The sequence below is a fragment of the Mercenaria mercenaria genome, chromosome 8 (genome assembly GCF_021730395.1).
Source record: "Mercenaria mercenaria strain notata chromosome 8, MADL_Memer_1, whole genome shotgun sequence".
NCBI classification, from domain to species: domain Eukaryota; kingdom Metazoa; phylum Mollusca; class Bivalvia; order Venerida; family Veneridae; genus Mercenaria; species Mercenaria mercenaria.
In genome coordinates, this window is record NC_069368.1 from 80,700,124 (window position 1) to 80,772,212 (window position 72,089).

The 72,089-nt window shown below is 36.6% G+C and overlaps 1 protein-coding gene across 3 annotated transcripts; it reads right to left on the reverse strand.

The window, feature by feature from the left end:
* Nucleotides 1-5,720: 5,720 nt before the first annotated feature.
* On the reverse strand, nt 5,721-34,946 carry LOC123565991 (methionine aminopeptidase 1D, mitochondrial-like). 3 transcript variants are annotated; one of them, XM_045359786.2, is made up of 8 exons: nt 34,835-34,946; nt 28,479-28,653; nt 25,809-25,927; nt 19,565-19,756; nt 14,062-14,225; nt 12,874-12,971; nt 12,416-12,472; nt 5,721-10,434 (listed from the first exon to the last, which is right to left on the reverse strand). In XM_045359786.2, the coding sequence occupies exons 2-8, from the start codon at nt 28,645-28,647 to the stop codon at nt 10,265-10,267; spliced, it is 969 nt and encodes a 322-aa protein (XP_045215721.2). In that variant the 5' UTR covers nt 28,648-28,653; nt 34,835-34,946; the 3' UTR covers nt 5,721-10,264. The 3 variants fall into 3 exon arrangements, with proteins under 3 accessions (XP_045215721.2, XP_045215720.2, XP_053406232.1); XM_045359785.2 differs by lacking the exon at nt 34,835-34,946 and adding an exon at nt 34,609-34,761; XM_053550257.1 differs by lacking the exon at nt 34,835-34,946 and adding an exon at nt 33,484-33,620.
* Nucleotides 34,947-72,089: the final 37,143 nt, after the last annotated feature.

The window sequence follows — 72,089 nt, forward strand, 5'->3', positions numbered from 1 at the left end:
AGTGGTGTAAATTTCTTTTTACCAATAACAATTTTTTCTCCCATATATGCTCTCTATATATGTGTTGAGTGTACACAGTACATAAAAATATATGACAATATATTCATACCATATGTTACTTCAACAAAACAAAATTCTAGAATAAAATATGTGAAAAAGTTGCTTTCAAAGTGTCTTATAATATGTCAAGATTACACTGCAACCATATTGACAAGTCATTTAAAGCATCTACAAAACATTTTATGCAAAATGAAACTAGAGCTATCACTAAAGGTGATGAATGTACCCCCCGCATGCACTGACACAGTACATTGCAATTTGACACACACAAGACTGCATAATTATGTGGACTGTATGTATATAGACTGTATGTATACAGTATAGTAACAAAAAACAAAGTCCCAAAACTATGCAGAATATTTATCTAAAAGAATGTAACATGCCCCATGCACAACTAGGGTTGGTACTGATCACTTGTGTGAAGTTTCATTAAATTGTGTGCAAGGGTTTGGTAGATTAGTCATGCACAAGATTGCATATGCTTACTGTATGTACATAGTATGTTAACAAGAAACAAAGTCCCATAACTCTGCAATTTTTGTCGCTGAAAGAACCTAACATGCCCCATGCACAACTACTGTTGTTACTGATCAGTTGTGTGAAGTTTCATTAAATTGTGTCAAGGGGATGAGGAGAGATGGTGCCAACAAGATTGTGTCTATGTCTATAGCATAGTAACAAAAAAACAAAGTCCCAGAACTCTGGAAAAAAAATTTCTGAAAGAACCTAACATGCCCCATGCACAACTACTGTTGTTACTGATCACTTGTGTTAAGTTTCATTAAATTGTGTCAAGGGGATGAGGAGAGATGCTGCGCACAAGATTGTGTCTATGTATATAGTATAGTAACAAAAAACAAAGTCCCATAACTGTGCAAAACATTTTTCTAAAAGAACCTAACATGCCCCATGCACAACCACTGTTGGTACTGATCACTTGTGTGAAGTTTCATTAAATTGTGTCCAGGGAATGAGGAGAGATGGTGCGCACAAGATTGTGTCTATGTATATAGTATAGTAACAAAAAAACAAAGTCCCATAACTCTGCAAATTTTTTTTCTAAAAGAACCTAACATGCCCCATGCACAACTACTGTTGGTACTGATCACTTGTGTGAAGTTTCATTAAATTCTGTCAAGGGGATAAGGAGAGATGGTGCGCACAAGATTGCGTCTACGGACAGACGACCAGACGGACAGACAGACAGACAGACAGACAGACAACCTGAAACCAGTATACCCCCCCTTACAACTTTGTTGTCGGGGGGTACAATTACTGGTCTTCTTATTTGCATGAGAGAAAGTATGAAATAAACCTACTACAAACAAGTAAGAATAATAACAAGAGGACCATGATGGTCCTGAATCGCTCACCTATCCCCACATGACCCAGTGTTGAACTGAGTATGATGTCGTTATTTCTATTATTTGACACAGTGACCTAGTTTTTGAGCACATGTGACCTACATATCATCAAGATAAAAATGCTGACCAATTTTCATGAAGATCCATTGAAAAATATGGCCTCTAGAGAGGTCACAAGGTTTTTCTATTATTTGACCTAATGACCTAGTTTTTGAAGGCACGTGACCCACTTTTAAACTTGACCTAGATATCATCAAGGTGAACATTCTCACCAATTTTCATGAAGATCTCATGAAAAATATGGCCTCTAGAGAGGTCACAAGGTTTTTCTATTTTTCGACCTACTGACCTAGTTTTTGACCGCACATGACCCAGTTACGAACGTGACCTACATATCATCAAGCTGAACATTCTCACCAATTTTCATGAAGATCCATTGAGAAATATGGCCTCTAGAGAGGTCACAAGGTTTTTCTATTTTTAGACCTACTGACCTAGTTTTTGACCCCACGTGACCCAGTTTTAAACCTGACCTAGATATCATCAAGCTGAACATTCTGACCAATATTCATGAAGATCTCATGAAAAATATGGCCTCTAGAGAGGTCACAAGGTTTTTCTATTTTTAGATCTACTGACCTAGTTTTTAATCCCACGTGACCCAGTTTCAAACTTGATCTAGATATCATCAAGGTAAACATTCTGACCAATTTTCATGAAGATCCATTGAAAAATATGGCCTCTAGAGAGGTCACAAGGTTTTTCTATTTTTAGACCTACTGACCTAGTTTTTGACCGCACGTGACCCAGTTTCGAACGTGACCTAGATATCATCAAGGTGAACATTCTCACCAATTTTCATGAAGTTCCAGTGAGAAATATGGCCTCTAGAGAGGTCACAAGGTTTTTCTATTTTTAGACCTACTGACCTAGTTTTTGATCCCACATGACTAAGTATCGAACATGACCTAGATATCATCAAGGTGAACATTCTGACCAATATTCATGAAGATCTCATGAAAAATATGGCCTCTAGAGAGGTCACAAGGTTTTTCTATTTTTAGATCTACTGACCTAGTTTTTACCCCCACGTGACCCACTTTCGAACTTGACCTAGATATCATCAAGCTGAACATTCTGACCAATTTTCATGAAGATCTATTGAGAAATATGGCCTCTAGAGAGGTCACAAGGTTTTTCTATTTTTAGACCTAATGACCTAGTTTTTGACCCCACGTGACCCAGTTTCGAACTTGACCTAGATATCATCAAGGTGAACATTCTGACCGATATTCATGAAGATCTCATGAAAAATATGGCCTCTAGAGAGGTCACAAGGTTTTTCTACTTTTAGACCTACTGACCTAGTTTTTGACCCCACGTGACCCAGTTTCGAACTTGACCTAGATATCATCAAGGTGAACATTCTGACCAATTTTCATGAAGATCTTGTGAAATATATGGCCTCTAGAGAGGTCACAAGGTTTTTCTATTTTTAGACCTAATGACCTAGTTTTTGATGGCACATGACCCAGTTTCGAACTTGACCTAGATATCATCAAGGTGAACATTCTGACCAACTTTCATAAAGATCCCATGAAAAATGTGACCTCTAGAGTGGTCACAAGCAAAAGTTTACGGACGCACGGACGCACGCACGGACGGACGATGGACGACGGACGCCGCGCGATCACAAAAGCTCACCTTGTCACTTTGTGACAGGTGAGCTAAAAATTAGAGTCAAAAATGACTTTGATACAACATCATAAATAAAACAGTCTTACATTAACTCTTCTTATTGAAGAGACTGTTGTCAATGTTCTTAATTTTGTGTGATTCAAGGACCATAACTCCAAAATGACAAAGACTATCCATCAGGCTTTGTGGCCAAGATATAATGCCCATAAATATTCTGATTAAGTCTGGTTAACATTGGATAAGAAATGCTTAAGAGGACATTGTCATGTTTTTGCAATTTCAAGTAAGTCAAGAGCAGCTCAGACTGTCTGGCAAAACTAAGAACATGATTTTGTTGCATTTAACATCGCACTGACACAATTATACAACATATGGTGACATTCCAGCATTGATGGTGGAGGTGCATTATTTCATCATGAGCAGGCATCTGGATAGAACCACTGACCTTCCGTAAGCCAGCTGGATGGCTTCCTCACATGAAGAATTCAACACCCTGAGTCAGGCTCGAACCCACATCGATGAGGGGCAAGTGATTCAAAGTCATCGACCTTAACCACTCAGCCATTGAGTCTTGGAGTGTCTGAGATATTACTGACATAAGCACTTGGACTATATCCTCATGCCAATAACTACTTCAGGCACTCTAATAACATTTTAACAAGAGGACCATGATGGTCCTGAATCGCTCACCTCTTCCCACATGACCCAGTTTTGAGTATGACGTCGTTTTTTCTATTATTTGACATAGTGACCTAGTTTTTGAGCTCATGTGACCCAGTTTTGAACTTGACCTAGATATTATCAAGATAAAAATTCTGACCAATTTTCATGAAGATCCATTGAAAAATATGGTCTCTAGAGAGGTCACAAGGGTTTTCTATTATTTGACCTATTGACCTAGTTTTCGAAGGTATGTGACGCTCTTTTGAACTTTACCTAGATATCATCAAGGTGAACATTCTCACTTATTTTCATGAAGATCTCATGAAAAATATGGCCTCTAGAGAGGTCACAAGGTTTTTCTATTTTTATACCTACTGGCCTAGTTTTTGACCACAGTTGACCCAGTTTCGAAATTGACCTAGATATAATCAAGGTGAACATTCTGACCAATTTTCATGAAGATCTTATGAAATATATGGCCTCTAGAGAGGTCACAAAGTTTTTCTATTTTTAGACCTACTGACCTAGTTTTTGATGGCACTTGACCCACTTTCGAACTTGACCTAGATATCATCAAGGTGAACATTCTGACCAATTTTCATGAAGATCTTGTGAAATATATGGCCTCTAGAGAGGTCACAAGGTTTTTCTATTTTTAGACCTACTGACCTAGTTTTTGACCGCACATGACCCTGTTTCGAACTTGACCTAGATATCATCAAGATGAACATTCAGACCAATTTTCATACAGATCCCATGAAAAATATGGCCTTTAGAGAGGTCACAAGGTTTTTCTATTATTTGACCTACTGACCTAGTTTTTGAAGGCACGTGACCCACTTTCGAACTTGACCTAGATATCATCAAGATGAACATTCAGACCAACTTTCATACAGATCCCATGAATAATATGGCCTCTAGAGAGGTCACAAGGTTTTTCTATTATCTGACCTACTGACCTAGTTTTTGAAGGCACGTGACCCACTTTCGAACCTGACCTAGATATCATCAAGGTGAACATTCTGACCAATTTTCATGAAGATCTCATGAAATATATGGCCTCTAGAGAGGTCACAAGGTTTTTCTATTTTTAGACCTACTGACCTAGTTTTTGACCGCACGTGACCCAGTTTCGAACTTGACCTAGATATCATCAGGATGAACGTTCAGACCAACTTTCATACAGATCCCATGAAAAATATGGCCTTTACAGAGGTCACAAGGTTTTTCTATTATTTGACCTACTGACCTAGTTTTTGACGGCATGTGACCCATTTTCGAACTTGACCTAGATATCATCAAGGTGAACATTCTGACCAATTTTCATGAAGATCTTATGAAATATATGGCCTCTAGAGAGGTCACAAAGTTTTTCTATTTTTAGACCTACTGACCTAGTTTTTGATGGCTTGTGACCCACTTTCGAATTTGACCTAGATATCATCAAGGTGAACATTCTGACCAATTTTCATGAAGATCTTGTGAAATATATGGCCTCTAGAGAGGTCACAAGGTTTTTCTATTTTTAGACCTACTGACCTAGTTTTTAATGGCACGTGACCCAGTTTCGAACTTGACCTAGATATCATCAAGATGAACATTCTGACCAACTTTCATGAAGATCTTGTGAAATATATGGCCTCTAGAGAGGTCACAAGGTTTTTCTATTTTTAGACCTACTGACCTAGTTTTTGAAGGCACGTGACCCAGTTTCAAACTTGACCTAGATATCATCAAGATGAACATTCTGACCAACTTTCATAAAGATCCCATGAAAAATGTGACCTCTAGAGTGGTCACAAGCAAAAGTTTACGGACGGACGGACGGACGCACGCACGGACGACGGACACCGCGCGATCACAAAAGCTCACCTTGTCACTTTGTGACAGGTGAGCTAAAAATAAGTTTTCCAAGGATTTATATTAAACAAGATCCAATCTTTACACAATTTTATTGTTCATTAAAGTGTCACACGTATAGCTGTTTAAACAGTATATACATAGTCTAACATGTACAGTTAAAAATAAAAACAACATGTGTTATACACCCAGCCAAATATGGCTTATAAGACAATGATACAGAATCATACTGTCAAAGGATCGCATAATTTGTGATGTGCAGTAATAATATTGTTCTTCTAAATCTTCTTTGTGGTAAAACTTTGAGATAAGTACAAATTAATTACAACATGCATGGGCTCTGTCACGACCCAAAGCATTCAGTTTAAACTGCCCAAAACTTTGTCAGAGCCAACGTAACTTGAAAACATCAAACATGTGATACATTGTACACTTTTTCAAAACTGTTTACTAGGGTATGTTATACAAATATAATTCTATTCTTATATGTTACGTTATGAAATATAGTGATTATTTTGTATCATTATTATATAGATTGTCATTGTACATCATTCATTTAGTTAATATTAATTTACTATGACTAGTTATCGTTTTCAGGGATGCTGTTATGAACATAAATGGCCTTGACCTCAGGAGGTCTGCACATGCATCAAGGGGGCTACAAACAACTTTGTTAGTTCTATTAATGCTTAGCATGTAAGCAAAATTGTATTATCTGAGAATACTCACCTGTATTATTTTTTTAATACTGAGTCTACTAATACTGTAGAGTCCATCATTAATCAGGAAATAAAAATTTCAGTCTAATAACAAGATGCACAAATTTTTGAGCTTCGAGGGACAGGACAAAAGAATTATAGGCGGAAAATCCTCTTGTAGATCTGTCTCAGGTAGCACTGTAAGAACAAAGATTTCTATTTGGTCAGACTCCTTAAAAACAGGTGATACAAAACTGCACGTAAAATGGGCCAAGGTGTAGGGCTCTGAGGGCTAAGGTGTAGGGCTCTGAGGGCTAAGGTGAAGGGCTCTGACAGTACTTGAGAAGAAACTCCCTGAACTTGAAGATGAATGCTCAAGCTTTCAGATGAACATGTAAATACAATGGAAAGGCTGATCTGTTGTATTAAGAGTCATACCAACACAATTTAAAGCAAGGAGCTGTGTTCAATAAACGCTTGATGCCCCCAGTGGCATCCTTGTTGATAGATTTTGCACCTAAGTCCAAAACGAGGTCAAGGTCAAGGTGAAACTGAGGTCAGGTGATGTTTGAAGATGAGGAATGGTCACAGTTTACATCTGTATTAGTATCAATTCATTCTTGTAAGGGGTATTGATGCTAGACGAAATGGTCCCCTTTGGTTAACCAAGAGATGGCCCATATAAAGCAACCTAAGTCCAAAATGAGGTCAAGGACAAGGTCAAACTGAGGTCAGGTGATGTCTGAAGACGAGGAATGGTCACAGGTTATATCTGCATTAGTATCAAGTCATTCTAGTAAGGGGTATTGGTGCTACATGAAACTGTCCCATTTGGTTAACCTCATACGGACGAACGGACAGACAATCACTATATGCCTCCCGCATCAGTAGATGCTGGGGGCATAAAAACTGCACGTAAAATGGGCCAAGGTGTAGGGCTCTGAGGGCTAAGGTGTAGGGCTTTGAGGGCCAAGGTGTAGGGCTCTGAGAGTTAAGGTGTAGGGCTCTGTGGGTTAAAGTGTAGGGCTCCGAGGGCTAAGGTGTAGGGTTCTGAGGGCTAAGGTGTAGGGCTGAGGGCTAAGGTGTAGGGCTCTGTGGGCTAAGATGTAGGGCTCTGAGGGCTAAGGTGTAGGGCTCTGAGGGCCAAGGTGTATGGCTCTGAGGGCTAAGGTGTAGGAGCTGAGTACCTGAGAAGAAACTCCCTGAACTTGAAGATGAATGCTCAAGCTTTCAGATGAACATGTAAATACAATGGAAAGGCTGATCTGTTGTATTAAGAGTCATACCAACACAATTTATGTCATACAGCGACATATGACAAAGGGTAAATTCCAAATAAAATCAAAGCTGCTTTTCATGACTCAAGATCAAGTAATTTTTGTGATACATGTGTCACAAACTTTTATGTGCTTCTATGCAAATTTCTAAGTCAAGGGTGACAAGAATTCCCAAATAAAACTCCCTAGTGCTGAATAATATTCACACATGGTTTTGTGACTCTTGATTAAATACCTTTTGAGACATGTGTGACAATAACTAATGAAACATGATACAAAATGAACTGAGAATAAAAAAAGTATGTTGTTTTCAAGGGCCATAACACTGTTCTGGCAGAGTGAAGTCCTTATGGCATCTATACACACAACTTCACAATCTGAATAACAATTCTATAATGTTCCATGACTCTTCGATATATGTATGACACAAAGTCAGATGGATGGACAGACATACAAACAAAGGCAATTCTTAATGCAACCCAACAACTGCAATCCAGACACACAAAAAAAATCTAGGAAAGCACAGAAAGATGAGTTTTCAAATAGAGACAAAGGTTTTGTAAAACACAAGGTTATTCAAGGTTACTAAGACAAACACAGCATATTAACACTAATATATGATGCATTGGAAGACCATTTGATATTCCTTTAACATGAAATTCTCAGAGATTGGAGAAGCTGTATCTTCACAATAAAATAGCAAGAACTGAACAAGACAAATAAAACAGTGAACAAGCCTGCTACTGGCAAGTTTAATTAAGTACTTTTTTTGACTGCCAGTACCTGCTGACATTCAGTATCAAGTTTGTGGCAAGTTCTATATTGTTTCATATATTTAGGACTTTTTTTTTTGGTTGATTGCAAATATCTGACAAAAGCTGTTCAAGCTTGCTCAACCATTTGAAGCCCTTCAACCTAATACCAGCTTACACATTAAAGCTATATAGCAACATATTCTAAGTTGGAAAATAAAGGGGCATAATTTTGACAATGTGTAAGCAAGAGTTATGAAACTTGTCAAGTGTGGTCATCTCATGTTGCCAAAGACCTGAGAAATCTTAAAACACCTAGACATGAAACATGCTTACATACAAAACTTTCACAAGTTTCTATGCTAAAAAGAGGCCTAATTTCAATAAAATGAAAGCTAGAGTTAAAACACTTGCCCTATGAAGTTTTCTAATAATGCTTAATATATGTATGAAGTTCAATGCATTGCATTCTATAGTATTTTTTAGAAATGTGCTTACTTGCAAAACTTTAACCATTTCTTAGTTAAGAAGGGTCATAATTTCAACAAAAGCTAGAGCTATGTTGTGTACCTGTGTAGTGAGTTCATCTCATGATGCAAAATATCTCAGTCTGTGAAGTTTTAAAGCATTTGACCTTAAAAGTTTAAGAGAAATCTGTTTACATGCAAAAAATTTGTGATGTGGACCTCCATGAAAGGGTGACAGCACAAACCTTACTATTTGAAAAAAATTATAGTCTTGCTAGAAGACCCTGCTGGCATTCGATGTGATGTTACAAGCAAGGTTCATTTTTTACATTAAGGACTTTTCATTTGACTGCAAGTAGCTAAAATGGATCTGTTGACATTCAGTATCATATAACTGGCAAATGAAATCAGTACCAGTGTATGATAATATAACATGTTAAAACATTTTACAGCAAATAAGTAACAAAACATCAGTCTGCAAAAATGGCACATTTTAACATAGTTCACTCACGAGTATTGATAACAATTTCATAACACTTTTGTTATTAACAAAATACTGTAATTTTACAGCTACCATTTTTATTTCCATATCCTGAAGTGTATGGTCCCACTTTCATTCCAGCAAGTTTATATTACTGCCTCCTCTTCAGCTGTAAAAGGTGCTGTTTTCCTGCCACAAACACTATCACTTTTTTCTTGTACTAGTCTGGTCTGAAATTGCCTATGAACAATACCACTTTTTCCGTGCAACTTAAAATATCCATGTCATTACCAATATCACTTCTTTCCTGTTCTGAACTTAATGCATGAAATGTGTATCAATATGATTTTTCCAGTACTTCCATGTCATGAACAATATCACTATTTTTTCCATGCACTGAAATGCTTTAAATTTCATGTTATTATCAATATCACTATTTTTTCCATGCACTGAAATGCTTTAAATTTCATGTTATCAATATCACCTTTTTCCATGAACTAAATTCAGAACTGGACACTTTTATGTCATGAAAAAAAAAATCTTTTTTTTTTACATGTACTAATTTCAATGCTTGTATTTTTCATTTCATGAACAGTATCACCTTTTCCATGTACTAACTTCAAAGTATTGAAGCTTGAAACTTCCATGTACATGGACTATCAAATTATATTCTTCTTCCTTGCATTTATCCAGTATATAATATTGTCATGGTATTTACTAGATACATATTTCAGATATAAATTGCAGCTAATTAAAATCTTTAAATCTTATGTACTGAGATTCTGAAGTACATACACAGTAATTTAGCATACATATGCAGTGTAGTTTTAGTACTCTTTTCTTAAAACTTCTGTACTTGCTATAAAACTACTTCATTACCATTTCTAACCCTGATCATGTGATAGAATGAAAGCTTGTCCAGTGTCTCCTTTAAATATAATGATCTATATTTCACCATAATCATTGTAATACCATTTGGTCATTATTTCTACCCTTGATTTTGTAATAAGTACTGTATGTTCAAACTGACAAGACCGACTGTTGTCTTTGGACACAATAGTCCATTTGTCTGGCCACAATTTATACTTCTCTGTACCTTCGCATATCACAGGTTCTGCAATAGAAGAAATAAATATTTTTAAGTGTATTTACTCTAACCTAATGGTTAACAAGCTTCCACAACTTAAACAAACAAGAAACAGAAACCTGGTCTTAAATTAAGAATGCATAATTATTATCTTATTACCAGTTTGAAAACTGTAGTTAAATTCAAAGTACAAAAGGAACACCATGAAGGCCCAAAAGATGAATGCAACAAACACCTTCATCTTGAAATATGATATATAGGATTATGGCAAGAAAGAAGAAGTCAACTGGAACATTTCTGCACAAATTTGATCAGATACTAAAGATCAAGTTTGGTAAAGATCTAGAAAAAAGTTGTTCAAATGTCTTCTTTTAAAGTTCCAACAACCCCTATGTGCAATCAGGCCGAACCACTTGAAAAACCAGAACTGCCTTATGACATCCCACTTGACCATTAGAAGCCTAGCTTACAAACAAAAATTTTAGAAAAACTTTCTAAGTTGAAAACTGGGCATAATTTTGCTAATATGTAAGCCAAAGATAAAAACATTGTGAGGTCATCCCATCATGCAAAACAATTGGTCTAGTAATTTCTGATACACATGCTTTATAACAAAACTGTCATAAAATTATTATGTTCAAAATGTTCATAATTTTGACAAAATAAAAGCTACAGTTACGCCAGCAGCCAGATGGGGTCACCTCATGAAGCCAAAGTAATCAGGTGTGAAGTATAAAATCATTTGGCTTAATAATTAAATTTTAAGTTAAAAAGGAGCATAATTTTGACAAAATAAAAGCTAGAGTTATGTAACTTGCCCCTTGAGGTCATCTCATGATGCCAAAGAGGTGTGAAGCTTGAACGCATTCGGCTTGGTAGTCTTTGAGAGACCTGGCTGTGGACTATCAGCCATTTGGGATTCAAGATCAACAAACTGGACAATATGCAACAATACACTTTGCAGCTGATTTATTTAGAAGGTGCCATGCTTGATGACTGTGTCCAATATTGCTGACCTCATGTAATTTCGTTCAACCTATTTATTTTACATGGACTGTAGAGGAAGGTCTAACATACATATCTTAACAATGTTTAAAGGCTGCTTCTAGGATGGACTTCTGATGTTAGTTTGTCTTAGTAAAATTTTACTGAAGAAGCAATGTTCCCTGAGCTAATTGTGTTCTTTCAAGATCTCAGCTCTATACTTGGATGATGATGCTGATGATGAATGTACTATTTGGATTCTGACATCTTACCACTGTCACAGTGTAACCAGGCCTGACATTCTACCCCTGTGGCACTGTTACCAGGTTCAAAACTTTATCCGTGCCAGTTCTAACATTTTACCACTGTGACACTGTTACCTGGTCTAAAATTTTACCCCTGTGACACTGTGACCAGTTCTGACATTTTACCACTGTGACACCATTACCTTGACATTTTTCTCGTAACTTTCTAATCTGGTCTGACATTTTACCCATGTGACATTGTAACCTGGCCTGACATTTTACCCCTGTTCACTGTTACTGGGCCTAACATTTTACCCCTGTGACACTGTAGCCTGGCCTGACATTTTACCCCTGTGATATTGTTACCTGGCCTGACATTTTACCCGTGACATTGTAGCCTGGCCTGATATTTTACCCATGACACTGTAGCCTGGTCTGACATTTTACCCCTGTGACACTGTTACCTGGCCTGACATTTTACCCCTGTGACACTGTTACCAGGCCTGACATTTTACCCGTGACACTGTTACCTGGCCTGACATTTTACCCCTGTGACACTGTTACCTGGCCTGACATTTTACCCCTATGACATTGTCACCGGGTGTGACATTTTACCCCTGTGACACTGTTACCAGGTCTGACATTTCACCCCTATGACACTGTCACCGGGTCTGACATTTTACTCCTGGGGCACTATTACCAGGTCTAACATTTCACCCCTGTGACGCTGTTACCAGCCAGACATATATTGATCAGTTACATAATTATTATATATATACCAATAGTAAAGGTCATGCCTGGTTCCATTGTTTTCATTGTTTCTGGAGTTTCGTAGGCTGAAATTGAAAAAAGAAAAGTAAATTTCAGAATGTTTTTGACAGATATCCAAGACATTTTTCTAATAATGCCTCGCCTATGCCACTATGTCTCATTCAGAACTTTTTACTTGCGCAATCCATGAAAACTGGGTAAACAACACACTTAAGTTGTGAAAACTGAAGTTTGTCATGGGCTTAAATACCTCAATGAGAAGCTTTACATCTCTGAAGAAAATAATTTAATAACACAATTTTTTTTAAACTCTGCATTAGTGACACCAAGCCAAATTAACTGCTCTTGAGGCTATATTTCTTGCTGTGGTGTATTCAACTGGGTTGGTGTTTTTTTTATCACTAAAAGAAGATTTTAGCTTTATGAAATAAAGATATCAAATAGCAAACAAAGTACATGTACTTACGAACATGAAATATATCTGGAGGTCCATGAAAGTATGAGCCTATTCCATGTCCTGTGATTTGAGGTATTACTACAAAACCCTCTGAGTAAGCATGCTCACTGAAAAAAAATTGTGAATCATGACAATTACATGTACAGTCACTGAAAAAAATTAATTGGATGTAGGATATATATGTATTTTTTAAAGGGAGAACAGATCAGTTACCTATAAAAAAGATATAGAATAGTTTGTACAACTGAATAGAAATGGAAAATGAGATCTACATCTGATTCAGGCCTTTTCTAGAATTACCTAAATTCAAGGCTATTGGTATTTTTAAGCAACATATGAACAGAATCTATTCTGCTAATATAGAAAAAGGTTCTGAGCGAAGGGAGATAATTATGTCTAGCAAACCCAGGTTATCACTGATAAGCCTCCAGATTAACTGGAAAACTGCAGAAATCTGACCCCAGTCGTAAACTTTTTCATGTAAAATCATCAAATGACAATCAATCAAAACAAGATATACATGTTTAAAATGCTAATAAAATTATCTACAACTTGCATACTTTATTTGTTAATTTATTGCCATATTATCGGATTTATGATCTTGTTATCCAACAGACCATGGTAATTTACGCCCGATCTGATATAAACAGTAAACATGCAGCGTTCGCGTGACACCATGTGTCTTTGTTTCAATATGTGACTGGTTAATAGCTATGAATATTAATGACTTTAATTTATCCAATCAGAAAAAAAGGTTTATGAATACATTACAACTTGATGCATATTCGTACGATACTTATACGCAAAGATATAGTCCACCAAAGTTGACCGTGTTTTTCTCAGAAAATACGAATTTTTCAGACATGCACCATGTACCAATGCAAGATATACATTCTGAAGTTTAATTTGGTACCAAAATCATTTTTTGGAAACGCCATTTACCCGGTCGCATTTATTTCTGAAAATAGCAATTTTCGGAAAATCCGAAGGTCACGCACGTTTCAGGCCGACCGCCATTTTGAAATTTATGATAACACAAAACCGATACGACATCAAAGTCTGAAGAAACAAAGACTGATTTCAACAATGAAAACTTTTTTTTCTCTCTTTAAAAAAAAAAGTAAAGTAGATGAAAATACACTTTGCTCTTTGATGTGTAATGTGTACAACAGTATTAGACAATTATCTTTTAAATACCTTATTGCTTTTCCAATATCACAGAATTTGGCACCTGGTTTACAAACATTTATTCCTTCCATTAAACTCTGTTTACCCACTGTCAACAGTTTTCTACCAGCTTCATCTACCTCTCCAATCATAAATGTCTCTGACACATCACCATGGTAACCATGATAAAACACCTGAAGAAAAACAAGAGATCACAGAGTGATCTTGGCGCCCACCAATGTGCCATTTTTGAGTGTTCCAAATTTCAAGACTTATTGACTACCTCAAGGTCAAATTTCATTTCCGTACACAACACTGTGCATGTGGTCCAAATTCGAAAGATGTAGCTTGAGAAATGTGAAAGTAGGTCACTAGGTCAATGTCAAGGTCAAAGTTTGATTCGGTACACAATCCTATGCATGTGGTCTAAATTTGAAGCCTGTAGCTACAGAAATGTGAAAGTAGGTCACGAGGTCAATCTTAAGGTCAAAGTTCATTTCGGTACACAAAACTATGCAAGTGGTCCAAATTTAAAGGCTGTAGCTTGAGAAATGTAAAAGTAGGTCACTAGGTCAAAATCAAGGTCAAATTCTATTTCGGAATACAAAACTATGCATGTGGTCCAAATTTGAAGCCTGTACCTTCAAAAATGTGAAAGTAGGTCACTAGGTCAAAATCAAGGTCAAATTTAATTTCGGAATACAAAACTATGCATGTGGTCCAAATTTGAAGCCTGTACCTTAAAAAATGTGAAAGTAGGTCACTAGGTCAATGTAAAGGTCAAAGTTCATTTCGGTACACAAAACTATGCAAGTGGTCCAAATTTGAAGGCCGTAGCTTGAGAAATATAAAAGTAGGTCACTAGGTCAAAATCATGGTCAAATTTTATTTCGGAATACAAAACTATGCATGTGGTTCAAATTTGAAGCCTGTACCTTAAAAATGTGAAAGTAGGTCACTAGGTCAATGTAAAGGTCAAAGTTTTTTTTCGGTACACAAAACTATGCATGTGGTCCAAATTTGAAGGCTGTAGCTTGAGAAATGTGAAAGTAGGTCACTAGGTCAAAATCAATGTCAAATTTCATTTTGAAACACGGAACTATGCATATGGTCCAAATTTGACTCCTGTACCTTCAACAAGAGGACCATGATGGTCCTCAATCGCTCACCTTTTCCCACATGACCCAGTTTTGAGTATGACGTCGTTTTTTCTATTATTTGACATAGTGACCTAGTTTTTCAGCTCATGTGACCCAGTTTTGAACTTGACCTAGATATTATCAAGATAAAAATTCTGACCAATTTTCATAAAGATCCATTGAAAAATATGGTCTCTAGAGAGGTCACAAGGTTTTTCTATTTAAGACCTATTGACCTAGTTTTCGAAGGTACATGACCCTGTTTTGACCTTTATCTAGATATCATCAAGGTGAACATTCTCACTATTTTCATGAAGATCTCATGAAAAACATGGCCTCTAGAGAGATCACAATGTTTTTCTATCTTTACACCTACTGGCCTAGTTTTTGACCGCACATGACCCAGTTTCGAAACTGACCTAGATATCATCAAGGTGAACATTCAGATCAATTTTCATGAAGATCCATTGAAAAATATGGCCTCTAGAGAGGACAAAAGATTTTAATAATTTTAGACCTACTGACCTAGTTTTTGACCGCACGTGACCCAGTTTCAAACTTGACCTAGATATCATCAAGATGAACATTCAGACCAACTTTCATACAGATCCCATGAAAAATATGGCCTCTAGAGAGGTCACAAGGTTTTTCTATTATTTGACCTACTGACCTAGTTTTTGAAGGCACGTGACCCACTTTCAAACTTGACCTAGATATCATCAAGGTGAACATTCTGACCAATTTTCATGAAGATCTCATGAAATATATGGCCTCTAGAGAGGTCACAAACTTTTTCTATTTTTAGACCTACTGACCTCGTTTTTGACCGGACGTGACCCAGTTTCAAACTTGACCTAGATATCATCAAGATGAACATTCAGACCAACTTTCATACAGATCCCATGAAAAATATGGCCTTTAGAGAGGTCATAAGGTTTTTCTATTATTTGACCTACTGACCTAGTTTTTGACGGAACGTGACCCAGTTTCGAACTTGATCTAGATATCATCATGGTGAATCTTCTGATCAATTTTCATGAAGATCCCATGAAAAATATGGCCTCTAGAGAGGTCACAAGGTTTTTCTATTTTTCGACCTACTGACCTAGTTTTTGATGGCATGTGATCCAGTTTCGAACCTGACCTAGATATCATCAAGGTGAATGTTCTGACCAATTTTCATGAAGATCTTGTGAAATATATGGCCTCTAGAGAGGTCACAAGGTTTTTCTATTTTTAGACCTACTGACCTAGTTTTTTATGGCACGTGACCCAGTTTCGAACTTGATCTAGATATCATCATGGTGAATCTTCTGATCAATTTTCATGAAGATCCCATGAAAAATATGGCCTCTAGAGAGGTCACAAGGTTTTTCTATTTTTAGACCTACTGACCTAGTTTTTGATGGCACGTGATCCAGTTTCGAACCTGACCTAGATATCATCAAGGTGAATGTTCTGACCAATTTTCATGAAGATCTTGTGAAATATATGGCCTCTAGAGAGGTCACAAGGTTTTTCTATTTTTAGACCTACTGACCTAGTTTTTTATGGCACGTGACCAAGTTTCAAACTTGACCTAGATACCATCAAGGTGAACATTCTGAGCAATTTTCATGAAGATCTTGTGAAATATATGGCCTCTAGAGAGGTCACAAGGTTTTTCTATTTTTAGACCTAATGACCTAGTTTTTGATGGCACGTGACCCAGTTTCGAACTTGACCTAGATATCATCAAGATGAACATTCTGACCAATTTTCATAAAGATCCCATGAAAAATGTGACATCTAGAGTGGTCACAAGCAAAAGTTTACGGACGGACGGACGCACGGACGGATGGACGACGGACGACGGTCACCGCGCGATCACAAAAGCTCACCTTGTCACTTTGTGACAGGTGAGCTAAAAATGTGAAAGTAGGTCACTAAGTCAAAACCAAGGTCAAAGTTTTTTCCAGTGCACAAAACTATGCATGTGGTCCAAATTTGAAGGCTGTAGCTACAGAAATGTGAAAGTAGGTCACAAGGTCAAAATCAAGGTCAACTCATGTCAAGGTTCATCTTGCCACTCAAATATATACATGTGGTCCAAATTTGAAGGCTGTAGCTACAGAAATGTGGAAGTAGGTCACTAGGTCAAAATCAAGGTCAACTCATGTCAAGGTTCATCTTGCCACTCAAAAATATACATGTGGTCCAAATTTGAATGTTGTAGTTATTGACAAGAACATTTTAAAAGCTTTTCCCTATATAAGTCTGTATATATGAACCATGTGACCCCCGGGGCGGGGCCATTTTTGACCCTAGGGCGATAATTTGAACAAATTTGGTAGAGAACCACTAGATGATGCTACATTACAAGTATCAAAGCCTTAGGCTTTGTGGTTTGGACAAGAAGATTTTCAAAGTTTTTCCTTTTGTAAGTCTATGTAAACCATATGACCCCCAGGGCGGGGCCATATTTGACCCCAGGGGTATAATATGAACAATCTTAGTTGAAGACCACTAGATGATGTCACATACAAAATATTAAAGCCCTAGGCCCTGTGGTTTTGGACAAGGGGTTATTCAAAGTTTTTCCCTATACAAGTCATTATAAACTATGTGACCCCCAGGGCGGGGCCAGATTTGACCCCAGAGAAATAATTTGAATAATCTTGGTAGAGGACCACTAGATGATGCTTCAAACCAAATATCAAAGCCCTAGGCTCTGTGGTTTTGGATAAGAAGGTTTTCAAAGTTTTTCCCTATATAAATCTATGTAAAATATAGAAATAAACAAAGGGCCATAACTCACTCATAAATTGTTGAACCAGTCTGATTTTCAGGGGGACACAACTAGGGTACCAATACATCATTCTGACAAAGTTTGGTCAAAATCCCCTCAGTAGTTTCTTAGGAGATGCGATACCGAGAAATTGTTAACGGACGGACGGACGGACGGACGGAATGACGGACGGACGGACGGACGGACCACGGACGCAGAGTGATTTTAATAGCCCACCATCTGATGATGGTGGGCTAAAAAAGCAGAATTTTCTTCTTAATATTGTAACAATTACTTCTATCATAAACATGAGTGTCAAACTGTCAAAATACACATCTCTCACAGCAGATTACTTTTGACTTTAACATACTCTTCTTACTCCAGCAAGCTTGTTGTCAATTTACTACTAGGTATGATCTTCTTAAGTTTGAGGAGGACACTGTCATTTTCCCAATTTTTTGTAATTAAAGGGCCTTAACTCCAGAACCACTAGGGAATCCAGTTGATTTTCAAATTTGGTTAAGATGTTACATCCAAAAAGTTTGGTGACCATAGGATAAAAACTGCTCAAGGTGGACAGCAGACATCTTTAGCTGATGCCCTCCACCAACCCCCCTTACAAATGCAGGTGATCATACACTATGTCCAGTTTCATTGGTGTATCGAAAGACAATTTTATTCATACAGCAACCCCCTTCATAGATAGAAGACTGGATATTTAATTGAAAAAAAAACATGATTTTCACCTATATTTACTGTTACAATGCACAATCATATGAAAACTGCAACAGGGAAAACTCTCAAGTTTTTGTACAAATGTTCTTTGTCAAAAAAAAAAAAAAATCTTAAATTAATAGGTACATGTCCACTTTTGTCACTGTGGATAAATCAATATAAATAAGAAATCCAAGAACACTGTCTAACTATGTGACAAACACTACAAGGATCTGATACACGCACACAGGTAAGATTATTTATCTTGGCCAACATTGCAAATTTTGAAAGATGTAGTGAATTACTAGATATACATTCTCCATGCCCACGAGCAGAATGTCAAGCCCGCCAGCACCTTTGGCCTCAAAGTGTGACCTTGACCTTAGACCTAGGGACCTGGTTCTTGTGCATGACACTCCATCTCATAATGGTGAACATTCATGCCAAGTTACATCAAAATTCCACCATGCATGAAGAAGAAATGCTCCGGACAAACTTCAATTTGACCTTTGACCTCCAACTGTGACCTTGACCTTTGAGATAGGAACATGGGGTTTGCACATGACATTCCTTCTCATTGAGGTAAATATTCAAGCCAAACATAAACAAGATTGGTACATGCATGTCAAAGTTATGGTCCGGACAAAATTGGATGGATGCACGCAGGCACGACAGATGGACACACTGATACAGGCTTGACAATAAAACCACGCATGCAGATTTTGTCATAATTATGATGTCACAATGTGTGTGTACAGCTCGTCTTTTCCCTAGAGAAATTTAAGATGATCTATTACCAGGATATCTTTTTCTTTCCCTGCTAAGTAGGCAAGAATATTTTTACTCCATTAATTCAAATTCAAACTCCAAATTCAACATTCAAATGGAACAAAAACTAAAAGATGGCACTTACACTGACATCAACATTAAGAATATCTCCGTCCTCCAGCGGCCTGTCGTCGGGGATACCATGGCAGTGGACATTGTTTACTGAGGTACAAACAGACTTTGGAAAATCTTTATACAGTAACGGTGAAGGGTAGGCATTGTTTGCTATACATTCTTCATGTACAATTCTGTCTATTTCATCTGTTGTCATACCAACCTGAAATTGAACATGTACATATTACTTATGTAAAATATCATACAAAGATTAGGTTTGCCTGAATACATTCCCTCATTCAACAATGACACATCTGTGAATTCATTTACTGTAAAAGCGGGAATTTTTGCAAGGGTTAAATTTTGCTAAATTCGCTAGGTACCTTACCTTGCGGACATTAATCCTCTCATAAATATTAGCCATCAGTATAAAGCAAAACAAAAAAATCTTGTCATAACACGACCTTCCCCAACATATCAAATGGAAATGGTCATATAAACAAAAACCAGGCATGTTCTGTGTTTTCCATAGCTATAGGATAGTATAATCTTAAGAAGAACAAGAAGGTCATGATGACCCTGGATTGCTCACCTGAGAAATGTGAGCTACATTGACAAGTGCAAGAGATCAGGTAAGAAAGTTTAATGTAAGTAAGCACTGAAATCTTTTCTAAGTTGTGTGAACATGTTTCAAATGTCAAACGGATGCTAAATTATTAAGAAAGTAGGTCAGTTTTAAGATCGGTGTGCAAAACTGTACATGTCATCCAAATTTCAAGGCTGTATCTTAAACAAGAGGGCCATGATGGCCTTATATCGCTCACCTGTGTACAAGGCTTCAAGTGTGTTTGTACAAGTACAGAGTTAGGTTTCTTCTATATTATATATACATGTCACACACACTTTTGAACCTTGGGCAATAATTTGAACAATTATGGTAGACATTACAAATCTGATATCGCACGCGAAATATCAAGGCTCTAGCTATTATTGATTCAGAGAAGAAAAGTGACCACACCCCCTGGCAGCCATGTTTTTTAGCAAATCAGAAAAATTTGAAAAATCTTGGTAGAGGATCACACAAGAACCATTTGTGCAAAATTATTTTAAAATCGGGCCTGCAGTTTCACATAAAAAAGATTTTTAATGTTTCCCCTATATAGTATATACATATAGGGAAAAGTGACCATGCCCTCTGGCGGCCATGTTTTTTGACGAATCAAAATAATTTGAACAAGGAGCTGCGTTCAATAAACGCTTGATGCCCCCGGTGGCATCCTTGTCGATACAAAGCAACCTAAGTCCAAAATGAGGTCAAGGTCAAACTGAGGTCAGGTGATGTCTGAAGATAAGGAATGGTCACAGGTTACATCTGCATTAGTATCAAGTCATTCTAGTAAGAGGTATTGATGCTAGACGAAACGGTCCCATTTGGTTAACCAAGAGATGGCCCATATAAAGCAACCTAAGTCCAAAATGAGGTCAAGGTCAAGGTCAAACTGAGGTCAGGTGATGTCTGAGGATGAGGAATGGTCACAGGTTACATCTGCATTAGTATCAAGTCATTCTAGTAATGGGTATTGATGCTAGACGAAACGGTCCCATTTGGTTAACCAAGAGATGGCCCATATAAAGCAACCTAAGTCCAAAATGAGGTCAAGGTCAAGGTCAAACTGAGGTCAGGTGATGTCTGAAGATGAGGAATGGTCACAGGTTACATCTGCATTAGTATCAAGTCATTCTAGTAAGGGGTATTGATGCTAGACTAAACGGTCCCATTTGGTTAACCTCGTATGGACGGACGAACGAACGAACGGACGGATGGACGGACAGACAGACAGGACGATCACTATATGCCTCCCGCATCAGTAGATGCCGGGGGCATAAAATCTTAGCAGAGGGTCACACAAGGACTATTTGTGTAAAATCATTTTAAAATCAGGCCAGCAGTTTCACACAAGAAGACTGTTAAAGTTTCCACTATATACATATACAAGGGAAAAGTGACCACGCCCTCTGGCGGCCATGTTTTTGACAAATCAAAATAATTTGAACAATCTTGGTAGAGGGTCAAACAAGGACCATTTGTGTAAAATTATTCCTAAATCGGACAAGCAGTTTCATACAAAAAGATTTTTAAAGTTTCCTCTATATACATATAGGGAAAAGTGACCACACCCTCTTGCGGCCATGTTTTTTTGGTATAATTTGAACAATCTTGGTAGAAGGTAGCATAAGGACCATTTGTGTGAAATTATTTCAAATCTGACCATTGTTAGAAGTTTTTTCTATTTTTAGTTCTGGCAGCCCCTATATGTCACAAAGCGGAACCGTTTGAACAACTTTGGTACAGGACCACCCAAGGAACAGCATGGCCAAGTTTCATAAAAATCCATTCAGTGGTTTTGGAGGAGATGTCGTTTAAACACAAATGTTCACAACGGACAACTTGACGCACGGACGACAGACACAGCGTGATCACAATACCTCACCATAAGCACTTTGTGCTTCAGGTGAGCTAAAAACAAGAAAATAGGTCAAGGTCACAGTTAGGTGACCCCTAATCACTTGGGGTCATCTGGCCCAGTGGTTAAGGCGTCCGCCTCGGGATCGGGAGGTCGAAGGTTTGAGCCCCATATGGGAAGAGTTCGTCCGGGGGATGTTTGTCATGGGACTCATTCCGAAAAGGCCGGTTCGTGAGCCGCGAGCTAGTTAAATGAATGGCTACCAACTTCTATCCGCCTGGCGCCTGGCATAGTGGTAGGTGTTGGGAGGTAATTGGTACGCACAATAAAGGTGTCTCATAAGTCAAATTGGCTGGCCCTTTCAATAGGGGTGATACTATAATAAACAAGACCTTTACCTTTTACCTTTTATAAATAAACAGTCTAGGAAATATGATCTGATAATTTTTGAAGTGTTTTTTCCTATATAACCCATATTATATAACAAGTGACCCCCAGGGCGAGGCCTCTTTTCACCGCAGGGGCATAATTTGAAAAATATTGTTAGAAGTCCACTACACAATGCTACATACCAAATATCAAAGGCCTAGGCCTTGAACTTTCAGTCAAGAAGATTTTTAAAGATTTTTCCTATATAAGTCTATTTAAACTTGGAACCCTCAGGTCAGGACCTCTTTTCACTACAGGGGCATAATTTTAACAATTTCAGTAGAGAACCACTAGGCAATGCTACATACCAAATATCAAAAGCTTAGGCATTGCAGTGTCAGGCAAGAAGATTTTTAAGTTTTTTCCTATATAAGTCTACGTAAAACTTAGGACTCCCTGGGTGGGGCCTCTTTTCAACTCAGGGGCATAATTTGAATAATCTTGTTAAAGGACCACTAGGCAATGCAAAATACCAAATATCAAAAGCCTAGGCCTTGCAGTTTCAGACGTTTTTCCTATGTAAGTCTATGTAAAACTTGGGCCCCCCGGGTCGGGGCCTCTTTTCACCCAAGGGTAATAATTTGAACAATATTGGTAGAGGACCACAAGGCAATGCTGCATACCAAATATCAAAGGCCTAGGTTTTGTGGTTTCAGACAAGAAGATTTCTTCCTATATAAGTCTATATAATAATAATAATAATAATAATAATAATAATAAGTAGAAAATGCTTTTGTAAAAAAGCGCAAGTCTCCCCCAATGCAAAGTCCTATAGGCAAGAAGTCAATAGGGGTCAGGAGCGAAAGTCAAGAGACATGATGGTTGGCGCAATAGGATCATCTACTTGGCTTGGTCCAGTCATCCCTAAATTTCACACTCTTGGCCTAGTGGTTCTCAAGTCATGTTCAGGCTCCTGTGAACTTGACTTTGATCAAGTGACCTCAAAATAAATAGGGATTCATTACTCTGCATGTCCAATCATCCTATTAAGTTTCAACATTGTAGGTCAAGTGGTTCTCAAGTTATTTCCAAAAAATGATTTTACATGAACAGGCCACTGTGACCTTGACCTTTAATAGACTGACCCCAAAATCAATAGGGGTCACCTACTCTGCATGTTCAATCATCCTATGAAGTTTGAACATTCTGGGTCAAGTGGTTCTCAAGTTATTGATCGGAACTGGTTATCAATGTTCAGGCCTCTGTGACCCTGACCTTTAACGGAGTGACCCTAAAAACAATAGGGGTCATTTACTCTGCATGAACAATCATCCTATGAAGTTTCAACATTCTGGGTCGAGAGGTTCTCAAGTTATTGATTGGAAATGGTTTTCCATGTTCAGGCCCCTGTGACCTTGACCTTTAACAGAGTGACCCTAAAATCGTTAGGGGTCATCTACTCTGCATGACCAATCATCCTATGAAGTTTCATCATTCTTGGTCAAGTGGTTCTCAAGTTACTGACCGGAAATGGTTTTCAATGTTCAGGCCCCTGTGTCCTTGACCTTTAATGGAGTGACCCCAAAATCGATAGGGGTCATCTATTTTGCATGTACAATCATCCTATGAAGTTTCAACATTCTGCGTCAAGTGGTTCTCTAGTTATTGATAGGAAATGGTTTTCCATGTTCAGGCCCCTGTGACCTTGACCTTTGATGGAGTGACCCCAAAATCAATAGCGGTCATCTACTCTTCATGACCAATCATCCTATGAAGTTGCAACATTCTGGGTCAAGTGGTTCTCTAGTTTTTGATCGGAAATGGTTTTCAATGTTCAGGCCCCTGTGACCTTGACCTTTGACGGAGTGACCCCAAAATCAATAGGGGTCATCTACTCTTCATGGCCAATCATCCTAGGAAGTTTCAACATTCTGGGTCAAGTGGTTCTCTAGTTATTGATCGGAAATGATTTTCAATGTTCAGGCCCCTGTGACCTTGACCTTTGACAGAGTGACCCCAAAATAAATAGGGGTCATCTACTCTTCATGGCCAATCATCCTATGAAGTTTCAACATTCTTGGTCAAGTGGTTCTCTAGTTATTGATCGGAAATGGTTCTCAATGTTCAGGCCCCTGTGACCTTGACCTTTGACGGAGTGACCCCAAAAACAATAGGGGTCGTCTACTCCAGCAGCCCTACAACCCTATGAAGTTTGAAGGTTCTAGGTCAAATGGTTCTCCAGTTATTGCTCGGAAATGAAGTGTGACGTATGGACGGACGGACAGGGTAAAAACAATATGTCCCCTGGGGGAGACATAATAACAACTTTATTTATAGTGGATAACATATTTGGCTAAGCCAATTTACAATATGGTCCATATATAAAACTTGGGACCCTGGGGCGGGGCCTCTTTTCACCCCAGGGGCATAATTTGAGAAATTTTCACAGAAGACCATTAGATGATGTCACATACCAAACATCAAGGCTCTACGCCTTGCAGTTTTGGACAAGAGGATTTTTAAAGTTTTTCCTTTCGGTTGCCATGGCAACCAGAGTTCTGCATGGATTTCAATTCTTTGGGCAATTTTGAAAGGGGGCCACCCAAGAATGATTCCTGTTAAGTTTGGTATAAATCTGCCAAGTGGTTTTGAAGAAGAAGACTTTTTTAGAAATTGTTGACACACGATGCATGATGGACATTGAGCAGTCACAAAAGCTCACCTTGAGCCTTCGGCTCAGGCGAGGTAATTAAACAAACCGCATAAATTAGAGCCAATATAATTACTTCTGTGTTTGCAGTGTGTTTAATTAAACACATTTACATCTATGCCCCTTGATATAGATTTCATGTAAAGCCTTGATTCTACAATAAATTTTTTTACAGGTACTGGTAATTAGATGTGTTGAAACAGCCATACAGTCTATAGGTAAAGCTTTATGACTCGTAACTTTTACAGACACCTGTCTCAGGGATGTGATTGCCTACTGACCAAAAATGGCCACTGTTTTTCATTCCATAATGCATCTTTTGGCCCCATTTAATGGTCATGCCTCACCTAGTTTCTACTCATTCTACATTATGGAAACAATCATACCCTTGCTTTTTTGTTTACTAGTATCCAATACAGGAAAAAGTGTAAAACACCAAGTTACTCCAGAAACATATGAACATTATCTGTGTATCTTAGCCCTTACCCTGCTAAATTTCTAAAATGGACTGGTCTATCATTCAATTTGGGCTATACTGTTTATTATTCAAAGGGGTATTCACTGAAAATTTACTTGCTGAAAAGCGAACAGTGCAGACCATGATCTGCCTGCAAATCCCTTCGTCTGCACTGGGCGCAAAGGCAAGATTGCCTGTAAATTGGGGTAATATCTTTACTCTTCCCAGTTTGGTTATTATTATATACAGTTCAACTGTATTAACAAAAGCAAACCTTTATTGACTTTGCGACAACATCCAGTACATATCTAGCTAGTTTACAGGAATTCCATACACCTTCAATCTGTTCTTCTGTTTTGATCTCTGGGGCTGATGGACTAGGAGGTACAACACCTGTAGAAGTTTAGAGTGAATGCTATAATACTGAAGAAAATGAAAAATGCCTCATCCGTATATGGCAAATATTTACTTACAGTAAATGTTTTCATGTTTATTTATGATTATGGTGACTTAGATTATATATTCCTTAACAAGAGGGTCATGTTGACCCTGAATCGCTCACCAGAGTAATATGAGCTACATGCTTCAAATGTCAAACTGATGATTTTTGGAAATTTTTTGGAAGATTTTCCTATGTACAATCAAGTAACCCCTGGGGCGGGGCAAATTTTACCCCGGGGGTCATGATTTGAACAAAGTTTGTAGAAGTCTACTAGGAAATGTAACATATCAAATATCTAAGACCTAGGCCTTCTGGTTTATTTTTAGCAAATTTATGAAAATTTCCCTATGTACAATCAAGTAACCCCTGGGGCTTGGTCAATTTGACCCAAGGGGTCAAGATTTGAACAACTTTTGTAGAGGTCCACTAGGCAATGCTACATGTCAAATATCTAAGCTCTAGGCCTTCTGGTTTATTTTTAGAAAATTTTGAAGATTTTCCTATGTACAATCAAGTAACCCCATGGGGCGGGGTCAATTTGACCCGGGGGTCATGATTTGAACAAATTTTGTAGAGGTCCACTAGGCAATGCTACATGTCAAATATCTAAGCTCTAGGCCTTCTGGTTTATTTTTTAGAAAATTTTGAAGATTTTCCTATGTAAAATCAAGTGACCCCTGGCGGGGTCAATTTTGACCCGGGGGTCATGATTTGAACAAATTTTGTAAGGTCCACTAGGCAATGCTAACATGTCAAATATCTAAGCTCTAGGCCTTCTGGTTTATTTTTAGAAAATTTTTGAAGATTTTCCTATGTAAAATCAAGTGACCGCTGGTGCGGAGTCATGATTTGAAAAAATTTTGTAGAGGTCCACTAGGCAATGCTACACATCAAATATCTAAGATCTAGGCCTTCTGGTTTATTTTTAGAAAATTTTGAAGATTTTCCTATGTACAATCAAGTGACCCCATGGGGCGGGGTCAATTTGACCCGGGGGGTCATGATTTGAACAAATTTTGTAGAGGTCCATTAGGCAATGCTAAACATGAAATATCTAAGCTCTAGGCCTTCTGGTTTATTTCTAGAAAATTTTTGAAGATTTTCCTATGTAAAATCAAGTGACCCCTCAGGCGGGGTCAATTTAGACCCCGGGGTCATGATTTGAATAATTTTAGTAGAGGTCCATTAGGCAATGCTACACGTGAAATATCTAAGCTCTAGGCCTTCTGGTTTATTTCTAGAAAATTTTGAAGATTTTCCTATGTAAAATCAAGTGACCCCTGGGGCGGGGTCAATTTTGACCCTGGGGTCATGATTTGAATAAATTTGGTAGAGGTCCATTAGGCAATGCTTCACACCAAATATCTAAGCTCTAGGGCTTCTAGTTTTTGAGAAGATTTTTAAAGTTTTTCCTTTCTGTTGCCATGGCAACCAGAGTTCTGCATGGAATTCAATTCTTTGAATAATTTTTGTAGAGCTTCACCCAGAGGACATTCCTGTGAAGTTTGGAGGAAATTGGCCTAGCGGTTTATGAGGAGATGTTGTTTAAAGTAAAAGTTTACGGACGCCGGATGGTGACTGATCAGAATAGCTCACCCTGAGCCTTTGGCTCTGGTGAGCTAAAAAGGTAACTATGGTCAGCTGTGCATTATGGAGTTTGCAGAATAACAGTAGTTTTTGTGCTTCCAATCTGGTAATCATACATGATCCAGGGCTTTTCATCCTTATATAACAGAGGCCGATATTCGGCCACTTCCCAATTGAAAATAAGGTCAAGTTTTCCCAACTGTGGCAGAGGAACTTCCAAAATGTAATTTTTTTTTTTTTGTCAATTATATTTCACAGATAGGAAGCAATGAGCTCATTTATGATTAGGAAACCACCAAATTGTGTCCTCTGTTACATTCCTCTTTTGCAGAATGAAAAAAGGCCTCTTTTGCAGAATGAAAAAAGGCCCTGTTTCAATAAAATGCTCTTTTCCCAAAATGAGCAGTTATTGCATATGAATTTCCCAATTTGAAAGGCCAGGGCCTCTTCCCAATTTCCTGATGAAAAGCCCTGTGATTTGCATATTAAGAGATTAAGAAATTCAAGTATCTAGTTACAAACTGACAGTGACGTATATTAGGCCATGTTTATTTTCAGACCTGAGATTTTCCTATAGATCTGTCGGCTCAGAGGCTTGGAACATCAGTGTAGTACGTATTGGTTCCAAAAATGATGCTGATGATATTAAATGTTAACAACTGGTACGGTAATAAAAGTCAAAAGATGGAGAAAGTCCTCTTACTAATAACAGACGTATTTGTTACCTGTATGCTTTCACAGACCCCAAGATTACATTTGAAGAATTTACTCTATGTAATTGGACACACTTTTACAGACTACGGTGATGAAACATTCATGTGAGTTGTGACTTATCAAGTTATGAGTCATTCTGTTTAAAACCATTATAAATATTACCCTCTTTCCAGTACTACAAGTTTCAGTAGAACAACTTACCTGTTAAAGCATAAGGAGGTTTACTGATATAATCTGGTATGGACCTAGGAGGACCTACAACCCCTGGCTGCACAATACTGTAACTAGGTGTGCTTAGCTGTCTGCCAAGAGCTCTCAATACTGTTGTCTTTATCTGGCCAAACACAAACTTCTGTACTGTAAGCCTCATAGTGGTCTGAAAACAAAACAAAGTTTCTAAAGCAGTCTGTCTCCTGATCATATTTTAAACAGGAAAATGGGAGCGGTGGTCTAGTGGATAAGGTGTTGGCCGCTCAATCTAGGGGCCGTGGGTTCGAGCCCCACTGGTGTCACGACCATGACTTCTCATATGACACCAGTACTGGTTTTTCCAGGAAGCGGATTCAAGAGTGGTTTCAATAAGCTTGAAGCTTCCATCACAATCGAGCTAAAACAAATTAGTATAAACTAACTGAAAAATGATGTATTTTCTATCCATTTTCGACAAATATTCAAAATCTGAACACCAGCAAATTGAGAAGCAGTTTTTCCAAATAACAAAGAAATATTCCCAAACTGGGGAAGGATGTCACAGCTCTGTAATAAGTACTGATCACAAAAATTCCCAGGTCTTGTTTCTGATATCATAACAATGGATCTTGTTCCAGATATTCTGGAAACTTCCCAAATCTGTATGGCCATTGGGTCTTGTTTCTGATATCCAAAAGATTCCCAAATCTTGTTTCTGATATCCCAACGTTTCCCAATTCTTGTTTCTGATATCACATATTCCCAAATCTTGTTTCTGATATCCCAAAGATTCCCAAATCTTGTTTCTGATATCCAGAAGATTCCCTTATATTGTTCCTGATATCCCAAAGTTTCCCAAATCTTGTTTCTGATATCATAGATTCCCAAATCTTGTTTCTGATATCCCAAAGATTCCCAAATCTTGTTTCTGATATCACAAAAATTCAAAACTCACTGTAAGGGCCCTGTTTCTGACTAGTCCGAATAATAGGATGCTTAGGTGACAGCATGACAACTTTTGACTGTCACTGTCCCGTCCCGTCCCGTCCCGGCTTAGAGGGATGGCAACTATAAAGTATCAGAGCATAAAATAAGCCATCCAGGCCAAATGAGTAAGGCTAGTTTCTGATACCACAAAATTTTCATAAATCAGTTATTATAGGTCTTGTTTCAGCTCAGAGTATAGCAACTATCATAGCTTATGATTGGTTGAAAATGTATAGGGAATTCCGCGGTGTGTATTTACCATGTAAAGTAGTTTACCATTGGTTTAGTAAAGGTAAAGGTAAATTTTATTTACCGTCGCTTTGTGAAACAATGAACATAAGCTCTGTGAAGCTTTTGAATGGCCCAGTGTAAGACCAATCATACTTTACCACCAGCAATTTGCTAGTACTCATTTACTGAGGCAATCATAATAAAGTGCCTCGCCCAAAATTATAGCTGTTAAAAAATGTTTGGACCTATCTCAAGTACTGGTATCTAAGAATACTGCCATGACCTCTTTTCAAGTATTACATGAAGGTGCATATCTGTGTGAAAAACTTAAAAAGAAGTAATGTACAGGAGGGTACAAGTAATACTAGAGTATTCCTGAAGTGTCAAAATCGTATCTGATATTTCATTTTCAACAAAATGTAAGATGTAAATAATTATCTTGGAAAAGGAGGTCCAGATCCAAACTTTCAAAATCAGATTTCTTGAGGTACAGATTAGTACTCCTAGATGCTTCCTATAATGAATCTAGAGGTTTGGTAATCAATATACATGTACTATTATGTACTGTATTACCAGTGTATATTATAAGTTAATTGCTGGTAAAAGTTATGATTAGTTGTCATAAAGTTGTCATTATTACATTTTTTTTGGTACATTTTTTATTTATAATTAGCTCTCACTCGGGTTCAAGGCATACTGAATGGGAAATTTTAACAGCGATTTCCGGTAGTCACTGTTGTTTACTTACTCAAGCAGTAAAACAAATTCAACATCTTATACATGCCTTAAATACTAAAGAAAAAACAAGGAGCTGCGTTCAATAAACGCTTGATGCCCCCGGTGGCATCCTTGTCGATACAAAGCAACCTAAGTCCAAAACAAGGTCAAGTTCAAGTGAAGATAAGGTCAAACTGGGGTCAGGTGATGTCTGAAGGTGAGGAATGGTCACAGGTTACATCTGCATTAGTATCAAGTCATTCTAGTTAGGGGTATTGATGCTAGACGAAACAGTCCCATTTGGTTAACCTCGTACAGACGAACGGACAGGACAATCACTATATGCCTCCCGCTTTATGCTGGGAGCATAAAAATGAGGTCATCTACTGGTAATGATTAATCTTCCCATTAAGTTTCGTTACCCTAGGCCCAAGCTTTTCAAGTTATAGTCCAGAAACGGTTTAACTGTTCCGGGTCACTGTGACCTTGCGGTCACATATTAAACCGGATTCCACATAAAAACCAGAACTGGAAGACACTTCCATTAAAGTTAGTCACTGGAACTTACATTCTTCAGTCTCACAGGGCAGCATTTTAATCAAAATGTGGTCAATCCTCATGTAAACTGCTTATTCACTGAAAAATCGATTACCAGACGACTAGAAAATCGTCAGGGGAAATGCTAGTCTTCCGGTTACCGGACGACTAGAACGCAGGCTAGGCGTCCGGGTTTACCAGATGCCTAGACACTTCCAATATTAAAATCTGTCCGGCTACTGGTTCCAAACCAGTACAGTACTGTACTGGCTAACGACCACCAAATCCGGATGACCACCAAACCGGACAGTCCTGTAAAAGCTTTTTTTGGTCTTTAATCTTGTTAAATAATAATCTGTTTATTATCAAATGGATGCTTGATTTTCAACAATAGGGCAAAGTTACAACATTTAATTTAAGTATTTTACAAGAAATGCTACATTTCATTTCGTCTGCACTCACAAAGCATGTTTACATGTCGGGGGAAGTCGGAAATGGTGCAATGCGCATGCGCAGTATTTCCGTGAGGTCCCGTCATTAAATCTAAAGGTCTCATGCAAATTTGAGGTAAGCAGACGAGACGTTTAGTTAACACTTATATCGGGGAAATATAGCTTTGATAATTTAGTGCATGACTTTTACACACCCTAAAACACATTTTCATATCGAAATATTCACTTCGAAAAGTGAAATTTTAAAAGATTTGGTTGGGAGAGATACGATCAAATTTATAGATTCAAGAGAGGTAATTCGTACAATTCTTGGGCTCAGACACTGTACGACTACTTTCCATTGGTTGAAAATAAAGTTTAATTCAATGATGAATGTAAATTGAAAATCAATAAAGTGACAACTCGCTGTCCAGAAACATCGTACTGTTACACCTTAAAATAACGTGATTCGGTGGCCCTTTGTGCGGCCCTCGAAGTACTTGACCTAGTTTTAGAAGTAAACAAATTAGCTCTTTAGTTAGGAGGACAACCTAGCTTTGTTGTTGTTACTCACACATAGCCAGTCTGCGCATTTGGTAAATCGCGCAGCCCAAATAACCAATTTGTTATCTGCCCAACCATTTGTAAATCGGACAACCTTATATATTTCATATATGCGCAGGGTTACTGTCTTCCGCGACTGGTAAATGAGTTTTAACATACGGATGATATCTCCCGATAAAACTGAATATCATTAGGGGGTTAGACTTGCAGGCCTACATAAAATTGTTTAATTTTAAAACTGACGGTGATCAGGCACGCGTAAAGGTGTGAATTGACTGTGCTTAATTTGTAAAGAACAAGAAAAACATTTTTTTAAATTAAATAGGCGTATTTATGCAGTAATTTAATGAGATGATCACGTCCCTGGTAGTTTATGGACTAAAAATTTCTGTTGACGACGGTATTAAGAGTCATTTGTTGTAGGTGTTAAAAAACTTTAAAATGATACAAAATATCCAAAGTATATTTAATAACACAAGTTTTTTTTATATTTTTTAAAAAAAATTTTTAACTTTTAAACGCCGTAGCCTGTGCGGGATGTCGATCCAGCGCTAATATCAAATCCTGAAATGACATCGATATTTCGAATAAATATTGATCATTTCTTACAGATCATATTGATATTTTTTAATGTTTTGTAGTACACAAGAGTAATTTTCGCCAGAACAAGAAAGAATTTTTGTTGCTGCGCAAGATGTGTCCTGCGCTAATAGAAAATCTGGAAATTACTCTGATAATATGAATAACTGCCATAAACCATGCTAATTTTTACATTATTTAACAATTACAGACTGATATTGCAAATCTTGGTTTTAAAAATGTGTCATAAATTTACTTCAACATCAGTAAATTCATGGAAGTCCAGATTTATTATTAGCGCAGACACACATCTTGCACAGATAAAAAATGTAATATTTCGTTCTCGTTATGACAGAAATCACTCTTTTTTTATTCATTTTTTACAGTATTCATTTGAAAGTTACATAAATAGTATGTTTTATGAATGAAATATATTTGAAATACAGTGTAATTTCAAATTTTGCTATTAGCGCAGGACCGACCTCCCACGCAAGTTACAGGTGTAACATTATAGATTAATTTAGATTTGTAAAGAAAACTATAATTTTAGTCTGTAATCGTAAATCTAAGTAAAAGTTAATATGATTTATAACAGATGTTCAAGTTATCAGAGTAATTTCCAGATTTTGATTTAGCGCAGGGCACCGAACACATATCTTGCGCAGCTACAAAATATAAAATTTTGTTTACGTTTTGATGAAAATTAGGCCTACTCTTTATTCAATCGATTTTGTACTATAAAATAATAATAATAATAATAATAATATATAGATAAGATCTTTAAAAATTTTCTTTTAATTCTGTGACTTTTTTATTTCATCTTTTACCTTAGACATGTTGAGAGATATGCTCCCATTGGTAAAAAGAATATTATTGTGAAATTTCAAGATATTTCAATATAATAAAAATGATATTTTGCTAAGTGTGTGCTCGGGTGAAGTAGAAAATTGTAAAAATAGCCTAAAACATACCAGAGGATGACGTGTGCAAGCTGGAGGAAATCACACCTTCACGCATGTTTGGGTTTTATTGCATCTTGTATAAGATCGGAGGTATTGAAACCTGGTGACCGACTGCCATGAATTTACTGATGTAGAAACAAATTTATGACACATAATTTAAGTACCAAGATATTCAGCATTTGACATCTATATTTATTAATAAATTGACCAACTGCATGATTTATCAAATACGTTATGCAAATTTCTGATATATAACGTTACATTTGTTATTTGCGCTGCGCAATTGGTAAAATGCGCAGGTTAAATTTATCCTGCGCAACGAATGGTATCGTTGCGCATATAACCAACGTACAAAAATTTGTTATATGCGCTGCGCGTTTGGTAAATAGCGCAGATTGGTTATTTGCGCTCAACATTCACATGAAATTTCAACCACTAGATACATCTATTTCCCGAGTTATCGTGAAAAATATTCCAAAAGTGTCCGGTTGTAGGACTCTAGCCAGTATATATCCTGACACTAAATTAGCACAATGTTGCTGACCTCCTTTAAGGTTCATGTAAAGTGTTTGAGACTGCCCCTCGAGTAAATTTTTGTTTCATGTTTTGAGATCTCATAGGCCTTTGTTTTGCATACATTGTATACCAAACCGTTCAGAAGGAGTAGACATGTCATTCAAGAGAGGTTGTTTTGCTCGGTACAATAATATTTCTCTTTTATGACATGTACTTTGCTTGTCCACATTCGGTTTTGTAAAAAATATCAAACTTCTTTTTCAAAAATATTTTGACATTAGGTATTTACTTATTGTGTGCCTAACATATTTCTCCAGGTACTCCCAGAGTTAAAATTGCTACAATACATCTACATTTCAAATATTTGCCAAAATTGCAAAACGAAAGTGAAAGTAGAACTGTCAAAATGACAAAATACTCCTATATTTAAGAAAATATGTAAGTTAACTGTATTCCAATACTAGGAGTACCTAGATAATTATGTTACAGACACAAACAAAACGTATTTAAAGAAAAAATACTTTCGAAAAAAAAGTTTGATATTTTCTACAAAATAGAACCGTGACGGTCGAAGTACCTGCAATTTTAGACAAAATACTTATTCTCAAAGAAGCTTACCTTTGTGTAATGTATTCCCTACTTCCTCTAAACAATTCAGTGTATTTATAATAAATAGAAACGGTCTTCGAAGAATAAATTTCCAAAATCAAAATTCACCTGAGGGGTGGTGTCCAAACACTTTACATTAACCATAAATTCCTTAAATAACTTTAAAGTCATGTGTTTATAAGTTAGTTAGATATGTGTTGTTAACCGGAAGTGTACTAGTAATTTGGTAGAATACTTTAATAGACGTAGAAGACGAGTTCCAGGACTCAAGAAGATTCTACAAGACCAATACAAGTTCCAATACAAGTAACTGCTGATAACGACCTTCTGTGCAAATGGCGCATTTGCTTAAAGGGCAGTAACTGTGCTCTGTCAAAACCCCATACTCCTGCCAATAACCGATAATAGATAATAGTTTTACATCAGGGCATATAATATGCTTGTGATTGACAACTTTAAACCATAATATTATATATATATATAGGGGGTATTTTCTGTAAAGGTAGACTAGCTTCTAGGGTCTTATTGATAGAATTTCAGACTTCTGTGCTCTATAAAAACGATGATATCGCAGATACAGTTAAAGAGATCCCCGGAAAAGAAACGTACAGCCCACACAAACCTATGCTATGCCTGATATTGAAATTTCAACACAAGGTATCGACGAACTTCTCAACAACCTTAATCCCCATAAAGCAGGGCCCGACCAAATAAGACCGGTCGTACTAGTTAAAGAATATTAGCCGAGAGATCTCCCTCGTCCTTACAAAACTCTTCCAAAAATCCCTGCAGTCCAGTACTCTGCCAGATATATGGAAAATGGCAAATGTGCTCCCATCTTTAAGAAAGGCTCTAGGTCAGACCCAGCCAACTATCGCCTGATCTCTCTTACCAGTATCTTGTGTCAAACCCTGGAACACATTGTATCCTCTAGCATAACAAAACACTTCACAAAGAACGAAATGTTCTATGAATTGCAGCATGGTTTCCGAGAAAAGAGGCCTTGTCAAACTCAGTTACTAATGTTAGTAGAAGATACTGATATCTTTGTATACTTAGTACAATAAGAAGGGCATGTACACATTTTACTTCATAATAAAAATAATAAAAACAGAATGTTAGATCTAAGTGCAAAAAAAAATATCCATGTTCAACATTTGAATCTTCAAATGCTAATTTTAAGCCATCATTTCATCATTTTTCTCCGTTCTTGTTTGTATAATTATGTGCAGTGTCATGCATGAGTTTATGTAAAGCAGCCAACGTTTTGTGAGGTAAATCAATGACTGCAAGCGATTTCTTCCTCTCAGTTAATGTATCTTTGAATGATAGATCTATATATTGCATTATCGCAAAACAAAAATTTGATGAACCCAAATACCGTCATATTCATACGATATATAATGCCGCGTGACCAACTGACCATGCAGTATCGTGATCAAAAGGTTTGAACAAGTCAAATGGTTTATCGCGGCCAGAAATTTGTACAAACCGGACAGAAGTTGCGAAATTGTCATTTGTGCAGGGAAGAAGCGTTTACCATAATGTCCAGTACTGGACAGGTATAGTGACCATGCACGGACACAGCCAATTTTCTCAGAGGGGGTCCGATCCCCTGCCCCCCACCCCCCACACCCTGGAAATTTTGAAACTTAGCACTTCATTTTTTGCATTCTGGGACAGTTTTATGGACTAACCTGTTAAATTTGGGAAAATGATAAAATCAAGTTTTCTTGAAGGTAAAATTCTTAGTTTCTTTTAGATAAATAATATGAATTATGTCGGGGTCGCATGTAGCAGCAGCCGCATATACTTTACATGCAGTCCTAATGTTGCCTTTTTCGAAAAACATTTTCTTTCCTTCTTGTCTTCTTTCCTTTTTTAAAGATTTTCCAGAGGGGGTCCGGATCCCGGACCCCCCCCCCCCCGGATCCGCGCATGGTGACATGTCAAGCTTTCTGTTTATGCAGGTAAACTTGTGTTTGGTTAAATTTCAACAGAGCACAATTCAATTGTCTGAACAGTGTACAAACTCATTACTGTTTTTTCAGGCAAGGGTGGAAAAAAAGTGGTAGACAATGAAAGCAGTAACATTTTTATTAAAAAAAAATAAACAATGAGACAAACATTTCCAACATCTTTGGACGGTTCAAAAATCCCATGTTAAACATACGATAAAGCCCGAAACGCGTGAAAATGTTCCGAATGTAAATCGGGTGAAGTAAGCGCTCTATGTATAGTTAGATTATGCGTCTAGATTGATTAAACTGGGCGAGTCTACTCACTTATTACTTGAGGATGAAAAAAAACGTGTTTTTTAAATGTTGCTCTTAAACAAGGGTGGCGGTTAAACTACTAAAAGTACAACAACAGTTAATTCACAACAAATCGTACGGTATGTTTTATAATCAGTAGAAGCTAGTCGTATTTACGCTTATGAGACCTGTTTCACCCACAAGTAAAGAATTTACAGGTCCATCATGAAATATTTTCCCCAGCGCACATATACTTGTCCTATTCAATATGATCGCGGCCTCATCGGGCCTCATCGGGCCGCGATCAATTAATTATTAAATCATTTCCTAAACGTTGTGTTACACTCGTCAGAATATTGTAACGATCGTAACCAAATTAAATCCCGGGGAAAAAAGTGCAGTTTATTTAAGTTGAAAGCCCAGGACTGATATTAAAAAAAATCGGACAAACCATAAATTTCCGTTGTATCCACCGCCCACTGCGCTGCAACCATATTTGGTCGGTTATTTTATATACCTGCAGTGACAATTCACCGATAACAAGGAAATGGTTGTTGTCTGATAGTGTCACACTTACGCTATGATGCAAACGTAATCACACTTACGCTATGATGCAAACGTACTTAGGGGGCCTTTTTACACACACAAAAATGTTACCATTTTTATCAAAATTCTACAAAATCAGAAGTCCCTCATCAAATTGTACAGAAGTGTTTACATTAAGATCGGCAAGGAATAGCACTTAACAAGTCACGGTTTGTGCGGTTAGAAGAGTACATAAGTGGGCTCCTGTCTCAGTGAGTCACTTGTTGTTTCCAGCCAAAAGTGAGAAAAATAAGATAAACCCTTCAGAAAACTAACCGATGACCGCGGAAATACACTCACCTGGTCATCCACGTTTCTGGAACCACCGCTTCTGCGAAAGCTATGGTCATTGTGATTTTAGTTACTTGAATGTTTTATTCGACTAAATGATTTAAAGTTTTAATGTAATTGTTATCGCAAGCAATTTTATAAAATTTTATTAAATATTGCAATATGATGATACTTTTGATGCTAAAAAGAAGGTGCGCGTTTTCTTCTCACCTTCGGTTATTTATATTGACAGAATACTGTTTAATTGTATACTTATTTTTCATATTCACATGTATTTTCCATCATATATAATTAAATGACCAGGTTCACATGTTTCATTTTTCTTCGTATTTTTTGTTTCTTAAAAACAATGTTAATAGATCTAATAAGTTGTAAATGTTTACATTGTCTGAAAAAAATAATAATCAAAGATTGACAGACTCCAGTCACGTTGCATTGGTGGGATCCGGAAAAACTCCCCTTGACACAGGAAGCCGCACCATGTTTTTCTTTTGCTTGTTTTGTTTTGTTGGGTTGAACGTCGTATATACCGACACAATTATAGGTCATAAGGCGACTTTCCAGCTTTGATGGTGGAGGAAGACCCCAGGTGCCCCTCCGTGCATTATTTCATCACGGGCGGGCACATTGGTTCCGTAAGCCAGCTGGATGGCTTCCTCACACGGAGAATTCAACATCCCAAGTGAGGCTCAAACCCGCATCTGTGAGTGGAAAGTTACTCGAAGTCAGTGACCTTAACCACTCGGCCACAGAGCCCCCATGTTTTTCCTTTGTGAAGGACTTTTGATGATCCGTACAGGAATATATACATTACTTGACACTTAAATTTGAAATTTGTACATGTCTTTTAATTATTGAAAGCACAATGCCAAAATTGTACATACTTTAAGAACTCATGGAAATCGAAGTTTCAATGTTTGAACTTTCTGTAAAATCAAATTTCATTATTTGGAAACTGATATACAACGAACCATGCATATACGTAAGAATCTTACACCAAATAACAGGGTGGCGAATCACGTGATCGTTGTACGTCATATCGCTATACCGCAAAGAAGAAATAATCAACAAAAGTCGTCGATTCAAATCTTCAAATCAATGTAAGTTTTTTATTTCTCAACCAATTTCTATGAAATATGTTGCATGCGAAGGAGAAAACAGTATTCAATCTCCCATGTTAATGGTTTCCTTCTAGACCGTCGCTAAATATACAAAAACCCTGGAAAACCTTTTCTACTCGGCCCGATCGCATTGGCTTATCCACCACGAAAATGTTATTTTTGACATGTATTTTATACAAATCCTGTTCCAGTGGTCATGTTTTGACAAAGAAAACTTCCAAAGTTTTCTGTTTACCTGAATGAAACATATTATATACGAAATCAGAGTATCAGTGAAAGGGAAAACGTGTATTTTATGAATATGCTAATCCACAAAGAAAACAATTTTACGCTAATCCACCAAGTCATTTTTTCAGGAGCATGGCCGATCCAGAAACGGGTGATTTAGCTAACCTCTGTGGAACTTGTAGAAGAAGTTTTAAGTACAAAAGAAATCTATATACCCATGAGAAAGAGCATGCTGGTACTTTGCCGTTCCATTGTTGTGGAAAGTCATTCGCTTCTCGCCAAAGTCTACGACGACACAGGTAATAAGCATGTTTACACTAGTACAATTCGCAGACATAATTAGTGATCGATCTGTTTGGCAACTATTGGTACGCTTTGTTGCTACTGTCCTTCAGTTTGTAAACTACGAATCCGGGCTATATCTTATACAGTTATAAATCGAATTTTATATAACTTTATAAAGCCTGAGAGCATACGATGTACAGCACCGCGCTGACTAAATCAAATGTCAAGTCTCACGGGGGATTCAAACCTATTATATAGAGTTAATTAACAATATTGCGTGTCCGATATACAGCTTACATATAAATGTATCAATTTTTCATACATGTACATGTCCGCTAGTGTTGAAAAATACCAGACAATCCAGCATGCAGGATGGGCCTCGGACCTTGACAGGAATGAAATATACTTAGGAAATAAAAATATGTCTCTATATTTTATCAGGTGAATAATACATGGGCGGGACTTCGGATGCGTATTAATTGAATAACGAGTGCGTAGCACGGGTGATTTAATTACTCGCATCCAAACGACCGCCCATATAGTAATCGTCGATAAAATATAGAAACATGTCATCTCAAGAAAAACAGAACAGAAACAATAGTCTTCTCAATTTTTCTTAAGTAATTTAACAACTAATGTAACAAACCTCTTCGCTGTCCCATTTCGGAATTAACTCCCTTTATTATATTTTATAACGCTTGTGTAGAACAGAACTATTCAACAGATTTTGTTTTTGAAAAATTTGAGAAAACTATTGTTTCTGTTTGTTCACATGATTGCGACTAGAAAATACATGGAAGCAAAGCTTTGTTGACTCTTTGGAACAAGTGGGTCCTCATTAATTTAGCTTTTGTTTCATGTGCATTGATAAGGAACTTGAATGTTTGTACGCAGCATTACACACAGGGCATCTTTTCCGTTTTTCTTCTTGATGTGTTGCCATATGAGACTTCAGCCCAGAGTATTTGCTTGCCTTCAGTCCACAAATGTCACATGAATATTTATGGTCTTTTTTTCTCTTATTTCTTTCGTGTTCATTTAGGCCTGATTGTGTAGAAAATTCTTTGTGGCATGTGGTACAAACAAACTGTTTGTTTTCTTCGTGAACGCTGCACCTGTAATAGAATATGTGAGACACTCAGTAAAAGAATCATAGGCGCTGAATTACCTGGATTAATTATTTCCTGATACTACTCTCTATAAAATACATAAAGAAGACTACACGAGCGCAATCATTTTCAGGAACGGAAGTAGCTGGTTCATATCTCAATGTGACAGTTGTATGAGTAACTGCGCCCACTTATTCATTTGGGCTCGGTTACGCATAAAACTGACGTTATTAGGATAGAAACCATCCATCCATTTCCTTTCCCGTAATTCATGGCGTCCGTCTAACTGTGTATATATTATTATATTATATATAAAACAATCTGTCCTTGGCAGTCGAGTACCTATGTTCTATACGAGAGATACTGAAAAAATGCTACAAGCCTCTAAATTTTTCAAAGTTTAACCCCTACGTACATGGATGATGGATGACTACTGTGTCTATGGAACCCATGATTACAACACTTATTACGTGACAGTTTTCGCCAGAGCCATACTTTTACGTGCAAAGAAACAGAGTTCTAACACGGCCCGCAACATTTCCTGTATAAACAAGCGCGTCCAATTGCTGTTCGTGTTTTTTGTGGGTTTTTTTGACGTTATAATGAAATTATGCAATGCGTGAAACATAGTTCGGATACTTTAAAAGATTTTGTCGTGTTAGAGTCGAAATAATAAACACGTTTCTATATTTTATCGACGATTAATATGTGGGCGGTCGTTTGGATGCGAGTAATTAAAACACTCGTGCTACGCACTCGTTATTATTCAATTAATACGCATCCAAAGTCCCGCCAATATATTATTCACCTGATAAAATATACAGACATTTTTTTTCCTAAGTATATTTCATTCCTATCAAGGTCCGAGGCCCATCCTGCATGCTGGATTGTGTGGTATTTTTCAACACTAGCGGGCATGTGCATGTATGAAAAATTGATACATTTATGTGTAAGCTATATATCAGACACGAAATATTGTTATTTAACTCTATATAATAGGTTTGAATCCATTCCGTGAGACTTGACATTTGATTTAGTCAGCGCGGTGCTGTACATCGTATGCTCTCAGGCTTTATAAAGTTATATAAAATTCGATTTATAACTGTATAAGATATAGCCCGGATTCGTAGTTTACAAACTGAAGGACAGTAGCAACAAAGCATACCAATAGTTGCCAAACAGATCGATCACTAATTATGTCTGCGAATTGTACTAGTGTAAACATGCTTATTACCTGTGTCGTCGTAGACTTTGGCGAGAAGCGAATGACTTTCCACAACAATGGAACGGCAAAGTACCAGCATGCTCTTTCTCATGGGTATATAGATTTCTTTTGTACTTAAAACTTCTTCTACAAGTTCCACAGAGGTTAGCTAAATCACCCGTTTCTGGATCGGCCATGCTCCTGAAAAAATGACTTGGTGGATTAGCGTAAAATTGTTTTCTTTGTGGATTAGCATATTCATAAAATACACGTTTTCCCTTTCACTGATACTCTGATTTCGTATTAAATATGTTTCATTCAGGTAAATAGAAAACATTGGAAGTTTTCTTTGCGAAAACATGACCACTGGAACAGGATTTGTATAAAATACATGTCAAAAATAACATTTTCTTGGTGGATAAGCCAATGCGATCGGGCCGAGTAGAAAAGGTTTTCCAGGGTGTTTGTATATTTAGCGACGGTCTAGAAGGAAACCATTAACATGGGAGATTGAATACTGTTTTCTCCTTCGCATGCAACATATTTCATAGAAATTGGTTGAGAAATAAAAACACTTACATTGATTTGAAGTGAGTTACCGTATTTTTGTAAAAAATGAAATATCTATGTCAGTATTTCCTCATAAATGGTCTTCAGTGTATTTAGAAAAGATCACTGTGGTAAAAAAAAAATGACCGCATTATTAGATTTTATTGTAAGTTTATTATGTGATTGACAAGAATATACATGTAGTTCTTTTTAAAGGTATTCCAAACAAGTTTGATAATATTCCCTACGGCACTCGTTCACTCCGTGGTGTGCTTCTACAATAGAAGGGTTAGCGGCTATTGCGTTCAACACACCTGATCTACATGTGTAGAGAAAAGCACCTTTAAAATCATCACACTATTATCTGCTACGTGAGTTACAGTATGATCCGTGTCTACACCCAATATAAATACCAAATTAGAAATCCAAATTACCCTATCTCTCTCTCTCTCTCTCTCTCTCTCTCTCTCCGACTGTTCAGTCATTATCGCCCGATGGTGAAGTGGTAACACGCTTGATTGTCAATTCAGAGGTCCGGGATTCGAAAGGTCCGGAGTGGGGGGGAGGGGGGTCGAATCCCTCTGAGAAAATTGGCTGGATCCGCGTATGGGTCGTGAGTTCAATTATGTTGATAAATGACATCATGTCTGGAACCATACGTCTTCCACGCCTGTTCCTTCATTATAACCAGTTTGTTCAATAATTCATGTCCCGTTTGTTTATTAATCATAATCGTTTGTTCCATCATTATATCTGCCGCATAAACTCCCATCATTTCACCCATATGTATATGAGAGCGTTATTTTGACGAGCAGAAAAGTTCTGTTTGTTGTACTCACTGAGCTCTTCGCGACTGCAATAATGTAGTTTATGCCAAGACCCGCTGTCGAAAAATGGTCAGTAACTGGGTGAAGTCCGTACATATAAGAATTTAAAATCCAGTTGTAAGCTATGTCGCGTTTCTTAATACCAGTTGAGAACTTTTGTTCCATTTTCTTTAAGAAAGAGGGCCAAGGACTAACCTAGGGAAGTTTGATTTTTAGCCATGGAATTCCATATTGGACAATGTAGTAATACTCTTTCAAAACTAGTCATAGCAAAAATCTGAGTTGAGGTGCAGAAAAATAAACAGTGTTCAAGTCCATATGACATACATGTAACACCGCACGTTCGTTCGAATTGTTATCCTAGTGTAGCAGGTAACGGCTAGTGAAAGTGTAGTCTAAAGCTAACCAATGTACGAATCATGTGACATATGTTGGGAGTGAACTCGTGTTCATTCAGTAGGCAGTCAATGACGCAAAGCGAAGCAGGCAGGAAGGACACAAAGCGGGGAAGAAAGGTAAACATATTAAACAAGAGCTGTCTCCGTAGGATGACACATGCCCCCGATGGCACTTTGAATGAATAGTTATGGCCGATGTTAGAGTTTAAGACCTTTGACCTACGGACCTGGGTCTTGCGCGCAACATGTCGTCTTACTGTGCCACACATTCATGCCAAGTTATTTGAAAATCCACCCATGGATGACAAAGATATGGACCGGACGCGAATGCACTATCATGAAAAATGACCTTTAACGTCTAAGTGTGACATTGACCTTTGAGCTACGGACCTGGGTCTTGCGCGCGACACGTCGTCTTACTGTGGTACACATTCATGCCAAGTTATTTGAAAATCCACCCATGGATGACAAAGATATGGACCGGACGCGAATGCACTATCATGAAAAATGACCTTTAACGTCTAAGTGTGACATTGACCTTTGAGCTACGGACCTGGGTCTTGCGCGCGACACGTCGTCTTACTGTGGTACACATTCATGCCAAGTTATTTGAAAATCCATCCATGGATGACAAAGATATGGACCGGACACGAATGCACTATAATGAAAAATGACCTTTAACGTCTAAGTGTGACCTTGACCTTTGAGCTACGGACCTGGGTCTTGCGCGCGACACGTCGTCTTACTGTGATACACATTCATGCCAAGTTATTTGAAAATCCATCCATGGATGACAAAGATATGGACCGGACACGAAAACTGCGGACAGACCGACAGACGACAGACCGACAGACGGTTCAAAATGCCTCCCTTCGGGGGCATAAAAAGAAATGTTTAATTACAGTTTCGCTTCTTCTTCTTCCAATAATATGCTGGGCCCTCTCTGGAGCATCATCGCATGTATATGTGACTGTAGACAAGCTTACTGTCGCCGAGTGACTGCTTTTTAATTTCTGACTTTTGCAGCCACCGCTGCGTCAGGTTTCTGCGGAGAAAGCCTATGGTGTAGGCCTTTCTCGTCTTGTCTCCTATGTGGGCAATATCTTGTTAGACTTTTATTTGATATTCAGATTGTTATTTTTTTAAATATGCATCACTTTTTTAGATTTTCTCGAGAGTGATTTGGCGGGAAGAATTTTTTTCTGATGTGTTAGTCTTGAACCACAGGTCTAGGAAAGTGGTATATTTACAGATTATCTGTAAATTTACATATAATCTATAATTTTACAGATTTTTCGATCTATAAATTTACAGATCAAATATTTGAAAACACAGGTGCCCGTCCAGTCTTGGTGCCCATATGGGTGCCGCCCCCTCAAAAAAAAATAATAATAATAATTAAAAACACTGTTTTAAGTCTAAAACGAAAGAAAAAAAAAATTTGAATTTTTTTTTCCTATATATACTCTTATAAGAGTTTATCAGAGTATATATAGGAAAAAAAAATAATTCAAAAAGTGTTTTTATTTTTTTTATTTATTTTTTTTTTTTTGGAGGGGGTGCCAAGACTGGACGGGCACCTGTGTTTGAAAACTGCTAAAATCATACTTTGACTCAAAATCGCAGCGTGAAATTAATTGATTTACTTATGGTATGCATAAATAAAGGTCAATTGTAACCTTCAGTCATTTCTGTTGACATTGATTTTTTTGAAAATGCCAAAAATTGAAGTCAGTAAAAATGGCTGAAACTCACAAATGATATTAATTTGTGCATATTGTAAATAAACCAATAAATTTGAAGCTGCAGTTTTGGGAATAAATGTAATTTCATCAATTTTCATACACACAATCTGTAAATTTACAGATCGAAAATTCTGTAAATTTATAGATTATCTGTAAATTTACAGATAATCTGTAAATATACCACTTTCCTAGACCTGAACCAGTTACATGAGGTTAAGGTTGATGGTGGCAGAAGTGGTTTTGGGAGAGAATATTTTAGCAAAGTGTTTTATCCACAGGGGTACATCACATAAAGGTTTTGGGGTGGTGTACCCCTGTGGTTTTATCAAGTTTTTATATGTTTTATAAACTTTAGTTGTGTTGGAGTGACGCAAGGCAGTTCTCAAAGGGTGACGAAATGATTTCGAAAGTGTTTTAACCGACAATGGCATGTTTAGCTTTACTTTTATCAAAAAGAGTTGGCATGACTGCGTGGAAATAGCGGCGTCATCTTGAATTTTTCTTATAAAATAAATTTTAATTAGTCACAGGTGGCTTTTCATGCATTTGTTCTCTTTTGGATAATATTATCCTTGTTGAACCTTGGCCCTTCTACCATTTTGTCTAAGTATTACTGTAATGATTGAGTAGTGGTTTAGTATATAAAATTAGTTCCTTTGTTTTCCAGGATTTACAGCTTTTGACCTGCTAGGGTCAGTTGATATACTGTTGATTATGTAGATATCTATAATCATGATTATTTAGAGTGTTTGATTTGTATAAATCTCAGATTTTGAGAAATACAGGCCTGAATTTTGTAACTGACTGTCAGCTCATTTGGAGCACTTTTTAGTGTTTTTCTGCGGCCAAGGACAATATTGTCCTCCAGCTTGCAGATACTAGTCCATTTTCCTTATTCCGCTTATCTTCCGTGCGTTTGGTACTCCTGAACCAAATTAGCTGCGCCTAATATTTATATGCTAGCATATGTGTGCATCCTATGTAACTCATCGGTTAGCAAGTGGTAAAACATTTGTCAGTGTCTCAGTACCTCAATGTAAATGAAAAGGGGTCCTCGGTGTACTTGTGAATTTCGTTCCTTCTTATTTCCATAATACCCTGATATGCCTAGTGCAACTGCATAGTGTTTGTTCTTCTTATAGTATACTAGTGAATTTAATAATTTACTTTCACAACTTCTGTAGTTTGAAAATATATATACATAGGCTATAGCAAAGAAAAAAGAAAAGATAAGGGAAAAATAGGAGAGAAAAGGGAAAGAAGGAAGGAAAAAAAATGACTTTCATAAGCAATCGTAATTTGGCAGAGAGCATAAGATCCATGCTCCTAATTCGAAGGATATGGTCATATTTTAGGGATCAAAGCGAATACAGCATGTCTAAACTGTAACATTCACATGCATGGAGCAGTCTTCATATTATTTCGCATAAATACTGAAAGTCAAGGTCACATTTAGGAGTCAAAAGTAATGTAAGACATTGTCAGGGCCATAAATTTTACTGGTATAGAGATTTTTAGCTTGACTTTTCAAAGAAAAAGTAGAGCTTAGCATTGCACTTGCCCCGGTGTTGGCATGGGCGTCGCTGTTGGTTAAAGTTTTTGATAAAGTCAAATATCTCTGTTACTATCAAAGATATTGACTTGAAACTTAAAACAGTTATTTACTATCAGAGTCTATATACCAGGAGAAACAATACCCGTAACTTTGATTTGAATTTTGACGAGTTATGCCCCTTTTTAACTTAGAATTTTTGGTTAAAGTTTTTGATTAAGTCAATATCTCTGTTACTTGAAATAGTTATTTACTATCAAAGTCTACACCAAGAGAAACAATCCCCATAACTCTGATTGAATTTTGACAGAGTTATGCTCCTTTTAACTTAGAATTTTCGGTTAAAGTTTTTGATAAGGTCAAATATCTGTGGTAATATCAAAGCTATTGACTTGAAACTTGGAATAGTTACCTACTAACAAAGTGTACACCAGGAGAAACATTCGCCATAACTCTGATATAAATTTTGACAGGGTTATGCCCCCTTTTAACTTAGAATTTTCGGTTAAAAGTTTTTGATGTCAAATATCTCTGTTACTATCAAAGCTATTGACTTGAAACTTGAAATAGTTAACTGTAACTATCAAAGTCTTCACCAGGTGAAACAATCCCCATAACTCTGATTTGAATTTTGATGGAGTTATGCCCCTTTTTGACTTAGATTTCTTTTGTTAAAGCTATTGACTTGAAACTTAAAATAGTTATTGACTATCAGCAATGTACACTTGGAGAAACAATCCCCATAACTTTGTTTGAAAGTTGTCAGAGTTATGCCACTTTTTAACTTAGAATGTTTGTTTAAAGTTTCTACTGGCAAAGCTCTAATTTTGAGTCAAGCACTGAGAAAAGTTGAGCGCGCTGACTCTTTCGGACAGCTCTTGTTAGCTTAACTGTTCAAAGAAGAGTCTAAGTTAGTTATTCTACTCACCCTGGCATTGGCGTCAGTGTCTCACCTTGGTTAACTGCATGCAAGTACGTATGGCTATCATTTAAAGGCATATTTTTGCACTTTTTTTACTTATTTTTTCTTTTTCTATGTCAAATACCAACCTCCGTATATAAGGTCATGGTCTCATAAAACTGCCATGTTATTTGACCAAATTATGCTCCTTTTTGGACTTAAAAAATCCTGGTTAAAGTTTTACATGCAAGTTACTATCTCCAAAACTAATGCAGATATTGAATTGAAACTTCACATGTGTCTTCTGGGTTATAAAACTAGGTGATAACATCAAGTCCCATAACTCTGACCTGCATTTTGACCAAATTATGCCCCCTTTAAAACTCCTGGTTAAAGTTTTGCATGCAAGTATATCTAGCTATTAACAATAATAGCATATAAAGCTTTGAAACTTTTTTTATGCCCCCAGGATCTACTGATGCGGGACGCATATAGTGATTGTCCTGTCCGTTCACCCGTCCGTATGAGGTCAACCAAATGGGACCGTTTCGTCTAGCATCAATACTTCTTACCAGAATGACTTTATTCTAATGCAGATGTAACCTGTGACCATTCCTCATCTTAAGACATCACCTGACCTCAGTTTGACCTTGACCTTGAACTTGACCTCATTTTGGACTTAGGTTGCTTTGTATCGACAAGGATGCCACTGGGGGCATCAAGCGTTTATTGAACACAGCTTCTTGTTTTTTTTCTAGGTCAATATCCAGCCAGCCATACTGGGTCAAGTCACATACCTCCGAATTGTTTGTATTTTGGGCAAATTTTGTCCACTTTTGGACATAGAAAGTCCTACAAATTTAACTGTCTCCAAAACTGATGCAGACATTGAATTGAAATTTCACATGTCTTTAGGGTTATAAAACTAGGTGATAGCATCAAGTCCTGTAAGTCTGACATGCATTTTGGCCAAATTATGTCCACTTTTGTGCTTAGAAAATGCTATTTAAAGTTTAAAATGCTGCTTAATTACTATCTCCAAAACTATAATGCAGATATTGGTCTAGACATCTCAACATTAAGGGTAATATTTTTGCTTCTGGGACAACAGTTCAAATAGTCAAGCATTGGCTGCCTTACATACATGTGCTCTTGTTTAAGATTTTCTTAAGTTCCATGTACTTGGTGTAATGAGATCATGTTTCATGAACTCTCAAAGAACCCAGTAAAATTCCATTACATGTGCATGCCTACAAGATCTTGACCATTTCCCGCCAGCATCAGTCTTCTGAATAAATGTTGAACAGTACACTTGTATTTGTTTCTTTCAACCACATCTGTGGATCAGGGACTCACACATACTATTCCATATGAATATAAAATGATAGAACCCTATTAGAGAACATTACACTTGGTGCTGCAGATAGTTCTACCAATCAAGTCATTGATAGATATTTAATCCCCAATTATAACTTGCTTATTACTGATTCAGAAGAACATATACTGCCAATTTCAGAATAGCGCGCCGATTCAGTGTTTGCATCATACACATTTAGTGACTGACTGATATCGATTTTCTTATCATGAGTGGCTAATTTTGTTACCCTCATTTACATAAACCCCGTCCAAGACGCGAGTCAAATCAAATTCCCCAAAAAATAACATTAAAGGGAATTAATTAAAACAAAATTATTGTAAGAGATCTGCCAAATAAAAATAAGAGAATCGCAATGCAGAGCAATATAAACACAAAAAAAGTTATATGACCTTTGACCGCTATGTGTGACACTGACCGTGACAAGCTCTGCACGTCATCTCAATGTGGTGAACAATTGTGCCAAGTTTCTTTTAAATCCTCAAGCAGTTCAAGAGTTACAGAGCGGACAAGAAACAAAGTCATATGACCTTTGACCCCTAAGTGTGACCTTGACCTTCAAGCCAGCCATCCGAAACATGTGCTCTGCACGTTGTCTGGATGTGGTGAACATTTGTGCTAAGTTTCTTTAAAATCCTTCAAGCAGTCCAAAAGTTACAGAGCGTTCATGAAACAAAGCTGTATGACCTTCAACCCCTGAGTGTGACCTTGACCTTGAAGCCAGCCATCCGAAACATGTGCTCTGTACATCGTCTTGATGTGGTGAACATTTGAGCCAAGTTTGTTCGAAATCCTTCAAGGGGTTCAAGAGTTACAGAGCGGACACGAAATTGTTAACGGATGGACAGACAGATGGACAGGCGGACACCGGGGGTATAACAAAATACGTCCCTTCGAGCGTGTCTGTTTTTGTGTGAGATATAAAATACCAACATATATCACTGTCCATTTTTTGCTGGATATATAACATAATTATATCAACTTACTGCTTTTCCATTTTTTCTTCAAGCATGGTAAAACATCTGTGCTTTATAAGGTAACTTATTTTAATTGAGCAAGCAAAAAATTTTTTCTCAGATTTAACTTTTTTTAGAAGCTGTTAGATTTTACATGAACCAAGCAATATTTTTTCTCAACTTCCAAAGAGCCTTAAATAGGGAAGTATGATATTACATAAAGTGAATAGTTCTATAAAAATAACACAGTAACCAAAACTTAACTGTGTTATTAAAACATTGGACAGTTTTTTTCTACAGATTTTGAAGATTACAGGAATGTTTTTGTAAGTAAATCCTTATTAGAACTTATTTTTACTTCTTTGTACATAATTACCAGTGAAAGGCTGTATTTTTTAAAAATTTAATTTTTTACATTAATCTATGGGTATGCCCCTTTAACAGCAGAGGATGAGGAATATTCAGGATAAGACGGCATCGGTACAGAACCACAGACATTCTGAGACAGTCAGTTGAATTTGACTTTTTACATCTTTCTACATCTAATGCTACTCAAACCTACAGAGGTCAAGGGAAAGTAATTCACCTCTTTAACCACTCAATTCAGTGAGACTAGGAGTGTGTTGGGGCATAGGAAAAAAGCCCAATTCCCAGGGGTCATAATATCATTAACAAATCAAACTGGTTATTTTTTATTTGTGATAGAGGTTCAGTTCCAGCAAAAATGATAACAGCCAGACAATGATCCAAATATGGCTGTCTTTAAAAAGTGTTTGTTTGTTGTGCTTCGATTGACCCAAAATTTTCAAGCTGGGTATGTATGTTGCTGATTTTTGTCTGTTTATTTCTCAGGCAGCAGAGTCAATTAAGATGGATATCAGGAAAATTGGGATTACAATAAGGCATATATTGTCAGTATTGTCAGAAGTAATTCTTATATTTTACAAATATTTATTCCAGAAACTAATCATGTTTGAAATTGACTAAATGCTTCAGGACTGAATACGTTAACATTTTAGTAAAATCAGTTACTTTCAAAAACGTTTTGACAGTGACATTTTGAAGGATCAATTGGAGCTGTGCAAACGAACAATTGATAAAACAAAATTGAACTGAGAAACTGAAAAAAAAGCTTGTTTGAAAATTACATATCTGAAATAAAATCAACTTGACTGGTTTAATTCAAATGTTTTATGTCACAAAACTTACAGCAAATCATGTCTAATACCAATCAATATGTGTGTTGACCTTTTTTCAGTTATTCAAGCTTACACTAACTAATATGTCATGATAGTCTGTGAACTTTCCACAATTATTATAGGGCTGTGACTAAATACAGAGTTGGTGCACCAGGTCCTGTGATATATTACAGACTCCGGTACATACCGGATTAACTAAATTTGAAAGAAAACATCTTAAATGTATCTATTTTGTAACCATGGTGATACAAACCCTAACCTCTAGTCAGTATATTATGCATTTGATACACTAAATGCGTGCGGACATGCAAAAAAATTAGTAATTTTGCCGTGCGCTCCAATGGATATTAATTCCGCGCCTGCGCAGAACGGTTGCACCAACTCTGCAATGAGAAACATTCATTATTATTAAATATTAAATCAAGCCCACTAGGGCACATGTTCTTACACAACATTTCTATATTTAGTGAACAATTCTCGCATATCACATATTTAACACCCTTTTTGTTTCTTAAAGAATTTATGACTGAGATGATTTCTTGACCATTTCCTTGACATGTTGTACACAGTGAACATATATATGAATGTATCTTCAAGCAGGTGTTCTTTATTTCCACAGTATATACAGCATGGTGGCAGGTAAGATCTGATCATTTTTTATAGCAGGTAAGTTCAATTTCTAAGGCACAAGACAAGACTCTGACAAAAATCTTCAACAACTGTCATCACACCTATAACTGTTCTCCTCTCTTTTAACGCCATAATGCTGCATCCTAATTATAAACATAGTAAATGGTGTTACTGACATTTGATTAAAAAGAAATAACAAGCAACAAAGCATTGACCTGTACAGTTTTTCACAATATCAAATATAGCTACATCAAAGAGATGATCACGACACTGGGCTGACATGGTCAGAAACTGCAAATTGCACATCATGTCATTATGGTTGACATTTGTATGAAATTATTTAAAAGTCTTTTCAGGATTTAAAAGATGGTATGGAACAGATACAATTTTATGACAGACAGACAACCAACTAGACTAAAAACAAAGCGTCACACAGATTTTGAGACATCATTTAAGAAAAAATAAATCTGTTCCTATATTTTATCAGTTAATAAAATATGGGCAGGAGTTTAGATGCGTAATAATTAAATCACGAGTGCGTAGCCCGAGTTATTTAATCATTCACATCCAAACGACTGCCCTTGTTTTATTAATTGATAAAATTATTTGAACATATTTATTATTTCGATTCTAACAATGCAAATAATTCGCATTTTACAGTACTACATTTTCAGCGTAATACGTCATTCGGGTCATATGCTGTTACAATTTACCCCCTATGGTTAGAGAGAGTTGCATAGCCAATGGAACGTATAGGTATTTGTTTCTTTTTATCAGAATTTTGAGAAGTATTTGTAATTTAGTAATCTAACAGCTTGCAAACTAATTATGAAGAAAATCATCAAATTAGGCGAGTTGACCCTGTGTTACAAGTTACGAGCTTAACTTTATATGACGTCACATCATTATGACGTCATACTTTATGTCATACATTTATGATGTCACCGCTGAATCTTAAGCTAATTGAATTCGCTTGTAGAAACGTGTTGTACGGTCCTACACATAAGTCAGTATGACTTTTTATCATATTTATGTTTTTGAAATGCTGTTTTCAACCGTTTGGCCCTGAAATAATTTGTATGTAATGGAACTGAAGTAGAATCTCTTATGCCACAATCATAGGGGTCGAAATGTAACAGCCAACCATATTTTATGGTAGATTCATGTATAGGCGATTTCCCTATTACCGGTATGTTTATATAGCAATTGCTGCAGATCGTGTTAGAATTCAAAATATAATTCACTGAACCTATATCCTCAATGACCTGTGGCAATGTACAGTTCAATCTATATTTGGTATATCATTTACTGGATTTAATTGCTGCACCAATTGCTTTGATATAGCAACGCTTTATGAGTGAAAAGTGGAAATTAATTCAAAACATTTACAGTTAATAATCTTAAACTGATTCACAAGAAGTAACTTGTGTCTCAAACATGAGATTACATACCACTACTACTGGAGACAAATCCTGGAACATAGGTAAGTTTAGCTGACATCTGTTACATAAGTGAATAAGAGATTGTGTTGAAAAAAGGTTTAATAAGAGCTGTCTCTTGACATTGGGCTCAACTATTCGAATCATTGATTGACAGCTCTTATTAAACCTTTTTTCAAGTATGGGGTCAAAATATTACCAGAGATTTTCAGACAAAAGAAGAAAAATAGACAAGACAAACAATGTACCTGCATTTGTGAATTTGTATAAGTCTTGCACTATATGGCAATGTGTGACAATGATGGTAAGCAAGTGTTCAAAGTTTCAAAGCCATATATCAAACAATTTAGACAAAATATGGAATGGTATGTGAGACTTAACTAATTTCTATGTCAAAAAGGGCCATAACTGAGCTAAAGACCTTGTTCTAGATTTGTAGTCTTGCCTGATGTTGGTAAACAAAAGCCATATGACAAACAGGTTAGGCAAAATATGGACTGGTATGAAAAAATTAACTGATTTCCAAGTCCCAAAAGGACCATAATTCAGCCAAAATAGTTGACAGAGTTATGTACTCCTGGATGGAAATCATGATGATAAGCAAGTGTTCAAAGTTTCAAAACCACATGTCAAATAGTTTTAACAAAACATGAACTTGCACAAAAACTGAACCAATTTCCAAGTCCAAAAAGGGCCATAAATTCAGATAAAATAGTTGAGTTATGTACTCTTGCCAACAGATGGAAATCATGATGATAAACAAGTGTTCAAAGTTTCAAAGCCACATGTCAAATAGTTTTGACAAAACATGGACTTGTACGAAAATTGTACCAATTTCCAGTCCAAAAAGGGCCATAATTCAGCTAATTTAAAAACAGTTGACAGTGTTATGTGCTCTTGCCTACAGATAGAGATTGTTATAATAAACTAGTGACAAACATTTCAAAGCCATATGTCAAACAGTTTACACAGAATATGAACTGGTACGAAAAACTATGGCAAGATTTGTTAGTTAAAAGGGGCCATAATTCAGCCAAAATCCTTGATGGAGTTATGTACTTTTGCCTAATGATAGTACACAAGTGTTAAAAGTTTAAAAGGTTTATCACAAAAGGTTTTGTCAAAATGTACGAAAAAACTTAACTAAGGAGTGACGCCGACGCCGTGGTGAGTAGGATAACTCTACTTATTCTTCAAATAGTCGAGCTAATAAATATGCAACAAAGAAATTAATTCAAAAGTAGAAATGGCCAGAGTGGTTGAACACAAAGACAGTGCTAATTTCTCTACCTATAACGTGAATGTATTACCTATTCCAAAGTCGTCTTTAGAACAGATTAGACCACCCATAGCTTGCCAAACTCAGGTAGCAGATGCCAGTTTTTTCTAGTACTTCGGACTTCCGAGGGATGTGGCCAAGTAAGACGGCTTCCGATATCTTATGAGATGCAGACCTGAAAATAAAAAGATACCTGTTTACATCTTACTTGAAAGCATAGATTTTTTAATCAACAAGCCACCTGAAAGATAATTTCAGCCCGCGAAAATACATGACATTTCAGCCCAAATTAGCCATTTTTCCAAGTGGCCTGAAAATGTGAGGGGAAATGATAGAGCCAAATGGCCACATGCATTCAGTACTCAGTTTCAAGTATTACTTGCAGAGCTGGACAAAAATACCTGTCAACCGATTACTTTTTTCACTATTTTCAACTGTGTGAGGCCTATATGTTATTTGACAGTTCACGAGAAGCTGAATGCTGATAGTGGTATATACGCATTTCAAGCAGTTATATGAAAATATTGCCATCAAGCTTACATTCGCATCTGCCAGAATTTCTGCAACATACCATTCTTAAACTTTTTAATCAAAAACTCACATCAACAAATATTTCAAACATCAAAACGGCCTTCACTTCATGGTTTTATCTGTAATGACAGATTTTGACCCTGGCCAATTCAAATCTGTGGCTGGAAACTACCAACTGTTACCTCAGAAGAAGTTATCACATCTCTTGCTTTTACTGCTTTTAGGATATCCCTGTTCCTTAGGTCACATTCAACTGATTCCTGATAAAATACTGAAGGTGTCTCAATGGAAGCTGTGCCATCAAGTTCCCTTCCATACAGCTGTAGAAATCAACATTATAAACAATCAGAGTTATAAAAATTCTTATATGTTAGAATGTGAAAGTAGCAAAGAATTTAACTTTTATCCAATGCTATGTTTTCTTTTTGTGACGAACAATCTTCATTAAAAATGAGGATGAAAAATCATAATTAAGCTGTTTATAATAAAAACTCCAAATGTACAACATATAAAGCTATTTAAAAAGCATAATCTGGACAAGAAACAGTCAATCTATAATATCTTTAATGTTATGAAACAACAATACTTTTTCACTAGAAAACATTTTACATTCTGTCCCTATGAAGCCATGGTGTTCCATTGAGTATCTATTTGTTTTCTATTTGTTTAAAACCCATTTCTAAAATGTAGTACAATACATTCATGTACAATTATATTCATGAACATTTATAATTGATTTGTACTGATTTTGGTAACACATATCATTGTCATGTAAAAGTCGCACAACTATTGAAATGAGTTGTGATTCACTGCATTCTAGTAAGTATCTAGTTCAACAACACAAATTGTGTATAGTTATCATAAAATGTTATATTTTTTTCCCGATCTGTGTAGGGCATTTTCTTCACTTCGGAAATTCAGTTTTGTAACATTTTGGTAACATACAAACTTATACGGAGATTACATCATGGAAAAGTTCCTTCCACCGCAGAAAAAATAGTTATAAGAAACACTATTCAGTCTGTACTTTCAATTATATTGAAGAATATTAAACATCTTGGTCCTTGGGTTATTAGTATGAGTAAAATATCTATAATGTTGGTAATAAAATCACTGTTACGTAAATTACACTAATTTAGATGTTAATGGGTACGTGAAAGAAATCTTGTTTTAAAGCACAATCAATTCATGGTTAAATAAGACTGTTAATAAACTACAAAATGCACTTTTTCTTAATCATTGTGTAACACTATTTCATCATCTTAAATGTTTTAGGAAACATACATATTAAATGTCCCGTAAATTACAAAAGACCTAACTTACAGACGGCATTCATGTAGGAATAAAAAACATTGGGTATGTACTTTCCGAAAGTCATGATGTTGAATATTCCCTAGGGAAGGAATGGGGAAATGGTACCTCAAGGTCTAACATCTATCTGAATAAAACCTAATTATGAACTGTAATTATGCTTAATAGTTATACATGCTATTAAGATGGTCTTTATAATCATTATTTTAATTAACATTTATTCAAAGAAGCAAACCCAAAAACTGTCGAAAATTAAGGAAATATTTTATTTGTTTGTTCTTAAATACTTGTTACAAATATATCAATTATTCAAACTGAATAGCATATGTTCCATAATTCGTATGTCTTTTTTGGACATATTTTAGCTCACCTGAACTTGTATCTAAGTGTAGGTATATAACAGGATGATATCACACCAAAAGCTACCGTCGATAAATTGCTATCACATATTATCTTACTCCAGGGTTGTATGCCTTTCCAAAAATCACTATGAGAATTAATCCCCCCAGAAGGTACCAATTAACCCTATGGCTCATCGACTACATCAAACATACAGAAAGATTCAAATATTGATAGAAAATACAGGAATCAATCAGTCATTAATGCAGAGCAATGAAATAAAAAGATAACAATGTGGCCAGATCAGGACTTGAACCTGAGACCTTCCTATAACTATGCTCAGGCAAAGTCTAGGCTGCTCTTCCATCTGAGCTACCTGGCCAACTTGAAATCTGTTGACAATTTACAAACCTATACCCAAGTCACATATACGGTGCGAATAGCTACGTCTAGCTACGGACAGAAACGTAGCAATCCGTACCAAAACTTGGTCAAAACGTATTCAAAACTTATTCCAAACTTGCAAGTTTCTCCAACTTTTGAACATGCACAAACGTTTGAGCGAACCGTAGACATATATGAGCATGACTTTAGTCCAACTTGGCTGAAACTTATTCATCCGTAGTTAAACTTACTTAAACGTAGTTATCCGTGCTGTTACGTACCTCGCTCTAGCCAAACGTAGTTATCCGAGGCTGCTCATACTTAAGCATAGTTTAACGTAGTTTACTGTGCGCTGGGCAAGTTGCAAGGCGCAATAAAACGTAATTCAACGTAGTACCTCGTACCTATCCGTACTTATTTGCGTCCTGTATTGTTTTGTTTGTTTCCTGTTTCTCAACATTTTTCCCATACTAAGACGTACTGCTCCGTAGATATACACCCACAGACTAATCTTATCCGCACCGTACCTCAACGCACGGACATATCCGTATGTGTGACTGTAGCTTTAAGTTATTAGAAGCTTAATAGAGTACCTCCTTTTTGAAGAGTATTCAATTTCTACCTTAAACCTACTTCTACTGTAATTCTCAAGGGGGCGTAGGTTCAAGCCCTACTGGGACCATTTTCCCCCCTTATTTTCCTTTTTTCTAGTAAGATTTTACTTCTTTCAAGACTTATAGTTGATTTATTGTACAAAAACGGGAAAACATTAATTTGATAAGCAATTTCTTGCTGTTCAAAGTGAATTTACTACTTAAACAGAAGGGGTTGAGTTACACATCTTTAAAAATATTGAGTTACATGTGGTAAAAGTTCTCTATTTTGCTTTCACTCTTTAGATTACATATCGTGGAAGAAATTTAGGCTGGTTTAACATCTGCCCCATGGGGTCACTTTTGAATGAAGTAAGCAAAATTCAAAACAGAAACACAGGATTCGACCTTATTTTTTCGATGTTGAAGTTAGAATTCCGTCTCATTAAATCTGTTTACTTGAGGCACCCTAGAAAAAATGATATTGACATTTTTTTGTGTGTTTTATAATTGTTTACCAATAGTTTGATGTTTCTTTTATTAAAATTAATGGTAAAATGAGTTCTCTGCAAACGTTTTGGATAGTGGCTATCACTTTGAAATTTGTCTCTACTTGAGCTTGAGGAGATACCATAAGTTATACAAAATTTATAAAAAACAAGAGCTGTCTCCATAGGATGACACATGCCCCCGATGGCACTTTGAATGAATAGTTATGGCTGATGTTAGAGTTTAGGACCTTTGACCTACGGAGCTGGGTCTTGCGCACGACACGTCGTCTTACTGTGTCACACATTCATGCCAAGTTATTTTAAAAATCCATGCATGAATGACAAAGATATGGACCTGACACGCCCATCAATGCACTATCATGAAAAATGACCTTTAACGTCTAAGTGTGACCTTGACCTTTGATCTACGGACCTGGGTCTTGCATGCGACACGTCATCTTACTGTGGTACACATTCATGCCAAGTAATTTGAAAATCCATCCATGGATGACAAAGATATAGACCGGACACGCCCATCAATGCACTATCTTTTAACGTCTAAGTGTGACCTTGACCTTTGAGCTACAGACCTGGGTCTTGCGCGCGACACATTGTCTTACTGTTGTACACATTCATGCCAAGTTATTTGAAAATCCATCCATAGATGACAAAGATATGGACCGGACACGCCCATCAATGCACTATCCTTTAATGTCTAAGTGTGACCTTGACCTTTGAGCTACGAACCTGGGTCTTGCGCGCGACACGTCGTCTTACTGTGGTACACATTCATGCCAAGTTATTTGAAAATCCATCCATCGATGACAAAGATATGGACCAGACACGAAAATTGCGGACAGACTGACAGATCGACAGACTGACAGACGGTTCAAAAACTATATGCCTCCCTTCGGGGGCATAAAAACCGGCATGGTAAAAGTTGTTTAAAATTGCAAGACACGGTCACCTACTTAAGAATTTACCAAGCAAATGCCATTTTGTAAACATTACTATAAGGCATCTATACCTTAACATTTTATTATTGTATTTTGTTGACAAATTACAAAATTAACATTTTACTTGAAGTTATAATGTAACAACAAGAACACCGCCTATGGATGCCATCACTTGTCTGCAAATGCTAGACAGTACGTAAGAAAAGAGTTATAGTTCGGAATTTCCAAATACAAAGGACCTAATTCAGACAAAATGCATATCAGAGTTCTGGATCTTGGCCTACATAGTCAACTAATGATGATAAATAAGTGTGCAAAGTTTCAAAGATGCAGCTCTTATTGTTTTTGAGAAAAGGTGGACCTTAACAAAAATTTTAAACAAGAAACTAAAATTGTGTACAAGAAGGGCCATAATTATGACAAAATGCAAATCAGAGTTATGGTGTATGGCCTACACAGTCCCTAATGATTATAAAGAAGTGTGTAAAGTTTCAAAGCTGAAGCATTTACAGTTTTTGAGAAAAGGTGGATCTAAACAAAAATTTTAACCAATGCCGAACCCACTGATCAAGTGACAACAATATCTCATAAATGTATTTTCAAAAATCAGACAAGCTAAAAAGGTGCATTTATCAGAACACAAGCTCAGAAATATCAACATCTTTTAAAACAAGACCTGTCTGTAAGACAGTGCACTCTAGTTTTCTCAATGCTTGACTCAAACTTAGAGCTTAGCCAGTAAAAACTCTGAAAACATTAAAACAAAGTTATGGGGATTGTTTCTCCAAGTGTACACTTTGATAGTTAATAACTGTTTTAAGTTTCAAGTTAATAGCTTTGATAGTAACAGATATATTTGACTTTATCAGAAACTTTAACAAAAAAATTCTAAGTCAAAAAGGGGCATTACTCCATCAAAATTCAAACCAGAGTTAAGGGGATTGATTCTCCTGGTGTAGACATTGATAGTAGATAACTATTTTAAGTTTCAAGTCAATAGCTTTGATAGTAACAGAGATATTTGACTTTATCAAACTTGAACCAATGGTGACGCTGCAGCGAGTGCAATAGCTCCGCTTTTTCTTTGAACAGTCGAGCTAAAAAAGTAGAAATCTATATACAGTATAACCTCTACAGAGTATAATCAGACAGAAACAGATATTTTGGTTATTTTGGCTATTTTGGTTTATTTTGGTTGCTCTGTAGAGGTGTTGTTGTTCTGAAGTTGTTGGCCGGTGGTACTAAAACTGTCTTTTTATTCCAATAGATGTGTAGCTGAAAAAATCTTTGTTTGTTTTGGGTTTAATGCCGTTTTTCAACAGTATTTCAGTCATTTAACAGTGGGGCAGTTAACAAATGTTCCTAATTCTGTACTAGTACAAACCTGTTTTCCATAAGTAACTGCAAACGTCTCCACATAAATCAGCGGTGAGGGCCAAACGATTTCAGACAATATCAAATCGTCATGGACAACATATGCCTCGCCCGTGAATCAAACTCACGACCCCGCATCCATAGATCTGCTCTCTCCCTACTGAGTTAAGTGGGCGGGTAGTGCAGATCTTGATCAGACTGCATGGATGTGCAGTCTGATCATGGTCTACACTGGTTGCAAAGGCAGAATTAATCGTGTTCAGCAATGCTATGGGCTTATATGACTAGACTATGAATTAGTCATATTAGTACAGGTTTTTCTGATAATTTTGGCTCTAGAACACAAACAAATTGATAATCTTTTGTGTTATTATTAGGGAGATTTTACAGGGGCCCAAAGTTTTTTAATGAGCCAAAGATATATAATGAAAAGAAAGACATCTAATGAAACCAAAGATTATAAAGGGCGCCAAAATATATATAATGAAAGTTTTTAATGACACGAAAGAATCGAAAGTGAGCCAAAGATTTAAAATTAAAAGAAACACATTTAATGACACCAAAGGTTATAAAAGGGCCAAAAGACATACAAGTAAAAGAAAGTTTTTTATGACACAAAAGAATTGAAAGTGAGCAAAAGATTTTAATCTGAAAGAAAGACATGAAATGAAACCAAAGATTTTAAAGGGGCCCAAAGACATAAAATGAATAGAAAGTTTTTTAATGACACAAAAGAATTGAAAGTGAGCCAAAGATTTAAAATTAAAAGAAACACATTTAATGACACCAAAGGTTATAAAAGGGCCCAAAGACATACAAGGAAAAGAAAGTTTTTTATGACACAAAAGAATTAAAAGTGAGCAAAAGATTGTTAACTGAAAGAAAGACATGAAATGAAACCAAAGATTTTAAAGGGGCCCAAAGATAAAAAATGAATAAAAAGTTTTTTAATGACACAAAAAGAATTGAAAGTGAGCCACAGATTTTAAATTAAAAGAAAGACATTAAATGACACAAAAGGTTATAAAGGGGCCAAAAGATATAAAATGAAAAGAAAGTTTTTTCTATCAACACAAGAACTGAAAGTGAGCAAAAGATTTTAAATTGAAAAAAAGACATTTATTGTCACCAAAGTTTATAAAAGAGCCCAAAGATATATAATGAAAAAAAGTTTTTTAATGACACGAAAGAATCAAAAGGGAGCCAAAGATTTTAAATTAAAAGAAAGACATTTGATGACAACAAAGGTTATAAAAGGGCCCAAAGATATATAATAAAAAGGAAGTTTTTTAATGACACAAAAGAACTGAAAGTGAGCCAAAGGTCTTAAATTGAAAAAAAAAAGACATTTAATGTCAACAAAGGTTATAAAAAGGCCCAAAGATATATAATGAAAAGGAAGTTTTTTAATGACACAAAAGAACTGAAAGTGAGCCAAAGGTTTTAAATTGAAAAAAAGACATTTAATGTCACCAAAGGTTATAAAAGAGCCCAAAGATATATAATGTAAAAAAGTTTTTTAATGACACAAAAGAATCAAAAGGGAGCAAAAGATTTTACATTAAAAGAAAGACATTTAATGCAACAAAAAATATAAAAGGGCCCAAAGATAGGTAATGAAAAAGAAGTTTTTTTAATAACACGAAAGAACTGAAAGTGAGCCAAAGACTTTAAATTAAAAGAAACACATTAAATGACACCAAAGGTTATAAAAGGGCCCAAAGACATATAAAGAAAAGAAAGTTTTTTATGACACAAAAGAATTGAAAGTGAGTAAAAGATTATAAACTGAAAGACATGAAATGAAACCAAAGATTTTAAAGAAGCCCAAAGATATAAAATGAAAAGAAAGCTTTTTAATGACATGAATGAATCGAAAGTGAGGTAAAGATTTAAAATGAAAAGAAAAACATTTAATGACACCAAAGGTTATTAAGGGAGCCAAAAGATATATAATGCAAAGTTTTTTAATGACATGAAAGAATCAAAAGTGAGTCAAAGATTTTAAATTAAAAGAAACACATTTAATGACACCAAAGGTTATAAAAGGGCCAAAAGACATATAAGGAAAAGAAAAGTTTTTATGACACAAAAGAATTGAAAGTGAGCAAAAGATTTTAAACTGAAAGAAAGACATGAAATGAAACCAAAGATTTTAAAGGGGCCCAAAGACATAAAATGAATAGAAAGGAGTCAAAAGATATATAATGAAAAGTTTTTTAATGACATGAAAGAATCAAATAGTGAGCCAAAGATTTTAAATTAAAAGAAAGACATTTAATGAAATCAATGATTTTACAGGGGCCCAAAGATTTAAAATTAAAAGAGATACATTTAACGACACCAAAGGTTAAAAAAGGGCCCAAAGATATATAATGAAAAGAAAGTTTTAATGACACAGAAGAAATGAAAGTGAGCCAAAGATTTTAAATTGAAAGACATTTAATGAAACCAAATATTATACAAGAGGACCATGATGGTCCTGAATCGCTCACCTGTCCCCAAGTGACCCAGTTTTAAACTGGGTATGACGTCATTTTTTTCTATTATTTGACAGTGACCTAGTTTTTGCGCTCATGTAACCCAGTTTTGCATTTCACCAAGATATCATCAAGACAAAAATTCTGACCAATTTTTATGAAGATCCTTGAAAAATATGGCCTCTAGAGAGGTCACAAGGTTTTTCTATTATTTGACCTAATGACCTAGTTTTTGAAGACATGTGACCTAGTTTTAAACTTGACCTAGATATCATCAAGGTGAACATTCTCACCAATTTTCATGAAGATCTCACGAAAAATATGGCCTCTAGAGAGGTCACAAGGTTTTTCTATTATTTGACCTAATGACCTAGTTTTTGACCGCAAGTGACTCAGTTTAAAATTTGACCTAGATGTCATCAAGGTGAACATTCAGACTAATTTTCATGAAGACCCATTGAAAAATATGGCCTCTAGAGAGGTCAAAAGGTTTTCCTATTTTTAGATCTACTGACCTAGTTCTTGACCGCAGTTGACCCAGTTTTGAACCTGACCTAGATAGCATCAAGATAAAAACTCTGACCAATTTTTATGAAGATCCATTGAAAATAATGGCCTCTAGAGAGGTCACAAGGTTTTTTTTATTATATGACCTACTGAACTAGTTTTTGATGGCACGTAATCCAGTTTCAAACTTGATCTAGATATCATCAAGTTGAACATTCTGACCATTTTCATGAAGATGCATTCAAAGGTATGGCCTCTAGAGAGGTCACAAAGTTTTTCTATTTTTATACCTACTGACCTAGTTTTGGACCACACGTGACCCAGTTTCGAACTCGACCTAGATATTATAAAGCTGAACATTCTGACCAATTTTCATAAAGATCCCATGAAAAATGTGACCTCTAAAGTGGTCACAAGCAAAAGTTTATGCAAAGATGCACGCACGGATCGACGGACGCTGCGCGATCACAAAAGCTCACCTTGTCACACAGGTGAGCTAAAAAGGGTCCAAAGATATTTCATGAAAAGAAAGCTTTTTAATGACACAAAAGAACTGAACGTGAGAAAAAGATTTTAAATTGAAAGAAAGACATGAAATGAAACCAAAGATTTTAAAGGGGTCCAAAGAAATAAAATGAAAATAAAGTTTTTTAATGACATGAAAGAATCGAAAGTGAGCCAAACATTTAAAATTAAAAGAAATACATTTAATAACACCAAAGGTTATATAAGGGCCCAAAGATTTATAATGAAAAGAATGGTTTTTTACTGACATGAAAGAATCAAAAGTGAGCCAAAGATTTTAAATTAAAAGAAAGACATTTAATGACACCAAAGGTTATAAAGGGGCCCAAAAATATACAAGAGGGTAATGATGACCCTGGATCGTTCACCTGAGTAATATGAGCTTCACGTTTCAAATGTCAAAACTGACGATTTTTAGAAAATTTTTGGAAGATTTTCCGATGTACAATAAAGTAACCCCTGGGGCAGGGCCAATTTTACCCCGGGTGTCATCATTTGAACAAAGTTTGTAGAAGTCTACTAGGCAATGTTATATATCAAATATGTAAGATCTAGGCCTTCTGGTTTATTCTTAGCAATTTTTTTATGAAGATTTCCCTATATACAATCAAGTAACCCCTTGGGTTGTGTCAATTTGACCCGGGGGGGTGGGGGGGGGGGGGTCAAGATTTGAACAAATTTTGTAGAGGTCCACTAGGCAATGCTACATGTCAAATATCTAAGTTCTAGGCCTTCTGGTTTATTTTTAGAGTATTTTGAAGATTTTTCTATGTATCAAGTAACCCCATGGGGCAGGGTCAATTTGACCCCGGGGATCATGATTTGGATAAATTTTGTAGAGGTCTACTAGGCAATGCTACATGTGAAATATCTAAGCTCTAGGCCTTCTGGTTTATTTTTAGAAAATTTTTGAAGATTTTCCTATGTAAAATCAAGTGACCCCTGGGGCTGGGTCAATTTTGAACCCGGGGGTCATGATTTGAACAAATTTTGTAGAGATCTACTAGGCAATGCTACATGTCAAATATCTAAGCTCTAGGCCTTCTGGTTTATTTTTTTACAAAATTTTAAAGATTTTCCTATTGAAATCTATGTAAATTCAAATTACCCCTGGTGCGGGGTCAATTTTGACCCCAGGGTCATGATTTGAACAACTTTAGTATAGGTCCACTAGGCAATGCTAAATGTCAAATATCTAAGCTCTAGGGCTTCTGGGTTTTGAGAAGAGTTTTTAAGATTTTCCTAAGTAAAATCAAGTGACCCCTGGGGCGGGGGTCAATTTTAACCCCAGGGTCATGATTTGAACAAACTTGGTAGAGGTCCACTAGGCAATGCTTCACAACAAATATCTAAGCTCTAGGGCTTCTGGTTTTTGAGAAGGTTATTAAATTTTTTCCTTTCAGTTGCCGTGGCAACCAGAGTTCTGCATGGAATTCATTTCTTTGAACATTTTTTGTAGAGCTTCACCCAAGGAACATTCCTGTGAAGTTTGGATGAAATTGGGAAGATGTCATTTAAAGTAAAAGTTTATGGAGGGACGCCGGACAGTGAATGATCAGAATAGCTCACCCTGAGCCTTTGGCTCTGGTGAGCTAAAAATACAGGGGAAAAAAACCAAAAGAGCATCAGTTATAACAAGAGCTGTCAGTGCTAGACTACATTTAAACTCACTTACAAGGGACTAGGATATAAGGAACACTTGGTTATAAGGAACAGTTTTCAATTCCCCAGTCTAATTCCTTCTTTATTCAATGTAAAAAAATCCTCGGTTATAGGGAACTCGGTTACGAGGAACACCCAGTTATAAGGAACACTTTTTCCAGTCCTAAAGTACAAACTTTAATAGAAAACCCCTCGTTTATAGCTATAAGACATAAAGAATAACAAGAGCTGTCACTAATGGTGATAAATGTCCCCGCAGTGCCTTGACCTTTGGCCTGGTGACCTTGACCTTTGACCTGGTGACCCCAAATTCAATAGGGGTCGTGTACTCAATTAGTACTATCAGCACGTAAAGTTCGCGAGTAAAGTGCCTTCACGCAAAAAGTTAACGCTGTGACGAACGAACGAGCTAACTAACGAATGGACAGACAGTTGAAAACTAATATGCCTCCCTTCGGGGGCATAAAATGTTCATGGAAAAGAATGAGAAAAGTTTAATGAAATTTTACCAATTAACTGGTCTGTTATGTACAAATCTGCTGTAGATTTTTAAACAATTAAAGGGCAATAACTCAATTGACCCACTAAAAAGAGAATGACAGGCATCATCGAAGTCTGTTGGTTCATATTTATTTCAAGTTTCATGAAATTCTACCAGCTTGTTACTGAGAAATGGCTGCAGAGGTGCATTTTTCATTAACTCAAGGGCAATAACTCTAAGGGAAATCGACCAATAAAAAAAAATAAAAATGACAGGCATCATCTCAGTATGTTGGAGCATGTTTATTTCAAATTTTATGAAATTCTATCTGATAGTTACTGAGAAATGGCTGAGGATTGACATTTTTCATTAAATCAAGGGCAATAACTCTAAGGGAAATTTGTTAATCAATAAAAAACTTGATGGGCATCATTGCAGTATGTTGGTTCAATTTTTATTTCAAGTTTCATGAAATTCTATCTGCTAGTTACTGAGAAATGGCTGTGGACGGACATTTTTGGGCATTTTTCATTAAATCAAGGGCAATAACTCTAAGGGAAATTGACCAATCCAAAAAAAACTTGATGGGCATCATTGCAGTATGTTGGTTCATGTTTATTTTAAGTTTCATGAAATTCTACCTGCTAGTTACTGAGAAATGGCTGCGGATGGATGGACAACGCCATTTTAATACCCCCCTCCCAATGTCATCAGCGGGGGATAACAAGTGGTCAAAGTTTCAAAGCTGTATTACAAACCGGTTAATCATAATATGGACTGTTACACAAAATTTAACTGATTTCCATGTCCAAAAAGGGCCATAATTAAGCCAAAATAGTTGACAGAGTTAAATATTCTTCCCTGCAGATGGAAATCATGATGATAAGCAAATGTTAAAAGTTTCAAAGCCACGTTTCAAAAAGGTTTGACAAAACATGGACTTTTTGCTTGTATTTTGCTGTGCATGTTTCAGTTAACTATTTCTTTTCAATTTGCTTAAGCCTAGCTATTTTTTCACCTGAAGTGTCTATTATGGGAGTCCATACACCTTATGTTAAAGGTTTCTTTAAGTGTCCTATAATGAATATTCTTTCAATTTTTACTTTAGGTGTCCATGTACCCAACTGTTCAACATTTTTTGTTTCAGGTGTCTGTAAGCCTTAACTCTTTCACTTCCTTCAATGCTGTTTTATTTTCACTATTAAAGTACTTTGACTATCACACATGTTGGCAAGCTTGAGGTTTCCTCACAATTTAAATTCTGCTAGTTTTCTTCACTGCTTTCTTTTTCAAGTTTAGCAGAGCTTGATCAAAATATCAGACACTGAACACAATATTTTGTAGTGTTCATTTCAAACCCCTGGACAGTCGAAAAATGATCACTATCTCTGACAAAAATCAAAATATTTTCTAAAAGTGATGAATGAACTCTCACTCTCAAAATTATTTTCCTTAACTGAATGATATCTGCACAGCTGCTGGTAATACAATATAATGTAACTGTTATGTACCTGGAACCTGTGACTTTACTGCAATCTGTACACTGTAATCTGTATGCTACAATCTGTGTCTTTACTTTTCTTGACTGTCAGAACTTTGTATTTTAAACCTGTGTCAAAAAATACTGTTAGCTATCCTAACAAACTAGAATGTGTCTGTAGGACACAGGGTGTGCCCCAACTGGGACATTTGTCACAAATAAGGGGCAATAATTCAAAAATTGCAGTCTAAAGGGGGTATAGCCTCAACAAACATTTTATATAAAGAATTCATTATTCTAGGCCATATACTTTATGAGCTATGAGCATCACTAACAAAAAATCCACTATTTTGGCTATTTCAAGGGCCATAACTCTGTAATAAGCACTAAGATTCGTAAGAATAATGCCAAGTGTGCAAGGTCACATCACGATCAAGACTCATGCAAGGTTTCATGAACTTTCATCATATACTTTTTTAGCTAGGCACGTCATTAAATAAACAAGAGGGCCATGAAGGCTCTGTATCGCTCACCTGACCTACTGACCTAAAGATCATCAAGATTAACATTTTGACTAAGTTTCATTAAGATATGGTCATAAATGTGGCTGCTAAAGTGTTAAATAGCTTTTCCTTTGATTTGACCCAGTGTCCTAGTTTTTGACCCGACATAACCCAGATTCAAACTTGACATAACGATCACTAAGATTAACATTCTGACGTAGTTTCATGAAGATACAGTCATAAATGTGGCCTCTACTGTGTTAACAAGCTTTTCCTTTGATTTTACCTGGTGACCTAGTTTTTGACCCCACCTGACCCAGATTTGAACTTGACCAATAGAGCTTCAAGATTAACATTCTGACCAAGTTTCATCAAGACATGGTCATAAGTGAGGCCTCTACAGTGTTAACTAGCTTTTCCTTTGATTTGACCCGGTGACCTAGTTTTTGACACTACATGACCCAATATGGAACTCGTCCAAGATTTTATTGAGGGTAACATTCTGACCAAGTTTCATTAAGATTGGGCCAAAATTGTGACCTCATTAAGATTGGGCCAAGCCCATACGTGTGACCACTAGAGTGTTAACAAGCTTTTCCTTTGATTTGACCTGGTGACCTAGTTTTTTTATCCAAGATGACCCAATATCGAACTCATCCAAGATTTCATTGAGGGTAACATTCAGACCAAGTGTTATTAAGATTGGGCCAAAATTATGACCTCTAGTGTGTTTATAGGCTTTTCCTTTGATTTGAACTGGTGACCTAGGTTTTTGACCCCAGATGACCCAATATCAAACTCATCCAAGATTTTATTCAGGGTAACATTCTGACCAAGTTTCATTAAGATTGAGCCCAAATTGTGACCACTAGAGAGTTAACAAGCTTTTCCTTTGATTTGACCTGGTGACCTAGTTTTTGACTCCAGATGACCCAATATCAAACTCGTCCAAGATTATTGAGGGTAACATTCTGACCAAGTTTCATTAAGATTGGGCCAAAATTGTGACCTCTAGAGTGTTAACAAGCTTTTCCTTTAATTTAACCTGGTGACCTAGTTTTTGACCCAAGATGACCCAGATTCAAAATGGACCTTGAGATCATCAGGATTAACATTCTGACCAAGTTTCATGAAGATATAGTCATAAAAGTGACCTTAACAATGTTAACAAGCTTTTCCTTTGATTTGACCTGGTGACCCAGTTTTTGACCCCAGATGACCCAATATCGAACTCTTCAAAGATTTTATTTAGGATAACATTCTGACCAAGTTTCATTAAGATTGGGCCAAAATTGTGACCTCTAGAGTGTTAACAACCTTTTCCTTTGATCTAACCTGATGACCTAGTTTTTGACCCAAGATGACCCAATATCAAAATCGTCCAAGATTTTATTGAGGGTAACATTCTGACCAAGTTTCATTAAGATTGGGCCAAAATTGTGACCTCTAGAATGTTAACAAGCTTTTCCTTTGATTTGACCTGGTGACCTAGTTTTTGACCCCAGATGACCCAATATCGAACTCTTCCAAGATTTTAATGAGGGTAACATTCTGACCAAGTTTCATTAAGATTGGGCCAAAATTGTGACCCCTAGAGTGTTAACAGTCAGATTGTTGACGACGGAAGACGACAGACACAGGGCGATCACAAAAGCTCACCTTTGAGCACGAAGTGCTCAGGTGAGCTAAAAATAAAAGGTCTGCGGGTTCATATCATGATAAAGACTCATGCAAAGTTTCATCAATTTATATGAAATACTTTTGAGCAAGGCATGTCACAAGGTGAAAATGTGCATTTTTGACTATTTCAGGGGCCATAACTCTGGAAACAAGAAGGCCATGATGGCCCTATACCGCTCACATGAGTGAAGTTGTCTGCTTGAACAAATTTCTTTGCTTAAGCTTCAAAAACAAGAAAGTAGGTCAGTAGGTCATATTCATGGTCATTGAACATCAGTTTAAGATTAGTATGCAAAACTGTACATTCCATTCAAATTTCAAGGTTGTATCTTTAAAAACAAGAGCTGTCTCCGTAGGATGACACATGCCCCCGATGGCACTTTGAATGAATAGTTATGGCCGATGTTAGAGTTAAGGATCTTTGACCTACGGAGCTGGGTCTTGCGCGCGACACATCGTCTTACTGTGTCACACATTCATGCATAGTTATTTTAAAATCCATGCATGAATGACAAAGATATGGACCGGACACGCCCATCAATGCACTATCCTTTAACGTCTAAGTGTGACCTTGACCTTTGAGCTACGGACCTGGGTCTTGTGCACTGCATGTCGTCTTACTGTGGTACACATTCATGCCAAGTTATTTGAAAATCCATCCATCGATGACAAAGATATGGACCGGACACGCCCATCAATGCACTATCCTTTAACGTCTAAGTGTGACCTTGACCTTTGAGCTACAGACCTGGGTCTTGCGCACTGCACGTCGTCTTACTGTGGTACACATTCATGCCAAGTTATTTGAAAATCCATCCATCGATGACAAAGATATGGACCGGACATGCCCATCAATGCACTATCCTTTAACGTCTTTGACCTTTGAGCTACGGACCTGGGTCTTGCGCACTGCACGTCGTCTTACTGTGGTACACATTCATGCCAAGTTATTTGAAAATCCATCCATCGATGAGAAAGATATGGACCGGACATGCCCATCAATGCACTATCCTTTAACGTCTAAGTGTGACCTTGACCTTTGAGCTATGGACCTGGGTCTTGCGCACTGCACGTCGTCTTACTGTGGTACACATTCATGCCAAGTTATTTGAAAATCCATCCATCGATGACAAAGATATGGACCGGACACGAAAATTGCGGACAGACCGACAGACTGACAGACCGACAGACGGTTCAAAAACTATATGCCTCCCTTCAGGGGCATAAAAACAAGAAAGTAGGTCAGTGGGTCAAGGTCACAGTCGGGTGACCCTTATCACTTTGGGACATCAGGTAAATATAATTAAACAGTCTTGGAAATATGATCTGATAATATTTGAAGCATTTTTTCCTGTATAACTAATATATCAAGTGACCCTTGGGGCGGGGCCTCTTTTCACCCCAAAGGCATAATTCGAACAATCTTGTTAGAGATCAGCTAGGCAATTATACATACATAGTATCAAAGGCAAACGCTTCGAACTTGAAGATTTTAAAAACAATTTCCTATATATGTCTATGTAAAACTATGGAACTCAATGAACAATTTTGGTAGAAGAACACAAGGCAATGCTACATACCAAATATCAAAGGTCTAAGTCTTGTGGTTTTAGACAAGACGATTTTTAAAGTTTTTTTCCTATAAAAGTCTATGAAAAACTTGCGACCTCTGGGGCTGGGCCTCTTTTCATCCCAGGGTAATAATTTGAACAATTTTGGTAGAGGACCACAAGGCAATGCTACATACCAAATATCAAAGGTCTAAGTCTTGTGGTTTTAGACAAGAAGATTTTTAAAGTTTTTTCCTATAAAAGTCACAATAAAATCTATTTATAGTAACAACAAAGGGATGTAACTCTAAAAACAAGGGTGCCTCATGGTGGTAAACATTTTGTCCAAGTTACATCAAAATCCCTCCATGCATGAAGAAGAAATGCTTTGTACAAAGTCATTCTTGAATTTGACCTTTGACCTCTAAATATGACCTTGACCTTAGACCTAGGGACCTGGTTCTTGTGCATGACAATCCGTCTTGTGTTGGTGAACATTTGTGCCAAGTTACATCAAAATCCCTCCATGCATGAAGAAGAAATGCTCCAGACAAAGTCATTCTTGTGTCTGACCTTTGGTCTCTAAGTTGACCTTGACATTAGACCTTGGGCCTGGGTTTTCTGCATGACATGTTGTCTCATCCAGGGGAATATTTATGCCAACTGATATGTAAATCCTGTTTTGCATGACAAAGTCATAGACCGGACAGGAAAA

Coding starts and splice junctions, on each gene's coding strand:
- LOC123565991 (XM_045359786.2), bottom strand. CDS start 28,647: ATGAGGCTTACAGTACAGAAGTTTGTGTTTGGCCAGATAAAGACAACA. Junction 25,928..28,478: donor ACCTCCTTATGCTTTAACAG/GTAAGTTGTTCT, acceptor AAACTTCTACAG/GTGTTGTACCTCCTAGTCCA. Junction 10,435..12,415: donor AGGCATGACCTTTACTATTG/GTATATATATAA, acceptor CTTCTATTGCAG/AACCTGTGATATGCGAAGGT.